At 36.9% G+C, this 67,414-nt stretch overlaps 1 protein-coding gene across 3 annotated transcripts; it reads right to left on the reverse strand.

Annotated features, from left to right (window-relative positions):
- Positions 1–14,094: 14,094 nt before the first annotated feature.
- YTHDF3 (YTH N(6)-methyladenosine RNA binding protein 3) lies at positions 14,095–44,364 on the reverse strand. 3 transcript variants are annotated; one of them, XM_004679842.2, is made up of 6 exons: positions 44,012–44,364; positions 43,499–43,523; positions 40,172–40,317; positions 38,031–38,116; positions 30,198–31,796; positions 14,097–17,168 (listed from the first exon to the last, which is right to left on the reverse strand). In XM_004679842.2, exons 3-6 carry the CDS (start codon positions 40,227–40,229, stop codon positions 17,145–17,147), a joined length of 1,767 nt encoding a protein of 588 aa, XP_004679899.1. In that variant the 5' UTR covers positions 40,230–40,317; positions 43,499–43,523; positions 44,012–44,364; the 3' UTR covers positions 14,097–17,144. The 3 variants fall into 3 exon arrangements, with proteins under 3 accessions (XP_004679900.1, XP_004679899.1, XP_004679901.1); XM_004679843.1 differs by lacking the exon at positions 40,172–40,317 and having other exon boundaries at positions 14,095–17,168; XM_004679844.2 differs by lacking the exon at positions 40,172–40,317 and having other exon boundaries at positions 44,105–44,320.
- Positions 44,365–67,414: the final 23,050 nt, after the last annotated feature.

The following is a 67,414-nucleotide window of genomic DNA, read 5'->3' on the forward strand; positions in this document are numbered from 1 at the left end:
CACTCGGGCCTTTCCTAGTTGAGCAACTGGTTGGAGCACAGCACTATGAAGCTAACTGCAGCTGCTTCAATGTGAATTCTATCTCCAGCCAAGGAGGTGACCCATATGGCACAGCAGACCTCTACTGTCTCACCGGCTGCTCTCCTCAATAGGTAGGGTACTTTGTCCATCTGCCTGTTTTGCTCTCTGTTCTGTCTCTGAGGAATCCTCTCACCACCCTTGCACCTCTGGCCTATACCCCAGTTCTGAATACATAAATAAATAAATCTTTTAAAAAAAGACTTTAAGAACTCATAAGTCATTCTCTGGGTATAGGATTGTCTTTAGAGTTGCCGCTTTGTGCATTGAACGACAAATCTGGAGAAATTCAAGTTCTTATGTTTGAGTAACTTATTCCATAATATTTCCTGGGATTTTACCAATCTTGAGGAGTCTCCATGAGTTAGCCATGATGTAGTCATTGAAACAGAAATCTGATCCTTCCTATGAAACATGATTGTGTCTCAACTGAATAGTTTGCTTAATGGGTTTGAGGTCACATGTGAGACAGGCTGAGTTGCTTCCATTCACCCTCCAACAGCACATTTCCCAACTTCTTGTCAGACAGACACACCTACTGAAAGTTAAGGGCTCTCTGATGGGAAATGTTTCTTTTAGGTTCTGCTCAAAAGTCAATAGTTTCTTCTTCAGTTCACTTCTCTCTATTGATATTTTTTCAAATGTAGCCAAAAGAAAGCCATTGGCATTTTTTTTTTTCGTCCGCCTGACAATACCCCTAGCCAAATCATGTTAAATATATGCCTCTCCCACTGGCCAGTTCTGTTATTCTGGGAAATAACAGATATTTAGCCTGTAGTCTGCTTTCCTCACATTGGGTTTAGGAATATTGACCTTTCTTGCATGGTTATTGACAGGGCTATAACAAAGCACTCGAACCACCAGTTCATGAGATATATTTTCTATTTTCTGTGCTATTAAATTTCTGCCAAGCTTTTGGTCTTGGGTAATACGGAACACTTTTTCTCCAACCTCCAGTCACAATGAGCTCTCTGCAGTTCCAGGCCTCATTTACAATCTCCTGAAGATCTTAGATTCCACCTATCCCAAAAGCCAAGCCCACATTTGAAAAGTTTTTGTGACAGGTTTCAAGAGACTATAAGCAAGAGGCGGGGTGCAACTCAAATCATCTGGCGAATACCTTTGTACTCTGAAATGGATCAAGATTCTCTGCAGGTAATATCCTACAGTATACCCTAGAAGATATGCAGATTATTTATATATGGGCAGTTGCAGCTCCCAGAACAGTAAAACCAGAATTTCCCAATCTTCCTAAAGTTTACACCCTTAAGTAAATGTCTTTTCCCCTGTCTTCTATTGGTTAAGCTGTCCTGAGTTAGGTCAGATTCTAGAAAAAGATAAACTCTACTTCCCAATTAGGGGTATGACAAAGGAATTGGGAGCATTTTTTTTTTTTCATTCCAAATAGACTTATTGGAAATGTACTGTAGGGAGTACTCATCCCAGATGTATGACTTGACATGTTGATTTGATTGGCAAATGCTTTGGACACAGTGACCTGGAAGAATCACCTGAACTCACCTCAAAGCTCTTGCTAGAAGAATCACTTCACTAAGAACATATCTGCTATTTTATGCAGACACATTTTCACTGACTCATTTCCCAGGGAAACAATCATAGCTATGAAAAAAGTAGGTTTATTTTGTTCTTGGGAAAGGAATGTAGGAAGGTAATTTTTTTTTAATTTTTTTATTAAGATTTATTTATTTATTCATACAGAACTGGGTTATAGGCCAGAGGTAAGAGGGTGAGAGGCTCCAACAGAGGCAGAGTGGGGAGCAGAACAGGCAGATCGATGAAGTACACTGCTGAGGGGAGCAGCGGGCGGGTCAGGAGAGCCACGCCATGTGGATCTCCTCCGGGGCAGGCGGGGATCGAACCCATGTGGAAGTGGCTTAAGCTTCTTAGTGCTGTGCTTTAACCCGCTGCGCCACCAGGGAGGGCCCTGAAGGTAAATTTTAATAAGGGGGGGGGAAGGGGAGATAAAACAACACATCTCTTCTTGCTGATAAAAAGCAAAGTGTCAAAAGAAACAGAAGGCTAAAACCAAACGCACCTCCTGCTTGTTGCTGAAGGGAATGAAAGGAAACTGGCAGCACTGAATTTTTATACAACCTATTTCTGACATATATTTTACTCACCTGTATGCATCACATTATCACTTGATGTGGCACCAGTTTTCAGAAGCATCTTTTAAACAGTGAACCCTCCCAGTAGTGTTTACAACTTTTTGGAATAATCAAGTTATCAGTGGCTCTTGCCATCTAAATTCATCTCAAGAAGCAAAAGAAAATGCTTGATTATATCTCTTTAAACAAAAATCAGACTTCGGCAAAAATCGTGAGTTCATTCTTTCATTCAAAAATTTGTGTCACAAGACAGCTACAAGCAAATGTTATTACAGTTTCAAAATAGGACATTATGAAAGGCATGGGAGAAGTACCCTTAAAAAGAAGCATTCATAAGAGGGGTGACACTCTGAAATTACAAGACCACCCCCCTCTTTCTAATGGGGTCTGTCTCAGGAACAGCACCGATTGAACTGCTCGCCTCTGCTCCATGCTGTACAGATAAAATTCTAACCATGGGGAGAAGAAACTATCTATGTAGTTGATTTGATACAGTCAAATCTTCATTCTGAAATTTCTATGATGATGCTCTTTCCAATATGGCACCTGGATGTCACCTTACACTCACCTCGAAGGGAAGTGAACAGAGAGCTTCTGGGAACATGTCAGCAGGTTTATATTAAGCCACAATCAAGATTATTCATCCAAGTAGCAAGAGTGCAGCTTGAAGTAAATGAGACATAGTACTAGTATAATTTGATAAGAAGTTCAGAAAATGATGTCAAGTCACAGAAGAAAAAAGGAGTATAAAAAGCATTCCTTACCACATTTATTCATCAGTATGTTAAAAATATAAAAGTGAAAATAATCTCAATCTTCCCCCAAATATCTGTTATTTCTGATTGAGTACTTACATCTGTCATATTAAAACCCTTTGCGTAAATTCTATCTACCCTCAAAGCCATGTAAGAACAGTATCAACAATCTCACTCTTATAGTTAAAAAAAAAAAAAAAAACTCAGGCCAATGGTGGTTAAATATCTTGCCCAATAGCACATGGTAGGTAAAGGCTGGGCTGTGATTTTACCTTCTCATGCTTGATATCTAAGCCCTCACTGGTTCTACTATATTCAACTGCTTGAAATTGAAAAGAGGATTATAACTCAGTGACTACAAAAGAATACCATCTAAATGAGACCAAAGGAGCATAAAGGTTTTAGAAGACACTAATACTCAAATTCAGTCATGAAAAAGCAGATTTATTTAAATTTAGTTTGTTAATTATATGCCAAACCCTTGGTAGACAATTCAAACCAAAGGTATGACACCGAAGTAAAATATCACATCATTCCTTCAAACCTAGCAAGTGTAGCACCATTCTTCAGAAGTAGCCACTATTAAGTCTTCTATATATTTCCAGAAACGTCATCTATAAAAGCCTTTATACATTTGCTTTAAATTTAAATTATATATTAAAATCCTATATAAATCTTCTACTTCAAGTATATGTCAAATTTTACAACTCATGGCACAGAACATTCAGATTCCATGCCATGACTTTTAAAATAAATACATAAATAAAAATAAATATGTAACATTTATTTTATAAATATTTGTGCATGTATGTGTGCGTGTGTGTGTGTGTGTAGCATCTTACAGCCTCAGTATTAATGGTGATATAGTATTTTATTGTGTGGAACTTACTTTTTAGATAAACAAAATCATTTCCATTTTTTATTTGCCATAATTCATAATGCAGTGAGTATCCCCAATATCTCCATACACCCTGTGTACTTAGGCATAAAAGGCAAAGATTCCTTGAAGAGGAAGGAAGTGTTGAAAAACAAAGACTATGACTGAAGTGTGAAATATGAACTGGGGGTGGACAGGTCCTCCAGGCCTAAGGACCCATTTAGGAAGCAAAGGGCCAACAGGCAGGTTAGGAAGAAACAGCCACATACACACCGAGTATACTCCTTATATACTTCTTTTTCCACCTAATGAATGTTCTCCGTAAAAAGCTATGAATTTTGGGCCCTCCCTGGTGGCACAGTGGGTTAAGGCACAGCACTAAGAAGCTAAAACCACTTCAGCATGAGTTCAATCCCTGCCCTGGAGATGACCCACATGACTGGGCAGACCTCTCCTGACCCGCCCACTGCTCCCCACAGCAGTGTACTTCATCAGTCGGCCTGTTCTGCTCCCCACTCTGTCTCTGGTAATTCCCCTTCACCTCTGGTCTGTACCCCAGTTCTGTATGCATAAAAAAAAATAAATCTTTTTTTAAAATGTTGTGAATTTTAACCTTTCAGTTTTCATGTTCTACCACATATCACTGAGCAGGGCAGTGTGGCAGCCATCACATTCAATCCCTGTAAAACTTCCGAAGCCCAACCCAAGCCCAACCCAGCTCTTCAGAAAGCTGGACAACAATACAATTTGGGGGCCTTCCAGGTGGCACAGGGGTTAAAGTCTCAGTGCTATGAAGTTATCCCAAGCCACTGAAGCATGAGTTTGATCCCCAGCCAGGGAGCTGACCCACAGGGCACCACAGACCTCTCCTGTCTTGCCTGCTGCTTCCCTCAGCAGTGTATTTCAATAGATCTGCCTCTTCTGCTCCCCACTCTGTCTCTACTGAACTCTCTCCCCCTCCCCCCACACCCTACCTCTGGCCTACACCAGGTTCTTGTCTGCATAACTAAATAAAAAATAATCTTTTTAAAAATCACAATACAATTTGTGATGATAGGTTGAAACAGTAAGCCCCGATGACCCAGATTGGCAATAATAGAATAGATTCACTTCTAAAATTATAACAGTGAAGTGATCAAACTCTTCTTTTATCAACTACCTGCATTTAAGTTTTGGGAACGATAAAAAAAAATGATAAATAGGCATCCACACCCATCTCCAAACATACCATTCAATATGACGTTTTTAATATTAATAGTTTAAAAAGAAGGTCTAAGTCAAGATCCAGCTCAAAGGAAAAAAAAACAAACTCAGTAACCTGGGCAATGAAAAAAAAAAAATTAATCAAATCTCAATAGCGCCCTCTGCTGTCATTTTGTGTAATTAAAATTTTTTTCTTTAATTTTATTTTGTAATTCTTCAGTTAGGAATCACATTAAGCTGAGAAATATAAAAGTCAATTAATAAAAATACTTACCACTTTATAATTTCAAGCATCACTCCTGTATGTATATATCTGTATAACTTTAATAAGTGATTTATTTCTGAAGTGAATGTGAAGTTACAATAACAAGAAAACATCAATCTAAAAATTAGACTAATCCTTAAAAATAAAAATTTTAAAGTACCAGTTATCTAAACCATTTTAGCCATGTGAGAGTTTCAGTGGTTTTGAGGAAACTTTAGAGGACCTACAAGTAATGCAGAGAGAGAGAGAAAAAAAAAAAAAACACTAGTCAAACTAGAGAAAGAACAAATTATTCTTCTCCATTAGGATAACAAGAACTACTAGGGAGAGTAGTAGGCGAAATATTTGATCACTGAAGGTTACAAGAACCAATATATTATATTCACATTTAATTTTAAAAAATCTAAGTGAGGCTAATTTTTTACTTTACTATAACACATTTGAGTAGTAGGCTTAGAAAATAGTTTGGTTTTGAAGTGCAACCAGAAAAACTAGGCTTAAAGTCACTTTTTGAGGTCTTGGGAAAGGATAGCAACCTAAACTGTTTCTTCATCAGTAAAGTGGATGATGAGATTAAATGACATCCAAGGGGTTCCTTCCAGCATACAAAATGATCTCAGGGGAAACCTCTGTATTCTGCCACAATAAGTAACCCAGAGAATATCCACTTTCCATGAGAATCCTCTAGCTGCCCTTTTGAGACCTGCTGCGTGTGCACCTAATCTGGCAGGTCTTCCTGAGACCCCCTGGAGGGCCGATCTAGTGCCAATGAGGCCCCTTTCTGCTCCAGCAAGAGGAAAGAAACTATCAAGAACCAGGAGAATCTCGCCAAACTATAGGCACAAGTGCTCATTGGTGGGAAAGTTGCTGCTAAAGAAAGATCATAGAACAGTTACAGGAAATAATTTTTAAGAAGTTAGGGGTAGGGCCCTCCCTGGTGGCGCAACGGGTTAGGGCACAGCACTGCAAGATGGCCACAGCCGCTTTAGTGCGAATTAGATCCCGGTCCCAGAGGTGATCCACATGGCCTGGCAGACCTCTCCTGATCCGCTCACTGCTCCCCTCAGCAGTGTACTTAGTAGATCTGCCTGTTCTGCTCCCCACTCTGTCTCTGGTGAATCTTACCACCCCCTGCACCTCTGGCCTGTACCCCAATTCTTTATGAATAAATAAATCTTTTAACAATCTCTCTGGTATTGAAGAGGTGAATATGTTCACGAATCAAGGGAAAGTGAGCCATCTTAACACCGGAATGTCTGACAGCACTTTCCACATCACAGGGCATGCTGAAAGAGAAGTGCTACCTGGCATTTTAAACCAGCTTGATGCAGATGTTCTGATGTTTAAGAATGGCTGACGATCTGCCTAAACCATCTATGGACAGAAAAGCACCACTTGTTATTAGAGAGAATGATGATAAAGAAGTTCCAGACCTTGTAGAAAATTTGGATGGGGCTTCCAAGAATAAAGCAAACTACATTGAGTCAACTTCTGAAGTTACTGGGTTCTGCTATCCTATATTATGGCTACTTTTTAAAATTTTGTTCATGGATCCAATCAAATCTAAATCTCTGGTATTTTTAAGTTTGATCCCCTATGACACACAGCATGTTTCAGTTTTTGCTTATACACAATTCACTCTCTGCTGCTAATTAAGCTGAAGAAGTCTGTGGAAAATGTTAAAAGCAGGTTAATAAAATTCTTTGCCTAGTAAAAATATATAATGAGAATTGAAGGTAAATGGGAGTGATAAAGCAATACTTTTTAAAAAGCAGCCAAATGGAATACCAAAGGTATAATGGGAATATTATCAGGCAGTCTACTTGCACTTTGGTAAAGAAAGTAAGTCACATCCCTTTCTGTTGAGCAATAATTAGCAATACCTATTATTCTATGCATCGCTAGTTCATAGACCAACTTCAGGTTCCCAAGTAATGAAGGCCGCTAGAGCATCAAGTAATGAAGGCCATTAAAGCAGCAAGAGTAATGAATTCATTCATCAACGCCTAAGAAGGGGCTTGGTGGAGTCAATGACTCATTCAGCTAGTAGATAGGAGCACTTTACAGGCTGAGAGCTCTTTAAAACATAAAGGAAATGAAGTTTCTTCCCCTGTCATTCTCAGTTACAATTTTAAATTTCAATATGATAAGTTAAAAAAAATATCAAGGTCGGCTCTCCCTGGTGGCGCAGCGGGTTAAAGCACAGCACTGAGAATCTAAAGCCGCTTCCTCATGAGTTCAATTCCCGCCTGCCCCAGAGGTGACCACATGGCGTGGCAGACCTCTCCTGACCCGCCCACTGCTCCCCTCAGCAGTGTACTTCGTCAATCTGCCTGTTCTGTTCCCCACTCTGTCTCTGGTGAAGCCTCTCACCGCCCCTGAGCCTCTGGCCTGCACCCCAGTTCTGTATGCACAAATAAATAAATCTTAAAAAAAAAAATATATCAAGGTCATACACAATTCAAATAAGTTTGTAAAGAGACTATAAATTAGAAAAACAACATGGCTAATTATTTCAGATAGTGATCAGAAACACACTAGGAAACTTCTTGAGTGCAACCCTGTAGGACAGAATAGGTATCTAATGCAGAGAGGAGAGGAAAATGCTGAGGTGGGAATAAAGTGAAGTTGGTGGGAAGCCCAGAAAGCCAGTGTGGCTGGAGAAAAGCCACAAGGCAGGTGTGTGAGGGGAGACCGGAGAGGGAAGGCAGATTGCTTTTAGCAGTGGGAATGAAAAGTGCTGTTCGGACAGTAAAAAGAAAACCTAGGAAAGAGGGGTCACTGCCCAGTTGGCAATTTCCTCCTGCTTTTGTTACCACTACCTTTGCTTCCAGTAGTACTGAAAGAAGAGAAAATAGGAAGTGTGACTACTGCTTAGGGATAAAAGCACACACTTCTCAATTCCTTTAAAGAGAAATCAAAACATGTTTCGTGACAAGCTATTTGTGTTATAGATTATTTATGAAAAAAACTGGAGTCTTAGGCCAGAGGTGTGGGTGAGGCTATGAGAGGATTCACCACAGACAGAGTGGGGAGAAAAGGCACATCCACTGAAATACACTGCTAAGGGGAGCAGTGAGCAAGACAGGGCTTGGATCCCTGGCCAAGGATCAAACCCAGGTGCCCTCAGTAGTGGCTGGAGATAGCTCGATGGCCCTGCCTGAGACTTAATCCCTGCACCACCAGGGAAGCCCAACACAAGTTATTTAAATATTAAATTGCTTATCCTTTACAGGCAATAAAGCACCAGTGAGTAAATGATATGAGACTAACTAAAAGTTAGGGCCAAATAGGTCCCCTTGTAATGAGTATGTTGAGATGTATTAACTGTTTTACTAGATGAAGGAGAACGATTATTGAGCATCCACAGGTGACAGCACGTGGGTTTACAATCTGCCAAGCAGAGCTGCTGGAGTGATTCAAGAGATCCTAAAGATGTCCACTTATACTGACGTATAGCAACATCTAAACTGTCCACTAACAATTTGCACCACAGAGGAATGGTTTCTTTCCAGAGGGAGTGTGCAATGCCATTATTTATGTTCCTAATCATACTAACACTTTTCCAAATTACATGATATTCCAACACAGGGAAAGATGAAAATCTCCACTACTAATACATGCTTTAAAACTTACCTATTTTTTATGGAGCCCTCCCTGGTGGCGCAGCGGGTTAAAGCACAGCACTGAGAATCTAAAGCCGCTTCCGCATGAGTTCGATTCCCGCCTGCCCTGGAGGTGACCACATGGCGTGGCAGACCTCTCCTGACCCGCCCACTGCTCCCCTCAGCAGTGTACTTCATCGATCTGCCTGTTCTGCTCCCCACTCTGTCTCTGGTGAAGCCTCTCGCCGCCCCTGAGCCTCTGGCCTGTACCCTAGTTCTGTATGCACAAATAAATAAATCTTTAAAAAAAAAAAAAAAAAAACTTACCTATTTTTAAGTTTCAATGTGGTAAATAACATTAGCTAGAAAATACATCAAAAGCTCTTCGGGTTCCTCAGATTAAGTTTAAGAACTGCAGCCAACCCTACTAAAACTTCCGAGATTATTTATTATTGTACAACTATTACAAACAGGGTATCTGTTGATCATTAATAAATTAGCTCAAGTATCAAAACCACTCAAGAATCATACTACGGCAGTAGATATTAGGCTTGCGCAATACTCGAGTGCTTTAAATATATACTATATAATAATGAAAACTACAAGGCTTCCATTGAAAAGTGTTCCAGTAAGAGTGGAAGTTTATCAAACTACAAACATGAACTAAAGGGGAAAAAGAGACTGCATATATGTAAGCAAAACTTGGTATTGCCTTTTAAAAATTTGTCAGAACTGTCCAGCATGCCTGCTTGTGAAAATATTGGTGCAAGTACTTTATTTCTACATATGTTACTGTTAAGCATTCCATTGTTTTGTTTTGTTTTTTTAATGTGCAACCTTTCAATGTCTGGAAAACAACAGGAATTTTAAAAAGAAAAAACAGAAACAAGAAACCCCAGGTAGGTAAATTAGTGGCTAACTTCCTCTTCCGAAAACCAGTTTATATAAGCTCTGCGAAATGAGATATGACTTTTCAAAAAAGGAATGATTTACTCAAGGTGTTCCTGATGCCTCACCTGGCTTCAGTGGTTTTACATGTTTGATACCAGGAACTGTTGCTGGACACATTTCTTCTCTCCAACATTTCATACAGAAAATATTTCTTACAGTTTAGAGATTTGAAATAAATATGTGAAGGCTTGCACATTATACTTTTCTAAGGGGTATGAGTGATTTTCTTTATTACAATTCACAAAAATATCGCAACAGCTTTTTACACATGTACACATACAGTCACATGCAGATGTTTAACCTGTTTGATGCAGAAGAAAAAAATGTCTCTGGACTGTAAACATAATTAAAATTCTTAAAATGAGATATTTAACAATGAGACATTACTTAAGGAATATATTCATAAAAAGTGATGCATACCTTCAACATTTTAATTAAAAGTGGGTATGTAACTTCATCCATCAATTATTTGCTATAGGTCCCAGACTTCAAGAATCTGTTGATTCCGGTCCTTCCTGGTTGTCTTCTTGCTAACCACATTTCACCTTGACTACATCATCATCAAAGATTTTTGAGAAAACTCAAATTATGTACAAATTCTGTACATTTTTATGACTTTCCTGCCAAGTTTTGTGATTTGTACCTAATTAAACAACTCACCTTTATCAGGTATTCCCAAAGCAGTTATTTCATTTTCAAACAAACAATACTTTAAGCCACATTTTATGTTTACACATTTAAGTCTCATACTAAAATACAACTGGAATAAACAAGCTTATGGAAGCATAAGTGACTTTTAGTAAGCATACAAACATGGGTGAACTAGAACACAGCAAGATTCAAGCCCTAATGGTGCTCTCAAAACTAGGTGCTTTACAGAAGAAACCAAATTATTACAAGCCAAGCAGAAATAAGCTAAATATATTTCTTGGAGATAATCACTGTAACATTAGCATGCAATATTATGTTGAAGATATATTTGTAAACTTTATACCTCAAGATATAATCTTCCTTTTGAATATATACTATCTTAAGTCAATTACCTATACCCTAGAGAATTGCACTGATAAATATGAAGGTAACATACACATTAATTTTTCCACTTTGGTTACTAAATGTTCATAATGAAAGTCCTTACAATTCATTTACAGACTTATATGGCATTAATATCAAAGGGCATTTATAAGAAACAAACCACAAAAAAAAAAAAAGATCCGGTTCTAATTTTTGTCTTTGGTTTTCTATTTTTTAATGGATTATTCTTCTATATTTGCTTTCCATTTAGTCTAATTTGCCTTTGGTTGGTTCTGCCATCTGCTCTGCTCTTCTCTAGCAGATAAACTATGTTGTCATGGAAATCAAAAGTTGCAAAAACAAAGGGAAATGATCATTTTACTAAGGCTTTATTCAGGCATATTGTTGTTCTCAGGATCTTGATGATCTGACAGTAAGAACAAAAAGTAACCAAGCAAGTAACCAACCTTCTATCTGTAAATTACATCTAAGCAGTAAGGGTTACCCTAAAAAAATCTCCGATGGCAATTAATGACTTGTAAATTTTCCATAAGAAAAAGTTTTCACAAACCCAGGGATTGTCCTATAGACTTCATAATTGCTTCTTTCAATCCTTCTGAAATATAGGATCCATTGTCATTCTTCTACTTTTATTCTTTTAATCAATAAGGAAATCTAGGCTTGGAATAGTTTAATGGGTCCAGGATTCCAGAACAGGTCTGTTAGCTTCCAAAACTCTTCCTAGAATATTATGCAGCAGTTTCAGAAATGTTTCAAAAGAATTCCATCAAAAAAAGTGGTCAAGTTATTTAAATCACCTGCTCATTTTTAAAGGACAAACCATTCAAACCATAAAATACCATTTAACTCCTATGTCAGGTTTTACAAGCCAGCCAAACTTGAGTAACTATCCATTCTTGCCTGTATACATTAGATCAAAAATGCCCAAAATTGCCTTCAGTCTCTACTGAAGTCATAGGTTCACTGCATGTTCAATTGGAATTCAAGGACTAAGTATAAGTCTCCAATATACAAACTGTTCTATTAAAAAATGAGGACAAGAGGGGGAAGTCTAATTACAAAATGTTAAAAGGAAACTATTGATAAAACTAGGCCGTTGGGTTTAGGTCCAGGATTATTGAAACAGATCTCTGTATTTTTTAAAACCGCGAGAGTAGGGCCCTCGGTGGAACAGCAGGTTAAAGCACAGCACTAAGAAGCTAAAGCCACTTCAGTGTAAGCTCAATCCCCACTCCAGAGGTGACCCACATGATGCGGCCGACCTCTCCTAACCCACCTGCTGCTCCCCTCAAGAGTGTACTTTGTCAGTCGGCCTGTTCTGCTTCCCACTCTCTCCCTCTCACTACACCTGCACCTCTGGCCTGTACTCCAGTTCTGTGTGCATAAATAAATCTTAAAAAAAAAAAAAAAAGAAAGAAAAAACTGCAAGAGTAAGGGGGCAACGTAATAGTCCACCAAAGCTTGGCTGCAACTTCCTTCCAAAAAGTATAGTATGGGAAAAGAAAAAGTTACAATAGTAAACCTTAACACTCTCAGTCAAGCAATCAAGATATGTATCCTTGATATGTAATGGAAATGCACTTTACCCCTTGGTCTTACTCCCCCAAATCTCATGATCCCCATGTAATCATAGTGAAAACACTAAATTGAAAAGCAGCAGCAGTACTCTTAAAACTGTCAAAGTCATCAAAAACAAGTCAGAGAAGCCATCATAGCCAAGAGGAAGCTAAGAAAACAACTAAAATAATGTGGTATCCCTATGGCATTCTGGATCAAAAAAAAAAGCACTAGGCCAAAGCTAGTAATACCTGAAAGTATAATTAGTAATATACTAATCTTGGTTCATTAATTGTAATAAATGTACCATACTAAATTCTAGTAATAAGGAAGCAGGGTGCAAGGTGTTTAGGAACTGTACTCTGCAATTTTTCTGTAACACTGCTCCTATAATAAAATACATTTTAAATAAAAATGCAAGAATCACATAAAAGGACCCAGTGACAAAAATTACTTTGGATTTCTTGGGATACATTCTCTCTTTTTTTTTTTAATGAACACTGGACAAGATAGGGACTATGGTATACCATTTGAGTTCAAAATTTGCTCGAGAAGTAGTTATGTTAGATTCAATGAATGAGTTCTTCATTATGTATACTCTAACAAGAACAAAGAATGGCTACTTAAAAACGTTATTAGTGGGCATTCCCGGTGGTGCAGGGGTTAAAAACACTATTAAGCTATTGTTAGCCACTGCAATGTGAGTTCAATTCCTGGCCAAGGAACTGACCCACCATGGCACAGCAGACCTCTCCTGCCTTGCTGCCCACTGCTCCCCTCAGAGGTGTATTTCAATAGATCTGTCTGTTCTGTCCCCACTGTGTCTCTGGTGAATTCTCTCATCCCCCGCACCTCTGGCCTACACTCCAGCGCTTGTATATGTAAGTCTTCAAAATATATATATGGGTTTCACAACTTATTTTCCAAAGAACATTCATTGTCAGAATAACTCAAAACCTACAAAGCTATTAAATCTTAATATTTTTGAACTTAAAAAGCATCTCTGACACAGTGTAGAACTGATTTTATTAAAATTTGTACTACCAAGGGAAATCACTTGTTCAATGTAAATAAATCTTCAATTATAAAATAACTGGAAATCTGTTCTTTCAATTCCCAATGCTAAGATCATCTCCTATACATTAATTTTCTTCTGGTTATGTAGGAAAAATGTGTAGAAAAAATCCTGTAATAAAGTGATACGTAATACCTAAGTCTCTGTATTCTATGTAGGAGGGGTAAAGAGTGGCAATAAAGGGTATAGGACCAGTAAGTGTTATGACCTCTGCATTTTCCCTGGACATTATGTTTTATAAAGACAATTAATTTACATTTTGTATGGACAAAATTATGGATTTAGTGCACTATTTCTAAATATTGTACTTAAACTGCCACTACATGAGTGATACCTGCTTTTCACTATTCCACCAAGAGAAACGAGTAAAAAACACACATCAAGATAATTCAATGGCAAGTTTTGTGTTCTGAAAGAAAACCTTGTCTGGCCAATGAAAACACATAAAACAATATATTCGTACTTAAAAAATGTCAACCGAGAAATCCAGAATACAGTAGACAAAATTTGTATTTGCTAACAGGCAATACTATTTATAAAGATAAAATGGAAAGAACACAAAAATATGAGTGAACAATTTTTATTGAAACCCTCAAAGATTAAAGAGGACCAAATGGTGAGTTTGGGTACCATAAACAGAAAATCTCACCTAACTGTACCATCATTCACAGGAATGAACAAACCCAAACACGACAAAATTCAAAATTCAAATGCTCATGTAATTGCTACAGTGAATGTAAATGAACTAATCATTTTCATAACCTTCCTTTAATCATATGAAAAAGAAGGGAATTCACATGGCATAACAAAAGATATGCAAAACTTAATGAAAACACAATTCTCTTAAATTTTTCAAACTTATTTTTATAGGATGCAGAATGCACTTGAAATGATTAAATGATTTAAGCTGATTCTTTTTTATTGCAAACTGTTTTAATATCAGCTTAACCCCCATGCATGGTATTCAAAAAGAACACAGCTTCTGAATTAAAAAGATCATTTAAGTTAAAATGAGGAATTAATTAAGAATTAAAATTAGGAAAACTGGGGTTTCTTTTAAAAGCAATCTTCAAGTACCAATATGAATAGAGAAAGAATACTAATTTTGGTTACATTTCCCCCTTTACTGTTAAATATACAAACTCTAATACCTTTCAAAATAAAATATCCACATAACTTTAAAAGAAACATTCAAACCAGATCTTGGATAAACATTAAGCAAGAGATTTGCTGGACCAATAATGTCTTAATTAGCAATTATTCAAATATCTGAAGAAGGATCTCCTGCTGTAGAGCCCAAGTTCTCTCCCTTTTGGTCCCTACAGTTAAGAAACATTCAGTTAGTTGTGCTATTGAGACAACCTGTGATAATTTCACTTAGGAAAAATATTTTGCAATACACTGACAGACCAAGGAGGAAGAGAAGGTAGGTGCTCTGAAGAAAATGTAAATGTGAAAACAAAATTAATTGAAAAAGAAAAACTTTTTCTTTTCCAAAGGAATGCTGCACCCATTTCACTTATTAGAAATCCAGGATAAAGGCACTGGGATGCACACCTCACCACAAATAGGCTACTCAATTACCTTTGACATTTCTGCTATTGCAATCAGTCTGCTTGCTGAATATTTCTGTGATACTTCTTATATAGAAACCTAATGTAAATTAAATATTAAGTTTGAATCAGTTTTTAATGTAACTAGTTTTATAAAAATATTCAGAGTTGCTAATAAAGCACCAAGAAAAAGAACCTCAGAGAAGAGGACTCAAATCCTTTCTACAAGGTCACCCCTTTACAGTTTTCTCTAATACGCTCATGTCATCTCTGACACGTCCTACCTATATAATCATAAAGATGCAGAACATTGCTGTGGTGACTATATCCAAATGCCAATTTTCATTATAAATAGTAAGAGACATTGTACAACATTTCATGGCTTACTCTGGAAAAGATAAAATAGGTGCAATTTTCCTTTAAGAAAGTCTTTATTTTGTAATATACCATTATATTTTGATGTTCCCTTCAGTAAACACTGATAAAACTACACTGGGACTACCAAAGAACTGTGAAGTAGCTACGATTATTTACAAATACTGTATTTTTTCACTTGAATACAGTATTTGTACATTTTAAGAAAACATAGTATAAAAAAAAATCATATAAATGAAAATCTCAATGAAATACCTGTCACTAACTTTTTGAACTGAAGTGACCAAAGACCATAGGAAATGAAACATTTCTAAACATGATGTAAACATAAATGGAGTAATGCAAAAACATCAAGGTATTCAAATCTACTATATTGCTATTTTCACCCTTAACATACCTTTCTACATAGTTTTCTCCTTTTGGAACAGTAATATAAGGGGCAGTACATTATCTTCATAACCTTATGCCATCAAATCAATTAATACAGATGCTTGACACACTTATACAAAATCAATTTGAAGATACAAAATTAATGTTGATATGTAGTTAATTAATGAAAAAAAATAAGATGTTAAAAAGATAACTATAAGAATATCCAGATATATGCTGTATTCCCATTTATATAGATCTGATCAATAAAACATCAACACATTCACTTAGATACTGATTTAATCCATGGATCAAGGCCATATTTCAAAGTATTTTAAGGATGCCAGGACACTGCAAAAGCTGGAGAAAAGAGTGAGGAACAGTATATGCTTGCTAAACAAGAACTATGTTTATTTAGCTAGTGAATACCTAGAGTAATAAATTTTTACTTCATGATAGCAATCAGGCTCGCAAACACCCAGAAATAGGAATTAAGGGTTTTAAATGTAGTTATAAAGGTCATAAAAAGTCTGATTAGACTGAGGTACATTTACTCAAAATTTTGAGATTCATTAAGTGGTAGCAAACAAAATAATTCCTCAGACAAATGCACATTTTTCAGTATACATATTATTGGGGGAAGGAGGAAAGAATGTGCATTAACTGGTGAAATTCACCAAGCTGCATATCAATATTCTGTTACACCAAACAGTTTGAAGACAAGGGAAATGTTCTAATATAATTTCAGATTATGTTTCATTTGGCTAAAATAGAGCTTAAGGTTGCTTTGCCATATTAAAAGTTTACTACAAGAATTTTTCACATAAACATTTAGACTTCAACTCCAGGACTAAATATGGCATGATTATTTTGCTTTTAATCTGTCAAGTAGCTAAAAATTGACAATTTAAAAACTACAACAAAGAAAAAGTTGAAGCAGTGTGACTCTTACATCATTGAACCACTTCTAATGGTTAACTGTTAGTATTTAACAAATTCAAAGAGTTAATGAATCCTTGCATTCATTCAGTCTTCTGTGCCTTAGCTAGGATGCATAATTACAAAAGACAGCAGATACTGGTAAAAGCTTCAGGACAGAAAGTGCTTGACGAAGTTACAGTTCTCAAGTGTGTTTGGTGAGAATATAAGGGCAGATGCGCTGATGAAAACCATTACAAGAGTCAATTCTGTGTTAGACAGTTCAAAGATGTCACCTTAAGCAGAAAAAAAGCTTTAATAACGTCTTCTTTGACTTATTAGGCATTTCCAGAGTCTACATCATTAGTGTTGTAATTCTAACAGGACATCTTCATATGGTTATTGTTTGTTCCTATTTCTCTCCTGAAAGACAAAGAAGTTGAACAAAACATCATCATTAAAGTTTTAAACTATATGCAAAAACATAAACTATTCTCCATAAAAAGTTCTTCAAATATTAATTCAAGTAATTAGCTTACAGCATTTTATTATTACCTATCTGTTCTACCCATAGTGGGATAATTACCACAGAATACTTTAAAGAACTCCAAAAACGAAGACATGTTTCAGGAGAGTAGAAGCCCTCTCCACAGATCTGTTGTCCCATATGATTCTGCCTAACGTCAGTATATTAAAATACTGCCTTGCAAAAAAAAAACAAAAAACAAAAAACAACTGCCTTGCAAGCTGTTTCAATGAATTTTTGATGGTAAGCTATTAAATAAACTACAAAGCTTCTGTAACTGCAAACAGGCTGAGGTAGCGTCAGGAGAAAAAGAATGCATTATATTAAAATTCCAGTGTTAGAAATATATTAAGCCAAATTACCCCAGAATCATGCTTAAATGATCTGTTAACTTTCACAAGAAACATTAAGATTTACTAATTCCTACTAAGAAAACTCATTGAAGATAAAGGGTGGCCAACACTGTACCTGCCTATCAAGTAAATTCATCATGTAGTTTGTACCATCTTGTTCTAATGGGTAATTCAATAGTTCCTCAAACTTGAGCAAGCTTTAGCATCATCAGGATGGCTATGGAAATAGAGACATGGCCTCAAATGACTGCAGAACCTATGAGTCTGCATTTCTAGCAAGTTCACAGGTGATCCTGTTACTGTCAGGTCCAGCAACAACACTTAGAAAAGCATTTGGTGTATAACACATTATAAAGCCCCAACTTTTTTAACTACTCCTATCTAATTTCTCCACATCCAACAATAAATATGAATATACTTTTCCATCTTCTGTGACAGCATCAGAAAATTTTATTTAAAATTCCAAACAGAATTTGCTGGAATTGGAAGCAAGCTAAGTACCCACTACTTAAGGACAGGAAAAAGATGATATGGTGGTATACACGCACAATGGAGTGCAATTCAGCAATAATGAGATGAAAGTTACCATTTATAACAAATGGGAAAAGCTCCAGGGGATTATAAGCAGCAAAATAAGTCAGAAAGATAAGACAAACTAAGGACATTTTCACAAGTGTGGAACAAAATAAAGAATCAAGCAAATGACTGATACAGCAAAATAATTACAGCTGGACACAACAAGCAAATCATGTTTCAAAAGGATTAAATAACAAAACCCAGCCACATTAAGCAAACAAAAACCCAAAAAAAATCATCCACTCCATGAAAAGCCCTAGAAACTATAGGAAAAACACCAACTCTACTTAAAGGTAAGTGAAACAAGTATAACTCAAGAAAAATTATCTATAAGATAAACTCTACAGAATGGGGGTGGGATGGGTGTGAGAGGGTGATGAGAAAAACTTGAAATATCAAGATTAATAAAATACTATCATATTTACATAATTTATACATGTATCATTGATATGTAGGTTCATGAAAAATCACATTCAAGACTGTTTTTATTCAAAAAAGCTCAGAAGACTGCATACTAGACAAATGCGCTCTTTCAGATACAAATATGCAAACTGACTCTGAGAACATGAGCATTACTTTTAATAACTGACATTCAAAAATTTGCAGGGCCCTCCCTGGTGGCACAACAGGTTAAAGCACAGCATTAAGAAAGCAGATAGCCTCAGCCACTGCAGCACGAGTTTGATCCCCAGCCAGGAAGCTGGCACACATGGCACAACAGACCTCTCCTGTCTTACCCACTGCTCCCTTCAGTAGTGTACTTTGCTGATCTGCCTGTTCTGCTCCCCACTCTGTCATTGGTGAATCATCTCACTGCCCCTGCACCTTTGGCCTGTACCCCAGTTCTATGTGCATAAATAAATCTTTAAAAAAAATTATTTACAAAGGGAGCTATCCTCCCCTTTCCATTAGTAGATCTAGGCTTCAAACAGGCTGACCTAACAGTTGAGGGCTTTTGAAAAGTTTGGTAAAGGGTTTCTTCTCCACCCTGGTTTAGCAAACGTAATGGGACATTATGATCATAAAGGCCCAGAATTTGGTCTGTAGAGAAAGAACTCCAAGAGGACCATTACAGACAAGTCTCCTGTCATTTTCATGGGGCTTAAAAGATGAACTAAGAAATCCCTAACCACTTTTGGGTAGCAAAAACAGAAAACAAAATATTCTTCAGTCTTCTCAGAAGGGCCAACAGCTTGCCTAAACATTACAAGTAAATGACTTAATATCTTTTTATCATACATACTTATCCTAAGTCATATTTCAGTAACCAGACTTTAGCCCAAATGAGTCACAAGGAAGTAACTTTATCTAAGAAGTTATATCATCCAGGAAGAAAACTAAGGATAAACACTCTGGAAACACAAGAACATGAAAACTGCGGGAAATGGTGAACACATGAATAGAGATAGGGAAGAAGAAAGGGAAAAGCTAGCAAGCAGACACGTAGGAACAAATGCCAGAAAAGACAAAAACTTTTTCTAACTTAGAAATCTGATTTTCAAATTGAGTATTTCAAAAATGAACTAACGGGGGACTATTTGGGGAGTAAATTAGGGAGTAGAATATTAAGTTCAAGAAATATCTCAAATTACAGAGTAGGACAAAGGAGATGTAAATCATACACAAAAAAATTTTAGTGGGCCCCTCCCTGGTGGCACAGTGGGTTAAAGCACAGCACTAAGAAACTAAAGCCACTTCAGCATGAGTTCGATCCCCGCCTGCCCCAGTGGTGATCCACATGGCGTGGCAGACCTCTCCTGACCGGCCCGCTGTTCCCCCATCAGTGTATTTCATCTATCTGCCTGTTCTGCTCCCCACTCTGTCTCTGGTGAATCCTCTCACTGCCCCTCTGGCCTGTACCCCAGTTCTGTATGCATAAATATTTTCAAAAAAAAAAAAAATTTAGTGAACTGATGGATCCGAGACAAAGTGACTGCTGGAAATGTGAGAAAGAACAAATGGAAGAGTGTAAACTAGATATTAAATTCTTAAAATCTTTGATAGCCCTCCCTGCAGAGAAAAGGTTTGCTTTTCCTTAAGAGTTAGCTGGACATGACTTGCTCCTTAGTGCAGGAAAAGTAGGGGGGAAAAGTTACATTGAAGAAATCAAAATGATACAATTTTAACTAATAATCAGTATTACCATATTATGCATTATGATGAGATCAGAAGGATACATCAATCTACGTGTAGTCTTCTCCAAAACCTGTTTACACCTCATTCTAACCACAAGTAAGCAGTGGCAAACAAAAATTGAGGAACCTTTTGAAACACCTAACCAGTACTCTTCAAAAATGTTAAAACAATGAGAGACATAAGGGGTATAAGGAGACATGACAAACTGAGAGAATCTAGAAGTCTGTAGTTCAGTATAGTGCCAATGTCACTATCTTTGTGACAAAGAGTATAAGGAGACATGACAAACTGAGGAAATCTAGAAGTCTATAGTTCAAGTATATAGTGCCAATGTCACTATCTTTAGGACTCCACATTCCACATGTGATATGTCTAAATGAGTTCATGTTGTCAAAAAGGGCAGAATTTCTTTTTTTCTACGAATTGTATTCCAATATCTATATGTAAGACATTTTCCTTATTCATTCATATCAAAGGACACTTAAGTTGTTTTCAAGTCTTGGTACTGTAAACAGTAATAAAATGAAAACAGGGTCCATTAATGTTTCTTTATTTCTTTGGATAAGTGTACTATGATTACATAACATAAATATTGGGGGAAACTAAATAAAGGAAATACATAAACATCGTGCATTACCTCTGCGACATTTCTGTAGTTCTAAAATTATCTCAACATAATGTTTTTAAAAACTCATATTAAAAGTTAGAAAAATACAAGTCCCAAATATTATATTGCTGCAGAAATACAAAGTTAGTTTTACATAGTATTGTTATTTTAATGGCTGTCCTGCTTCTCCTTTTGCTTGTACAGATAAAATTATTACATTCTGCCCCAAAAATCAAGACCAGTGAAATAGCAGATTGTAATTTAAAAAAAGGGGGAGTGAGGGTGAGCAGATGCACAATAAATGAAAGTGAAATGTATATTTAGATTCAATTCTTTAGGAAAATTAGTGATTTACCAGGAGTAAGATCTGCTGAGGCTGACCAATGAAACTGGAAAAATTCATTGCTATAGAGCTGAACAAGGATAGCAACAGATGGATAAAACCCCCAGCTGTTTAAAAGCCTGTGCATTTGTTCAGAACCATTAAAGTGTTACATTACTGAGAAAAGCTTCTGACATACTCTGTTCCAACAACATGATGGATCCTTCTGCATTAAGAAAGTGAATGACAAAGAATTTCAAAAAATAGACCAATTCTGAACTATAAAAAAAATTAAAACCAAAAATTCACCAAGGGATAGCCAAGATGTATACTAGCAAAACTCTCAGAAAAAAAAAAAAACTGACTTATCTGGTACTTGATACAAAAGCATTTAAAGTCATTCAAAGGAATCACACATAGACAACTCTATTTTGTAATCAGATCTTGTAATCTTTACAATAAAATGAAAATAATGAATTTATTTTCCAGACTACCATTCACACGTGGAATTATCCAATAATAGTATTTTACATCCAAGTTTTTAAAATTACGTATCATATAGTCGTTTTCCATTTCCTTATGTCATTTCAAATGCAAAAGAAAACATGTTAATACTTAATATCAAGTGTATAAGGCAAGAGTGAAAACCTTTCCATACTGAATTTTCTGCCAAGAGACAGTAAAAACAATTTTACTCACAAGTTAGAATGGAAAGTCAGTAAACTTCCAAATTAAGAAATACATGTCAAAATTTTTAAATAAATTATTAACAGGAAAGATAATTCAAGTTACTTCAATATTTTGTTTTCACTTAAACATGTATTTTAAGTAATCTAGCATTTGCTTTAGAAAAATAAATTCAATGATAACTATTCATATTACAAAGCGTATTAAAGACAGTATGTGTAAAAGATCTATATAACCAACTCAATTAAAATTCATAAAATTTTTTTATCAAGATTGTAACATAAGTCACTTTTCTGTTATGGAACCACACAATTAATCTGAATGGAAAAATGACCAAATCAGTATTAAACAAAGCAATCTCTGACTTATAAAGACTATACTCGTCAGAAAGAGTCTGCAATAAAAACTAAGTATCATTCAACATTTTATTAGAGAGTTACTTACAAAATTGGTTACTTTGATAATGACAAAAGAAACAATGCTATTTAAATTATATCTTTTAAAAGTGTCAGGAAATTTACTCTTTGAAAATACTCAATGCTGAACAGCATACATGATTACAATATATGACTAAGAGCTACAGAAGATTCTAAAATTAAAACTACGTAACAGGGATTTTATTGCCCTACATAACAGGGATTTTACTGTCGTTAGGTCTTGCTTACTTCTGTGTGAGCTGTAGAGATTTCATCTCTTCTGAGGGAAGTGGTTAAAAGCCATTATTTTGGAAACTGAACTAAAAGTTCAACTTTGAACAATTTCAAAGCAGCTGAAAAATACTCCTACATTGGAATTAAGAGCTACTCAACTAGAAACCTCACCTCAGATTTTTCCATGACCAGTAAGAATGAAATAATATGAATGAAATAATACAGACAAGAGACTCAAAGGTACATTAAACATAGGTAAAATCTTAATGAAAGGATCTTCTAGTCAAAAGTGGATTCCACTACTTGAATTTATCCTAGACAAATATACTCACGAGTTTGTTTTATTTTCTAATTACCTTTATCAGTACAATAGATATAAATGGTTAAGTTAAAAAATAAAAAGTAAAGCTCATTTGTTCTATAAATCCTTTCTACTTTGAATCCAATAAGCTGCCATTGAAACTTCAAGTAGCATACTAACACATAAATTTCCAATTCCTATTGTGTGTTGATGACCAATTTGTAACAGTGAATATTATATTCCACCTTTCTTCCCCTTGTCCTTCTTTAGTTCTAGTGACTGTCCCCATGACTTGAAATAAGATACATACAGCATAACTGCCTGATCATCTGCATTCTAAAAAACTATTTATTTATTTATTCATGCATACAGAAGTGGAGAACAGGCCAGAGGTGCAGGGGTAGTGAGGGGATACACCAGAGACAGAGTGGGGAGCAGAACTGGCCGACTGAGAAGTACACTGTTGAGGGGAGCAGCTGGTGAGACAGGAGAGGTCTGCAAAGCCATGTGGTCACCTCCCTGGGTGGGGAACTCATGCTGAAGCAGCTGTGTCTAGCTTCATAGTGCTGCACTTTAACCCACTGTGCTACCAGCGAGGACTGCCTGATCATCTTTAGACAATTACTTGCTGTCTTCAAAGATGAGAAAATTAATTTACCTTCCTCAAGTCTTTCCCGTCTCACTCCATCTCAAAACATTTTCTTCTAACTATAATTAAGTCTTTTATATCTTATTGCTCATCTCTACAAATGGGTAGGTAGTTCTTATTAAATACAATGGGGGGAAAATATTGGGGGGGAAAAAAAGCAGTGATTAATCCAATAAAGAAAAGCCTGATGCTAAAATTTTCCGATGGGAATTTTTTCACAGTATTCATGTAACAAATGTTTACTAAAATCCTAGTGAGAGGTATTCAGTCGTAATTAAAGCAAGTCCTACTCTCATACAGCATATGTTCCAGTAAGAAGACACTGTTATGTTTTCCCTTTTAGCTTATTTACCAAGGTCAGTGTTCCCAACTGAGGGCTCATTTCACTTGTGGACAGAGTTAAAATACTGGTAAACACTATGAACTAAGACTGATTCAAAATGAGTAAGGTCCTTAGTCCATTTATTCTAGTATAAGCAGTTACCGCTGGGTCATTATCTTTCTTGAACTCCATTTTCTGTTGAAATAGCTCTTTAAGAAACTTCATGAAAAAATGTGGCTAAGCACTGGTACATCTAGCTACCTTACTTGCAACTACCCTCTGAATGATAATATAATTTGACACTGATCTGTAAGACTCTATGCCTCATGCCCCTCCATGTCAAAATAAGGTTTACATGTGCATATTCAGGACTTCGATGAGACTTACCATAATCTGATTTTCTTTCCTTTGAATGTAATTTTGTCTTTTACACTTAAGTTTTGTTGTTGTTTAGATTTTTTTTAAATAATATGATAGTTTATTTTTACATCATTTTGTACTTTTTTTTTTTTCATCTCAATTGTAATCCTCATGGGCTTCCCATCATCAAGTCAACACAGTCCTGTGCATTCCACCCCCACCCCACCTCCCCTTTTTTGATCCCATTCCCCACTCCACCCCCACAAAATGTGTCTCTGGTATACAGCTGTTCATTATTCTTATTATTTTTTTGCCTAGTCCATTATATTCCTGCTATGAGCGAAATCATCTGGTATTTTTCTTTCTCTTTCTGGCTTATCTCACTAAGCATGATCTTTTCCAGCTCCATCCAAGTTGCTGCAAAAGACATGTTTCTTTCTTTTTTTTTTTTTTGGTTGCTGAGTAATATTCCATTGTGTAAATGTACATCTTTTTAATCCAGTCATCTACTTTTGGGCATTTGAGCTGCTTCCATGTTTTTCCAATTGTAAATAAAGCAGCAATAAACATGGGGGTGCAGGTATCATTTTGAATCAGTGTTTTTGTTACATGGAAGTTTTTAAGATTTTCTTTTTATCTTCTTTCTTTATAATTTTAAATAATTCTGCTGGTCACCCAGTGAACCCATTTCCTTCTGAACAACTTCTACTTTTTGGCTCAGAAATTTCTCTTATCACTCTTCCCTGTGGGTATGTGCTGAACTCTCTGAACTTTTTAGAGACTGGACCTCCTCATTTTCCACCTGTTCTTTCATTCATTATATTTTTCATCTTGTTTGGAGATTTCTTTCGACTTGAAATTCCAGATCAACTGGATCTAAAACATTTTATTAATCTGCTTGTTCACTTTTTTTTTTTAAGGATTTATTTACTTGTGCATACAGAACTGGGTGTACACAGACCAGAGGTACAGGGGCAGTGAAAGGATTCACCAGAGACAGAACAGAGAGCAGAACAGGCAGATCAACAAAGCACACTGCTGAGGGGAGCAGCAGGCGAGACAGGAGAGGTCTGCTAAAGCCATGTGCATCACCTCCGGGGCTGGGGATAAAACTTGCAATGAAGTAGCTGTGGCAAGTTGCAGTATTGCATTTTAACTCATTGTACCACCAGGGAGGGCTCTCTCTCTCTCAATACATACATACATATATATATATATATATATATATATATATATATAGGTTTTATATAATGACGGGATGTGTTGGGTTGGCTTCTCCACAGGGTGCTTTCCTGGCTATTTAAGTTAGGTATCCATTCCCAAAAATGACCAGAATTAAAAAAAAAAAAAAAAAAAAAGCTAATGATAAAGAACTACCAAGAAAAAGATGGATATGGCTTTTTAAAGTTTGTGTCTGCTGTCAAGTTCATGAATTTAAATAAGAACATAAATACAGTGAAAAGAGAAATGAAAGAATGCTACCATAATCACAGACCTATGGATCAGTCATATAAAACTATGAAAAAAACAAGAAAAAAATTCTTCTAAAACCTGATACAGGTAAAGATTTGAAGGTTAGTTAGAGCCCTCTAAAACTGTTCATATTATTCAAAAACTGGTTTATTCTGTTCTAGGTCGTTTATGCATTTTCGCCTGGAACTTAAGAGAAAAACACTCAAAAGCCACCGTGGCTCATCCTTATTCTTAGGAAAAAATACTTCCAGTGTTCTGGGGCAAAAGAACCATGATTATGTGAAACATACTCTCATATTTAAAAAAAGAAGAAAAAAGCCAAGAGGGAAAAATATTACTAACAGGTGAATCTCAACAAAAGGCTTAAGTACTATTCATCTTCTTCCAATTATTATTTTCAAGTAAAAAGGAAAAAAGATTCACTCATAGTGTTACATGTTGTTATGATCCAATCATTTCACTGTTATCACTACAGCATCTATATATTTGGTTATATTACTGCTTATGAACATTTGAATAGTTCCCAGTTTTTTGCTATTATCAGGTGTGGATAATCTTGTGCCTATTTTCTGAATTATTTGTGAATATTCTCTTCAGTAATGGTTGTCTAGAAGGTACACAAAATAACCAATTTTCTAAGAAATGGCAAACTATGTCCTCAGATGATTGTATCAAGTTAATTGTACAAAAGATTTTGATGATCTAACTTTTCCCCAATGCTTAACATCAAACTTAATTTTGCCAAATGGAAGAAAATATTTTGTCTTTATTTGCTTTTCCCTTATTAATTAAAAAGCCTAAATATCCTTTTAGATATATATATTAAATAAGCCAAATTTGTTTCCTTTCTCATGAGATGCCTATACATAGTTTCACCACATTTTTTCTACAGAGCAATCAATTCATTTTTCCTTAAGTAAATTTAAGTAGTTTTAAAAAATATATTCTTGATATTAATCCTTGGTCATTTATGTTGACATTTCTCCAAGCCATGTTCTTTCACTTTCTTTTAAACACTAATGAACAAAATTTAATCTAGTCAAATTTTACCAATATTTCCTTTTCTAGTTAGTAGTGCTTTGTGTCTTGATTAAGAAGTAATACTCTAACCAAGGCCTGAAACTACACATCTGAGAAAATATGACCTCTAGATACCAGAAGCTTTGATGTAGAATCATCAAAACGGACAAATTAGTACCCTAAATAATAGTTAAAAAGCAGAAAAACTCCTTGATATGACAGCTGGAAAAATCAAATTTCACTACTGACATAATACATTTTACCAGCTTTCTCACTCTTCCAAGGTTGTGAAATCACTTGACAAGTCAAGTCGATTTACATCATGACTCTCCTATCTCCACAAGTGCAATGGGAAGAGAACATGCAACTAATCTCAACTAACATCACTTCCTGGCTTAAAGATGACAGAGGAAAAACAAGTCAAAATAAATCTTAAAATGTTTTTTCCCCAAAAAAGTTACTAACAAAACTTAAGTGTGAGTCCAGATTGTGGCTGCCAATGGTCAGACAAGGGGGAAGGATTTAAACACAAAAGAATAGTACAAGATAGTTTTGAAAGTAAGGTTGAGGTATTCTGTATCGTGACTGTGGTAGTAGCTACACAAACCCACAAAAATGTTAAAATTCACAGGACGATACACCCCAAGTGAATTTTACAAGATTTTTTAAAGGAAATATACATGGATAGTTATAGAAGCTTTATTTACATTCCCCCAAAACTGAACACATCCAAATGTCCTTCAAAGAATGGATAAACAAATTGTGTAAATTCATACAATAGAATACTATCTAGTAATTAAAAGAAACAAAGAATTAATAGCATAACATAGGTGAACTGCAAAGAATTATGCTGAGTGAAACAAATCAGTTTTAAATATTAGTGTGCAGTTCCATTTATATATCATGGTAAATGTTACAGAATAGATCAGTGGCAGGAATCTGGAGAGGAAGAGTAAAGAAAACTTCAAAGATAAAGAAGTAACTAAAAGGAATATACAACTTTACTGCACACAAATTTTAAAAATAAGTTAAAAGGAGATGGAAGAGGAGATAGAAATAAGCTTGAAATAGCCATCTCTCTGCACAATAAAGTCAAGATGGACTCTGGATTAAGGGATGTAAAAGGAAACTAGATATATAAGCAAACTAATACTATTAATGAAGAATTTAAAACCTCACAAACCACACAATGAACACAAAAACAAATCATCAATATAGAAAAGTTGAACAGTGAAAAACTCTCCAAAATGGAGAAAAATGATAAAGGTAAGAATCAATGAATGAATGACACTAAAAGACAAACACTGAACACAGTTTAACATTAAAAAAAAATAAGTTAAAAATTAAAAGAGTAAGGTAAACATCAGAAACCCATGTTGAGCACATTCCATATATTAGTAGTACATGTTTATAATGAAAGTATGTATGCTTATACACTGTTCGACAGTAACCACCATTTACAAAGAAAGACTATTTAGGGTGACCTCAGACTAACAAAATTAAAAATAATACAAAACCATAAAACTAAAAAGCAAAGGCTAAATGAACAGACTCAAGTTTTATATCTAAATAAACGGTGGTTCACATAGCATAGTCAAAGACATATTTTTGATCCAAAAGTACTTAGTAAGTATAACATACACGAAATAACTTGTTCTAAAAAAATAACAAAAAAGTTAGATCTAAGATTCAAAATAAGCATGCACATATAATATGACTACCAGTAAACTATTAACAACTTAAATGTAAAATTAAGAGTCTAAAAATCTATGAAACTTAAATAACTTGTATAGATGAGTACAGAATAGTATGTAACTGTCATAAACAATTCCTCACCTATAGAATATTCAAAATAAACACTACAACTGTATTTTCAGGTTGGGTAAGGAAGAAATGTGGAAAGAAACACAAAGGGTTACCTGACTTTTTATTAGTGATATGAGAGAAGTTTATAAAATATTTTTTTTTTGCCATCCATCTTTTTCTTCCTGTAATTTCATCCCATTTTCAGTGGAATCAACTGTCAGAACAAAAGTTCCCAAATCCACATTCCTCCAACTGACTGCTCAATCACATAATAATCAACACAGAAGTTCAGCTAAAACTAGCACACCCTAAAAAAGAAAATCTTCACTTGCCCCCACTTTCATAGCTCGTCATTTCTCAAAGTCTACTACAACAGCAGTTACAAGAATTCAAATGCTGAACTCCAAAATCCAGATGCTGCTTTTGATTCCCTCCTTTTTAGAAGGTTGAGCAGGTCCTTAAATAATCATTTGTATTATTCCAAGGCAAAGTTTCTAATAATTCAGTGCTATCAAAATCAAATGAGGCACTTATTTTAAAAAGGTTCATACTACCAGATGCCTTATCAAATATCAGATTTTCTTGGGGAAGCGGGGGTCCTCAAGAATCTGCATTTTTAAGAAGCACCCCAAATGGTATTTACATACCCTAAGGTTTGGAAATTACTGCTTTAACATTATTCACCACTGAAGAATGTTGATTTAAAGAGTTCACTCTTGTATACAAAAACCAGAAGCCACAAGTGCACAGACAGAAATGAATCATTGATATGCTATATCCAAATACAGTTAGGATACTGCCTTATCTTAATTTCTACAGAGAGCTTTCCATAGTTAACGAACATAACTTATTGGAAATGCTTCTAACTTTATCCTTAGCTTCATCTGAAGAAACATGTAAAGAAAATCTGCTAGTTGCCCACTCTTCCTCCCCAAAATAGGATACCAATTTTCTTTTGTAGTTTGGAACATAAAGTATTTTTTAGTCCTTTTATTCTGTTGTATGCTCTGTGGTCAAATCCCAGCCAGTATGATGGAATCATAAAATGTATAAATTCAGAGATGAAGTCTCCCACAAAGCCCCACAGAGAATAAACAAAACCAGAAATCAAATTCTAGTTCAATCTTAAAGCCCTTTTCTTCCCAATTCAAAGCTACCTTACTAAAAGTAAAATTTTCACCATATTTTGTAATGGTGCTTTAAGTGTACACATTAAAAAAGGGCTCCAAGAATTTTAGAGAAAAAGAGATATTTTGTTTCTCATGAATACAACAAACTTTCAAAAAACTGATAGTTTCAAACTCTAAACATTTCCCTGAAAAATTAAGATTAGTCCTTAAGAGTGCTTCACTAACATATAAATCTGCCTATTGATAAATGCAGAACTCACTGAGCTTTGATGAACAAAACTCAATGGGCTTTTTGCCCTCAAAAGGGTAAAGAGTAGGCAAAAGTAACTCAGAAGAAGGGCTACACTAGGAAAGAAAAGAGAAAATGAGTCAAATATGGCATCGTAAAGGAATTTATGGAGTTTTAAGCTTGGTTCCTTCCCAGCACAGTTCTTAAACACAGAAAAAAGTATTAATAGACACTGAAGCATACCCATCCATGCCCACCATTCCCAATAAAAAGACCCTTACACACAAAAACTACTAGACTCTTACCCTACGCATGGCTTCCTCCTCTTCTTGACGCTTTTCATAATGTGCAAAGTCATCAAAGATTGAGGTGGTATGCTTGAAAGTAGCAATTATTTTAAGCACTTGCTTAGCTTTCTCTAGGGGTACTTCTTGAGTGTCCCTTGAATTGGTAACTGGTTTGTTGTCATTATTTTCTAAGCGAATATGCCGTAATTGATTATTGGGAACATCTTTGACAAAGATCCATTTAACTTCAAATTTGCCCTTCCACTTATCCTGAGACCAGACACCAGCATATGCATTATAGTCCACAACAGACTTCATTTCAGCCACTCCACAAAAATGTCCACTACCATTCACGCTGAAGAGTAAATAGAGTGGACCTTTCCCATTCAAAGAACGGTACGCTGCATCCAAACGCTTATTACCATGCTCAGTACTACACCAGATAGAGTACTTAATGGAACGATGTATGTCATCCTCAGAATAGCTTTTAATTATAAACACACGTCCATTCTTCAGGTTCCAATCAAAGTCTTTGGGATTATAGTTGTTTATGGCCTTTAGCTTTTCCAGCACTGGATGCACTTCTACACTGGAGGGTGAAGCGCTGACAGGTACAACACCTAAACCAAAGTTTTCACCGCCCGCGCCATTGTTCTGGTTGAAGCCAGCTCCCCTGTTCCGAGGAGCTACCCAGCGATTCTGCAACTGTTGCTGTTGTGGCTGCACTTGGTGAGGCTGGGCCTGTGGCTGAGGTCCTTGTTGCTGCTGTGGTTGTGGTGGCTGAGGCTGCTGTTGAGGCAGTTGGCTTTGCACCAATGGTGGTGGTTGAATTAATGGCTGAGGCTGCTGGATTATAGTTTGAGGAGGCAAAACTGGTTGGGTTGGTGGAGCCTTTACCACTGATCCCTTTTCATCCCAAGTTCCAATATTCATGTTGTGTTTTATAGGAGGGGGTGGCACAGCAGAACCCCCAATTCCCACATTGCCCTTGGGTTTCAGTTTCGGTTGAGGTTTGGCAGGCTTTCTGGCAATAGCAGCCCAGGAGGTTGGTTTAGGTGCTGCACTGCTAACTGGGGGCACACTATTAGTTGCCATGCTAGTCATACCACCGCTGCTCAAGGCTGTACCTACAGTTTTTGTCACTGCTGCTGTCAGGTCACCACCAATTTTCAGTCCAGTCATGCCTTGCTCAATACTGCTAATACCAGGCACCTTACTCAAAGTATCACTGCCAAATCCAGCCTGTCCATCAGTAATAGCTCTCCCAAGAGAACTAGGTGGATAGCCATAACTGCTACTATAAGCAGAACTTTGTGTTGATTGTCCCTGAGATCCACTTGTCCCCCATGTAGAGAAATCAGCATTACCAGGAAAAAAGTTAAATCCATGTTGACCAAGAAATGGAGGGGTATTTCCTAATGCCCCAGGTTGACTAAACACACCATCTGGTATATAGTGATGTTCTCCATTACTCATTTGTCCATAAGTTGTCAGATATGGCATAGGTTGGTCGCCAGCTGTGGACCATGCCGCTTCCCCAAGAGAATATGGAAATCCAATAGATGGAGCATAGTAACTAGGCATGTATGGATCTGACATTGGTGGATAGCTGTTACTCTGGAAAACAAAAAGCTACAATCAGGATCAAATGTCCCAGATAATTTAAATTAAAACTTCAAACCCAATGTTATAAACAATAAAATTTGCTGATGAATAATTTTATTTGAAAATATTTGTTGTAACACTTTATATTGGAGGAATGAAGTGGGAAATAGGGATTTTTTTTTTTAAGCCAGATCCTCTGGTATTATTTAAAACTGTTGTTAATTTCTACCAAAAAATTCTGCTTTATAATTTTACAGGCACTAACTGAGCATATACAGTAACGAATGTATCCAAACTTTATGTGCAAGGATTAAATAAATGTGTACACTGACAAACTGTAGTCACTGTTATCTATGATGGAAATCAGTTCTGAAGTTAAAATTTGTATTTTCACAAAGAAAATATCAAATGGAAAAATGCTCACACTAAGAAAAATTAGGCTTAAAATTATATTTACAAATCCAAACTTGCATATTGTTATGTTTTGCCTTGTTCACTTTGGGGAAAAAAAAAAAGACAAAACCTAAAATCTTTACTATGGTTTCTTAATGGTGGGATTAACAAGGGCCTCTTGCTTTGTTTTTTTTTAGCTTTTTCCCATAGCTTCCAAATCTTAAACACAATAAATTTTATCACTTTCCCCAGAATTACAATTAAATTAAATTTTATTTTAAATATTAATCATTTAATATTTTCTAAAAATAAAGGGACCATATTTTATTAAAGGAGGAAAATGCTCAAATTTGCTTAGTAAGTGTAAAAATTAAACATTTAATATGTATTATATGTATTTGTAAAATTGATGATATACTGTAGACCAATGCTTATAAACAAATTCATTCTGATGATCATAATTAAAACATTGTAATGTAAACCTAATATTGTATTGAATTGCATAATTTGTTCCAAAACAGTATTATATGAAATTTTTGGCATATTATGTCCAGAACAACAAAAATACTGAAAGAATTTCACTTTACTGACATTAAAAATGAGAAAGTAACACTACAAAATGTTTCAAATCACTTGCTAATAGAGTGGGTAGGAAAAAAACAAATTCTCAAACTCATGTACAAACTTCCTGCACGGTTATCATGCTTTGTCACAATTTCTTTCAACAGAACTGTCATCCCCTTTTTAAAACACTTTTTAGGACTCAAGGTTACAATTAGCACATTAACTTTATGCAACTGAACAAACACTTGTGTTAAGATAATATGGGGAAAAAATACCTTCACTTAAAAAAAAATCCCTTTGGCAAAAGATCATGAAAAGGTATATAGATAACAAAGTTAAGTCCTAAGAGTTCTTATCACATAGAACATTTTTTCCATTTTCTTTTCATTATTTTCTTTTGGTTATATTGAGGAATAAATGTTAGCTGACATTATCGTGCTACCACATCACTATATATGTAAATTGAACATCACACTGGATGCTCTACACTTTTACAGTAATGAATGTCAATTACTTCTCAATAAAACCCGAGGGAAAAAAGAATGATTATGCAGAGGGAAACCTTAGTTGTGTATAAAAATGGAGTAACTATGCTCTTCAAATTAATTTTAAGGATTTGTCTTGAAAATGGGTTTCTTATGCTAAAAACATGTCTGATAATACTTTCACTCTTTGATTTTGGTGTGACTTTGAAAACCTTAGTCAAAGACTCAGAATTTGTAAAATTAAGCAAATCAAAAAAAACCTAAGTTAATATCAAGCCAGGATAGAGTACTGCCCTTGCAAGAATCCATACTATTTATTCAATTTATACAGACTAATTCTGTTAAGTTCCCTGGAACAAATTCTTTAACCCATTTTTGTTTTTAGTTATGGGGCTATTCTGGCAATGCTTTCCCACTCAAGAAAGTGTTTCAATATGCATATGTTCTAGGAGACTCCAAGGTGGCCTAAGGATTAAGTCTCAGAGTTATCACCTTTAGGGTCTGAGTTTGATTGGCCTGAATTTGAGCCCCAGCCAGGGAACTAAGCCCCATAGGGTGCAGCAGACCCCTCCTGTCATCCCCATTGCTCCTCTCCACAGTATATTTCAGTAAATCTGCCTGTTCTGCTCCCCATTCTGTCCCTGGTAAATTCTCTCATTACCCCACACCCCCAACCTCTGTTCTTTACACCAGTTCTTCTAAGCAGAAACATAAAAAAAGTAACAATAACATAGTTAACAAGATTTCATAGATACTATCTACTTGTGACAAACTTCACAATTGCTACAAGTATCTTTGAAAAACCATTGTTTTCAATTTCTACCAGCAAACTGATGTATCAAAACGCTAGTATTTTATCTTTTTTTTTTGAAGATTTATTTATTTTATGCATACAAGAGCTGGAGTATAGGCCAGAGGTTCAGGGCACGAGAAGATTCACCAGAGACAGAGTGGGGGGCAGAGGGCAGGATAGGAGAGGTCTACCATGCCATGTGGGTCACCTCACTGATTTGAACTCGTGCTGCAATTGCTGCAACTAGCTTGACAGTGCTGTACTTTAAATTGAAATATATTTTACCTTTTAAAAATTATTTTCATTTAGTTATGACTGGAATCTAGCTAAAATAACTTGGGAGAATCAAGTAGACACCATGAAAATTATGATATAAATTATTTCCAGTAAAACTTATATTTAATAACAAAAACAACTGTCATTAAATTATCTGATAAAAAGCATACTGCTTCGTAATGCCAAGGAACTCACTGTGATATAAAATTCTATAAAGTTTAGTAAAAAGTACAGTCATTTACACAAACATAATTAGATATTTAAATTTATCTTTTCTAACTTTAATGCTACTAAACATATACTTTTATTTTTCTTATTTTAACCTAACACTATCTAATATTACATTATGAAAAAAAGAGATATACTCATTCCAAAAGAAAACTTATGAGTTACAAAAATATATACCACAGGGAAGTAAATAAATTCTGCATCACAAAGTAGGAGAGCTGGATCAAATAAGGAGGAAACTAGTATCAAAGCTTTTAAGAATGTTGTCCCTGAAATTTTATTAAGTTCTTACGTGGATAAAGGAGTAGAAAGCAGCCAGTTAAAAAGTTTTTAAGTTCATTCATAAAGTGTTTGCAAATTTATAATTATGATGAATATTGCCTCACTACCATAAATGCTGATTTTGTGCAAGAGTTATATATCAAGTTTCTAATTTGTCTATACCATGTGTGACTTGGGTTAGCAAGTTAACTATGTTTCACAGTTCAGATACAGTCTGTCACATAATGGCCCATATCATAAGGGTAGAACTAACAACTACTAGTAATGATTTTAACATAGCTAAATACAAAGCCAAAAATTTCTCTGGGTTTGATCTATCTTAAATAAATGAAGCAATTTAAACCACCATACCAAAATATTAAACACCTTTCCAGGGAAAATTTCACTCTTATTTAAAATGTGAAAAGCAAATAAAAGGATTTAATTTTAAAAACACATCATGTATTTAGTTGGAAAATTTTTAAAATTCTTCAGCTATAAATATGCAAATTACTTGAGATCATTTTGCCAATAAATCAAATTTACTTATCTGCATTAAAAGGGCAAGCTTTGAAAATATTTCTAATTTAGTTAATTAGGAGAAACTTAAGTTTCTGTACAACTGACCTCTAAGTTTTCACTTAAGTTTCATTTTTCTCACCAATAAGTCCAGTTTTCAATGTAACATTGTGAAAGCTTTACAATGTTAGTACTCTTCAAAAGTTATAGTAATTACTTTTAGTATTTTATAAAGTTAGCTGCTGAACCTTATTCAGTGGTATTGGCAAGGAGAACAAGAGAAAATAAAGCCTTACTGTCATCAAACCTTAAAATTCTTTAAGTAGCACAAGAATGTATTGACTTAAATATCATGAATTAAAAATAATAATATAGAGAAAAAGATATTTCCATTCAGGTATCACATTAAAATAAATATTTTAAATCTTTAAAACAAAGCTTTCATCCTATATAAAAATTGTAGGATAAAAATTTAAAATTGGGTCCACAAAGGCAAATGCTTTTATGTCCTTAAAAAATAAGTTTCCAACAACTGTAAAGTTTTTTTCCTACAAATGAAATGGCTTGCAGGATTTCAATATAACTAACAGATAAAATACAGAACAGGGGCTCTCCCTGGTGGCGCAACAGGTTAAAGCACCATATTAGAAGCTCTCCGAAGCCACTGCAGCAGGAGTTCAATTCCCAGTCAGGGAGCTGCTCCCCCATGGCATGGCAGACCTCTCCTGACCCACCAGCTGCTCTCCTCAAAAGTGTATTTCAGTATATCTGCCTGTTCTGCTCCCTACTCTGTCTCTGGTGAATCCTCTCACCCACCACACCTCTAGCCTGTACCCTAATTCTCTAAGCATAAATAAATATTTTAAATAATAATAATAATACAGAACAGGCTCTGGCTGCCACATGGGTAGGATCCAGGGTGCTCTACCTGGTCTCCACTAGGTAGATCCTGTAAGATGCCACAAATCACTCTTCTAAGCCTTTGTGACAAATGATTTGTAAATTTGTTAACATATAACACAAGAGATTCTTATAGGTAGTAATTCTCATGCATTTACATGCCACTAGAATTCATTAAAGCCACAGGTTGCAGAAGTCAAGAGAATTTTCATACTGTATCCACATCTTAGTAATCTACTTTACATAAAACACAAAGTATGAAATTATGTAAAAAACCAACTGAGTAGGCCACATGAATTTTCCAAATTTATTTGATCATGGAGTCTGTATGATCATGGATTGTTTGGGAGATCTGCTATGGCTCAAATTAAAAACAAACACACCTCTCCCTCAGAATTCCTCAAAAAATTTAGGAAACACTACCATAAGAGATTTTATCTGAGATTACTATATAGGCTAAATATAATGTATGTTTTTTTTTTCTTTCTTTTGGTTTAAATTTTATTTCTTTCAAAACCTATAGTACAATTCACAACAAATGATCTTCCTTTACTACTTTCCAGTGATACCTTTCACAGCCTTATAAGTGGAAAATAAATTTGTTACTGAGATAATAGATTATATATGTGAAATAAATTTTTTCAATCTTTTAGGTGAGCCAAATTTTCAGATTTTTATTGCCAATTTTTGTTCTCATGTATGCATTCCCACTCATTTATGTACGCTAGGAATGTACAGTAACAGAAGTGAGTGGTAAAGAGAAATGACCAAGAGGTAGATACAGTTGAATACAATTTGGCTCTCCACAATCCTAAAACTAGTGCTATTTTCCACTAATTTGCAATTACTTTTTGTTAAAATTTCCTCTACAACTGTAAAGTTCACTAATAACATGATTCATTTGTTTTCTTAAAAAAATTAGAAGATTTCCAATAATTTTTCATCTTTTTTTTTTGAAGATTTATTTATGTATATAAAAATTGAGGTACAGAACACAAATGCAAGGGGAGTGGGAGGATTCACCAGACAGAGTGTGGAGCAGAACAGGCAGACTGACTAAAATATACTACTGAGGGGAGAGGTGGACGGGACAGGAGTAGTCTGTTGTGCTCTATGGGTCACGCCTGGAGAAGGGGATCTAATTCCCTTCCTTAGCTTTATGGTGCTGTGTTTTAACCCGCTGTGCAACCAGGGAGGGCCATCATCTCACTTTTAAAGCAAAATGACAGCACCATGACACAAATATCAAACACTACTATTTATTTCTATTTCCTGTTAGAATTCACAACACTATCTGTAAATATCTGAATACAAGTCACCAGTTATTTGAGTTGATGAAATTATCCATGCTTACCATATAAAAGTATGTTTGTCTCTTTTTCTATCCCCTACATTACCAAATTATATTAAAACTTTAATTAGCAATGAAACTCAAATTGGAATGTCAAATTGGAATGTTTTAGTAGGAAAAAAATTACATTAACTAAGAAATGCAGGCACAAATTAGTCCTCTTGTAAATTTCTTATCAAATCTTGCAATATGCTTTGACTATGACATTGCAGTGACAACGATTAAAACCTTTCAACATTCAAAAAAATCATAACCACAGTATATGTGTTGATCTTCAAATTAGTTTCAGTCTCACCTATAATTTAAGAACTCTCTTATGCCATAAGTCTGCAACTACTTACATGCAAACACACTAGATTAATTCATGTTGTTTGTCTCAATTAATATATCTGTTTGAAAAAAAAATTAGCTAATGCTATTAAAATTAAAAAATTAAAAGTCTAATTTCCCAAATATGGGACTGTCAGAATACTTACCTGATTTGTCTGGCTACTTAAGTATGGCTCAAAATCATCATCATTTACAGCATCTTTTTGATGAATCGAACCGTTTTGTACTGAAACTAAAAAATATGTTTGTATTAGATGTTTTATAATTATCTTTATGAAACTCATAGAAGTTAATGTTCTCAGCATTTTTAAAATTAACTCAAAATGTATCCCTAAGTTTATTTTTTTTTCATTAAAAACCTTGTTAAGGATTAACTTAATTTTTAATACAAATATTTACATGCCATCAAATCTTTTTGTGATATAAGTCCAACATTAAATAAACACAAACTCTATATTTTCCTATTATCAAAAACATAATGCAAATATCCCAATTTCAACACATATAAATTAAAATGTTAGAAGGCGTAGCTAACCTATACTTAAACCTACTTCAAAGAACATAGACAACAAAGAGATTTCTAAATCTTCTCTACCTTTATTTAAATCTCTATATGATGTCCAATAAAAGATAAGGAACTCAAGTTACAGCAAATATCTAAAATGTCTTCAGTTAAAGCAGTAAAATTCACTTCGAGCAATATCAACATGAATACAATCATGAAAACTCTAAATCAAAAAGCCTTAGTAAGAAACCAAATATTGTGCTTATTTTCAAATTAAAGTACAAATAAAATTAAGACACAAACAATAGCCATGGTTACTCTTACAATCCACTGAGAAAATCAGCCAGAAAGTAATTTATAAAGCCACATTTGTTCAGAGATCATTTCCATAATGACCTACCTCGGAGCAGACTTAGGGCTTTTGAGCAGATCAGAGGTCCTGATTGGAACCCCAAGTCCCACTCTAAAAAGCTAGTTAGTAACTTGGGCTCTTTAACTTGACTGCTTGTCTGTTCAAGGTTATTAATAGAACCTATCTCATGTCCTCTGAGTATTCAATGTCAAATATCAATAATCTTGATTATTATTATTACACAGATTTTAAGCTATAAATAGCAGTAAGAATTACTGTTAAGTCCAAGTAAATGCAAGTTTTACAAGGTAAAAATCTGTGTGGCTATACTTTCTAAACACAAGGTGAAAACAATGAAAGGTTCTGATGGATGTTAACTAATCCCTTCAAGACTTATTGCTTAAAAATACAGTACTACAAAATCTTACAAATTAAGATTGGGGGCAATGGATTTAAGATGTGTTTCTAACATTCCTATTTTTGCAAATTTAGATCACCTAAAATGTAGTGAGTCAATAATGGCATGGAAGCCAACATAGGTGAAATCATTGATTTTTGCCACTCACCAAGTAGTAATTATCACTTAAAAATGATGCAACTCTATGAAGCCTCCCAAGCAGTCCTCTTAATGATACTACATTGCCCCTCAAAGACTACAAAAGCAACCGTAGGGTTAATTTGACCCTGACTACACTGTAGTTTAACTATTTAATAAGGGCTGCATCAGAACTAGGGTTGAAGTAAATGTGTTCCCCATAAATTAAAATTTAAATGTGACACTAGAAGTAAAAATAAGAGGGTAACTTGTTTCTATGGTTAATAATTTCTACCTGAGATTCTGACATACCTATTTTCCTTTGCCACTGGCTATTACACTGATACTTACTAGTATCTGAAATAGTCACCTATTTCAAAATCAAACCTACCTATTTCTTCTATTCATTAGCATCTGAGAAATCCAGTTCAAATTGCTAATAGTTTAAAATTTACCTAAATACTAATTATATTGCTAGCCTTACTCATTTCCTCTGTTCTTTTCCTAATTCTAAACTCAGACTAAGAACAAAATATTCTGATATACTACGTAAATACATTCTAGTCATTTGTAAATGATGTATAAATGTCTTTAAAAAAAATTCCTGAGATATTATTCAAGGAGTATGTCAATCTAAGAAAAAAAATGTTTAATTAAAAGTATTTCACGAATACTGACAACCAATTTGCATTAAATTAGAATCTGAATAAGCTAGCCCTTGAGTTTCATAAGCGTATCTTTAAGAAATTTAACTGTCTTAAAGACTCTAGTTTTTGAACATTACTTAGTGACAACCTAATGTCTTGGAGACTGAAAGTCATTAAATAGTAATGAAATCCAAGCCAGTTCCATAGTCTGTACAAGTTCTTCAGGGAAAAAAGAACAGATGACTTACATGATTCTTCGCCTGTTTCCTCTGCTCTATGAAGCAGAGTCAAATCAAGATAGAACATGGGCCTTAGGAGCCAGGTGATTCTTTGCTCTGGTCCTGACTACATCAAGTTAGGAAAGTCAACACATCTGTGCATCATGTTTTCCCACCTACAAAAACAGCGACAATACCATATACCCACTATCTCCTTATAAGAATGTTTTGAGGATTAATAAAATGAAGTCTAAAATGACAATTAAGTGCTTTGCAATCAATTTTTGAAGGGGGTGGGGAAAGGATACAAAAGAATATTGCCAAAATGCAAGGCATTTCCCATATTTTCAAAACATTAGAAGATAGCTAAATTCAATCTAACTCTTTGAAGCTGCACTTGTAAATACAAAAAAGAAAAAAGAAAGAAAAACGTTCCACTTTTCCCTCCATTCAGAGGGGGAGGAAAAGGGAAATCCCTTTCCATAAATTTGCCTAGTTATAAACTTAAGACAAGAGGAAGGAGGCAGCAAGACTTGCGACTACAGGCAATAAAAAACCTGACATGTTCATCTCTGTTAACAAGGAAGACAACAGCACTCTCCCTCCAGCAAACAAAAATTTTACTTGTTAATAAATAGTATGTAATAAGGTCAGCTTTAAATTATGGTTCAACAGATAGAATAAATAGCCTTTAATATCCTCAGTACTACCATAACCAAAGATAATAGATATTCTGATATTTAACATAGGGACATCCATTAACAAAAACAATAAAGACTCATAAGCTAGTATTATTTATACTACACCCAAAGTCTTTTTAGCATTACAAAGAGATCAAAAAGCATTGGTTTTATAACTTAGTCCCTTTAGTGACTTTATGTCATTAAGGATATACAGAAACACTTTAGCAGAAAATCAGACACTAAAGTCAGGTGCAGGCTGTCAACCAAAGATAATTCAGAAAAGAAATAAAGCATCTGAAATTATATTAAATCAACTGAAAATGATTATGCTTCCAAAACTTCTTAAAACCAACTCAAGGATATGAATGTTTCTTAAGTTTGAGAATGCTGAATTCTGAGGCTGTGGTTCAATAATTTGAGGCTTTTCGCTTCATAAAAATAAACAATTATAAAGTAACTTTAGTAGCGTGAAAACTAAGCCAGGTAAGACAGAATAGTTTTTCTCAGAGTAGTTTTCTCAAACACAGCTATTTGCATCAATTCACTAGGGGTCCTGCCTTCTTGTAATTCTCCCTGCATAGGCATAAAAATATAAGCTTTGTGTCTGTGTGTGTGTGTAACTGGGCCCTTGTAGTATCTACCACTTTAGAATGCATCTTAAATGATTATCAAAACTTTTTTACACAAGTAGTTTTCCCTCCTACACCTTAAAATAGATGAGGTAAGGAAGGTGAAAAGAAATTCAGCAATATAATGTCTGGGGGGGTGGGGGGGCAACTGTAATTACAAGAATCTTCATAACATACAATAGGTTTTATGGCTAAAACAATTATTTTATAAGTAGAGGGAAAAGTCTCACCAAAAACGTAATGTTTTCAAGCTCACTTGGCAAGCAATAGCTTACAGGCAGGATTAAAACACAGGTCTCCTAGGAATCCCAGGCCATCTTTCTATCCAAGAGTGAAATTATAAACTGAACAAGTAAGGAGGAAAGAAAATTTCTTGGAATGAAGAGCTTATCCAAATAAATATTCTGTGTGACTACATCTAACCGGTGATACTGATAAATTTAAATTTTTAAACTAAAAACAATTATCTATAATCAATATAAAATAGTTTATAGATAACTTACATCTACATTATTAAAGATATACCTAAGTGAAGTAAGTATGCCATACATCAAGCAGTAATATAGCACTAGCAATGAAACAAAATTCTAAATGCTCTATTTTGCTTTGTCAAACAAATACTTCATAGAACTTGCACTTACCTTAAAGCAGGTGACACAAAACACTTAGCATTTCAAATAGCCTTGCAAAGTGCCACCTCCCCACAGATCTAGGATAAAATAATTTATGCTAGGCAATAATGACCACAGACTTCACAACTCCAAGTCTATAAACTTCCTAATGGGCAGACTAGCAAAAAAGAAATTAATGGTTGTTTTTAAATTTACGAATAAACTGTAAAAAAAATTAAAATAAATCAACAATACCAAATTCTAAGGTTTATGTATACAGTAAAGAAAAAATCTATATTAAACTCTAAAATTTCTAAAAATATGCACTGCAAGAAAATAATTTTTACACAAAATAAAGCAATAAATTTGCTAATACAGTACCCATGTTATGTAGAAATTCGCAAACTGAACTCAAAGAAAATTAAACTGAATTTAGAACCTATTCCTTTCAAATTTGCAATACCGAATAAAAACTCTAAAAAGACTATAAAAACACCCAAGAAAGGCATTAAACTTAAATCTAAAAGGCTAATACAATTCTTATTTTCTAGGTAACACTTTGCTACTGCAATAAAAAACAGGAAGTATGATTCTATTTAGTCTAATTTCAAACCCTATTACAAAATGTTATAAATATATAATTCCCTGTAATGTTATTTAATTGGCACTGTCCCAAGAAAGCAGTTATTGTTCTATAGTTATTAATGTCATGTGACTAATGTCATATCTCAAGAACTAACTGCATTGTTCTATATAAATACAAAACACTTATTTTAAAAATTGCTTTACTTACAATGGTACTTTCTCAACTAAAGAGCTCACTGTATAACCCTGGCAGAAACCTCACAAATTATCTCCTTTCCAGTTCTTTCTAAAATACCAGATTGAGTCACACCATGCAATCAGGACTACATAACAAAATACCTGCCTATTCAGTTTCATTTCCCATGTGTTATTCCTTCACTGCAACTGGCTTTATTAAATCTGTGATTAACAGTACAGTTTTCATTAAAATGACAAGTATGTGGGTTGCATGCAGACATGTCAAGCAAATATCCACTGCATATGTGGATATATGTAGAATTTCTACATATGTAGAAATTTTTGAGGTATAAGATACATAATTCTGATAAACTACAAATTAACACCAACTTAACCGTAAGAAAACTGTTTTTTTTTTTGTGTGTGCCACTCTGATTTCTATAAAAGTGAATTAAAGGCAAGAAACTACCTAAGTTTGGGGTAGCACCTGGCTGTCTTGGTCGTACGTTTCTCAAATCCTTCATTTAAAAAACAAACAACAACAAAAAAAAAAACAGGGAGCCTTCCTCCCCCCACCCCTCCCAAAAAAAACAAAAAACGAAAAACCTGCACACAGCTTAAAAGTACCGTCAAACCAGCACTGGGATATAAGAAAAAAATATCCAGACTCACCTTTATTTCCTTGCCCTTTAGGTCTCTGAGGCAAGACGAAAAGGTGTGGTAAGGAAAGAAAAAAAAAAAAGGAGAGAGGGAAAGTGTGTTAATTAAAGACGTTATCAAAGACAAGTTATTTTAAACAATCCGCGTAGGAGTAAAACCCACCACATCCTCCATAGCCACCAATTTCCCAACCACCCCCAGTCTTTAAGCCTCCTACCCGCCACCCGGAATCCGTCTCTCGGAGCTCGCCCGGGCACAGCCCCGCGTCAGCCGCCCCAGGAGGCGTCCGAAGGCCCCGAGGAGCAGTCCTCCCCCCACCCACCGCGGCACCGCGTCTGCCCGCCACGGCCGCAGGCTCCGGGGCCAGGGTGCAACCCCGGCCAGGGCGGCAGGACTGCAGCAACTTGCGCCGCGGGCACCGTTATGGGGCCGGCAGCGGCGGCGACGGGGAGGAGCCGAAGCCCCACGCGAGGGTGGAGCTCCGGGGCTCGGGCCTTCGCCGAGCCTGGGCCTCTGCTCCCTCACCTGATCCACGCTAGTGGCTGACATTCTTCACCGCAACCCGAGAGCTGCCGCCGCCGCTGCCGCCGCCGCCTGGGCCTCTCCCCGTGCACTCACAGCAGTTGGCTGCCGCCCTCGGCCGATTGACTGTTCCAGCCGCCGCCGCTGCCACCGCTCGTTGAGAAACCAAAAAGAGGCCCTTGCGCTCGGGAGTCGGTGGAAGGGGCCCGTCTTTTCCGCTTGCAAGCTCCTCTTCCTTCTCGCTCTCCGCTTCTTGGGTCCACAATGGCGGACAGGCTCCCTAGTCTCACTTCCGCTCCGAGCCTGCCTGACCTTCCGCTCTCCACTCTGACGTCCGCGCTCACCTCGCTCTTCCTCCCCCCCACCCTCCCGCCACAGGCCTTGGCTCCGCCTTCGCAACGCCACGTCACTGGAGCCTGGGCCCGCCGAGAGACCCCTAGGCGCATGCGCGGAGAAGTGCGCCTGCTCGGCGGCATTTGCACCCTTTCTGGGTCTAGGGTGACTTCCCCCTGTCCTAGTCGCAGGCCGCTAGGCGTACGTCGGGCGGCGGCTGTAGGAAGCCGCTCTAGAGACACATTCCGTTGCACTGTGGCCAGGAACTGGGAATGAACGGGAGGCGGGGGCTTCCAGTATTTGTAGAGCCTGGCCAAAGGTGCGAGTGTGGAGGCGCCTGCCCGGAAGCTCAGTGGAGGATGGCGGGTTGGCAGCTCTGCCTTCCCGGGTGTGCGAGCAACGGTGGCTGGGCCTCCGCGGGAGCCTCCCGAGGCCATCCTTGGCTACGTGGGCGGCAGCGTGAGTCACTCGCCCTCGGGACAGAGTTCCTGGACCGTCAGCAAGAGCCATCACGTGCAGCGAAAGTGACTTGAGTGAGAGCTTGGCCGCTAACCTTCAGCAGGTGTGCAGACAAGACGTTACTGTCTCCAGACCCCAGGAACATAGTAGCACAATTTACCCTTAAGCAGTGGAGTCGAACTTTACCAGCTCAAGTCTTGAATTGTGCCCCCTCCTCCTAACTTTAAATTATTTTGAAGACTAAAGCCACCTTGGGAAAGAGCATAGTTGTGTAACAGGGTCGTCCCTAGGAAAAACCCGTTACAGTTGCAGGACGTTTAGTTTCAGTAGGCGTTGAATAGTTCCTACAGTTCAGTAGGAACAGTACTTTGCACATTGGCAAGATCAAAGGAGTCGATTTGCGACTTTTTGATTTTTTTTTTTTGGTTGAAATAGCATTTTTGCACTAAAGGCAGATTCCTTGTATAACAGCTCTACATAGAAAAATAACAATTTCAGTGACTAAGTCCTTTCTTTAGAACTATGAAATACTAGTGATCATTTACAAAGTATAAAATTGCAGGATTTTTGTGTTTTACAATGCAGTGATGTTTTAGAAGCTCAGAAGAGGACGAGAACTTTTGAGAGTTCACTGATCACTAGGTCTGATCAGCTTCTGTACTCTGAATGTGCCACAGATGCTAGAGGCTCAATGTGAGCATTCTTCCCTTTTCACAAGTTGCTCCCATCCATCCAGTTACTACTCTGTTTTTCCAGTCTATTCATTCACTCCATACTAAACTTACAGCTTCAGAGAGATCACTAAAACAAATTTCTGAGTGGGGAAATTTAATATACAGAGGGAAGCATGTGAAATCTTTCATCCTTAGTTATCTTTGTTAAAATACGTGGCTCTGGTATCCTACCAATCTGAATTTGAACTTTAAGCTAGAATTTATTAATTAACCTTGTAAATGTCTCTGAACCTTTCTAAGCTTCATGAGTGAAATAAGGTCAGATATTCATGGCACCGAGTAAGCTTTCAGCAAGCTAGGCTGGCTATTCACTGCTAGTTTTATAATCTAAATAACTCCCAGAATAATAAGTAATAACTAACACTCATTGAGTATCTGTTACACACCAAGCATTGTAATGATCATTTAAATCCTCACAGCTTCCCTATATGTTAGTGCTTCAGAAAAGCTGACACACTGAGGTTAAGAAATACGCCCACAATATAATGATTGCTAGTCACTGTGTGAGCCAGGATTTGTACACAGGCAGTTTGGTTTCAGCTAGTACTCATTTCCTCCTTAGCATTGAGTTCTGAACTTGTAGAAAGGGGTGACAGTAACTTTGACATAAACCCATTTAATTTAATAAACCCAATTAATTTGATATGAAATTCTTTTGTGAAGTACATCAGGGGCCCATGGAAAATCACCTCCAATGCTACCAGAAATACACAGATGGTATTCTGGAAAATGCTACTCTAGAGTCAAATTGTAGACAAAATTCTTACACTGAGTCCTGAGTATAACAACCTTCTGGTAACAAAGCATTGTTCAAAACTTGGAAAAGAGGAGGCCCTGAATTATAGCCCCTATTTACCCTTCAGTCTTTTTGGTGTCTTTATTCAGTGAACTTTCATTCTGCAAAATTAGTTAAGCAATGGCCCTGTACTTCTACATGACTCCTTATGTCAATCAAATAAGATTTAGCTGCAGGTGACATCAAGCCCAAAATAACAAGAAATTAAGCTAGTGGTCTTTTTTTTCTCTCATACAGAAGTCTGGAGGTCATCAGTTTAGGACTGGAGCTGCTGTGAATGTTGGGTATCTGGATTTCTTCCAGCCACTTGCTCCTCCATCCTTAGGATAACACTTCCACTATGGTTCCAAGATGGCTGCTTAACTTCCAGCCACCATAATCACACTCCAACAGCCATGCAAGGTGTAGAAAGACATGTGTCTTCCCTTAAGGACATTTTGTAGAAATTGCATTTCCCTTGTCTGCCTGCCTCTTACTCATAGAACTCTGTTTTCTAAAAATACCTTGTTGAAAGAAGTTTATTTAGGGTAACCATGTATGTGCTCAGCAAAAACCCAAAAAGTTTACTACTAAAAAGGAGACAACAGATAGTGAAAGATAATTAACGAGTAATGACCTGTGTGTACATAATTACTTAGATTCACTTCCTTACCTAGCACTGTAGTATTGCTTTTGGGATTACAAATAAATGTTGCTGAGTATGCCTTTGCAAATACAAAATCCAGGAATAATAAAGATCCACTGTATTTAAGGTGACAAGCACAGTGATATAACACAAAGTGACAGATAATTGTTCCTTTCTTTCCTAGGTACAAATGCTAATGTTGAATTATTAAATAAGACCTTTTTATGAGCATTGTTTCTCTGTAATGAGTTAAAAATATCAGAAAGCAGTTTCCTTGCCCTTCCCTGGCTTGGTCTGAGAACTTGGGAGTTCCACTTTGTTTCTATTCCTTCTTTCCTTAATAAACTATTCCTTGTATCTATTTCTCTAAAAAAAAAAAATAATAGAAACAATGTGTAAATTAAACAAAAGTCCATTTGTGGTTGATTGAAAGGGGTAGCCAGATCATAGAAAGCCAGACATAACCTAGCTTATTTGAAAATAAGATTTTAGTTTAAATGTTTTAAAACTGCAACATTTTTGTCGAAACTATCTACCATAATTTCAAATACAGAATGTATATTAAAGAAGATCTGTGCTACCCTGAATTTCACATATGCATCAAATAAAATGTTAAAAGGAAAACTATTCATTTTAATATATAAATGTTGAAAAATTCCAGTTTTATGTTGCTTTTCAAAAGTGACTTGAAATTAGAAACTGTATAAAAGATATTGATACCACTAAGTTAACAATGAAGTAGATGGATTGTAAGAATATTTAAAGAGTTTGTAAATGTCATTCAAAAAATTAGAAAAACCACTGGATTTTTAAAATATAAGATTTATTAAATCTTTATTTAATAAACTTGAATAAAAAACTTCTACAGCTGACCAAAAGACCTTTTTAGAGTAAAAAATAATGTTTTTTATTAATAAGTAATGCCTTCTGTGACTGTAGCACATTTAAAGAGTTTGTCTAATTATAAAGAGAAAAATACACATATTAATATCTCAGGTAATGATTTGTTTCATCTCACTCTTTGAAGCAAGACACGTAGGATATAATTCACTTGCAAAAGAAAATGAGGATAAAAAAGTGATCAGGTGACTGAACTGAAAATTAATATAGATTTTCACATGCGTTATTCCTGTTTCTTGAGTAGGGCTCACCGATTTTTTTGGAAAGGCCTCTGCTTTTTCCCCCAAATAATAACATTCATGTGCTCAGTGCTATTGGAGTTTCATGAGATCAATACAGGCTAGCAAGTGGGCCTTGAGGAGTGGATATTGTATGGGTAATGAAGCGGAAAAACCTAGAGAGTGGGAACATAGTGAGGAGGAGAATGGCAGCAGAAACACAGCAGTGCTAAATAAGATGGGCTAGGGGGGAGCAGGGAGCAAGAATCCTAGAATCGCTGACTTGCAAAGAAGGGCTGATTCTCTCCAAATCACCTTTGTAACCCTTACTCTAACTGTTCTCTCTTTCAGTAGCACAATGGAACTTAACAAGTAAGTTCTCTGCCAGAGTCATAGAAGCATAGCCAATGAGGGTGAGTCACCACCAACTTAGACCCAGTAGGGAGAGTGTGGAAATAAAGTCAACTGTCCTTCACCAATTCGAACCAAAAACTTCTCCCTTATGAATATGGTGCTCCACTGGTCTTGAGCTTTCCTTAGAGAGAAAAAAGGATCAGATACTGCAGGCTTAAGATTCAGAGGGTCAGGGGCCAGTGGAGTAACTGCAGCTATTTTCACTACTGCGGAAGTGAAAAAGTAAAGTAATAATGAGTAACTGGCAGTGGTCCACACCTGGAAATTAACAATCACAGGATGTTGATGGATGCAGAATGAAGGGTTTTAAACTATTCAACAATACTGATAGAATAACAAATTTGGGGGTCACAGTTACAATAATTTTGTATGAAAGTGCTCGATATCATGATCCTTATTGTTCTTCCAGGTAGTTAGCTTTTGGAATCATCTTTTTACTTATACAGATTTCTCTGCCTATAATGTCTTGTCTTAGTAACTTCAAGCTGTTACAACAGAATACCACAGACTGAGTAGCCTATTAACATCAGAAGTTTAGTCCTTACAGTTCTGGCATGGCAGACCTCTCCTGACATGCCCACTACTCCCTTCAGCAGTGCACTTGGTTGATCTACCTGTTCTGCTCTGTCTCTGCTAAGTCCTCTCACTGCACCTGCACTTCTGGCCTGTACCACAGTTCTGTATGCATCAATAAGTAAATCTTTTTAAAAAAAGAAAAAAAGATGGATTTAAGTCCTAAGCCCCAGTACTGTAGTACATGACAAGTTAAAGCAGGCCATTCTATGGGATCAAAAAAGGGATGGGAAGAGAAGTGCACTGGACTATGGTGATGGCACAAGAATGATTTGGTGATGGGAAGCCCATGGAGATTACAATTGAGATGGAAAAAGGCACAAAATGGTGTAAAAATAAACTACAATATTATTTTAAAAAAAAAAGCCATTCTAGATGTAGTTGGTTAGGATGAAGTGGTAGGTTCATCCACTTTAACTGTTGTGCTTAGAAGAGAAGACAGAAAAACACAAAGGAAGGAACACAGAATGGCCAGAGGCAGATGGAGGTGGAGGTGCTGCAGCTACAAGTCAGCAGAAGCTAGGAAGAGGCAAAGGGGGGTTCTCTATGAGCTGAAAGGAAGCATCACCCCACTAATACATTGGATTTGGGGCTTCTAATCTCCAAAACTGTTGTTGTTATGGGTCAAGGTTGACAGGAGATTTGAGAGTTCCAGTTGAGGCCCATAGGAGAGACTAGAGAAAAGCACTGTCTCCAGGGTGCAGCCTCTTCCCAGGTGGATATAAGAGGTCCCAGCATCCAGGATCTTTATTGGGGCTAACTCCAGGGAGGCTCCTGGAGCAGTACCAAGGTGACAAAATTTGTACCACAGACCCAAGGAGGAATACAAAACACAAAACAATTATAAACTAGGGACAGAAAAAAAAAAAAAAAGCCTCCAGAGAAACCTGCTTGAACTAATCCAAAATGACCAGAATGGGGAATTGAAATTCCAACTGCGGGGTCATTAGGATAAATGAGCTTCATTGCATATCTTGGCTTTATGGGAAGCAGAGAAAAAGGGGAAGATATGAAATTTATCACGGAAAAAAATTGTTGGCCTGGTAAAATGATGCCTTGAATAGAAATTAAGTTTAGCCATAGATAATAAGTTCTGTTTCTTACACATGAGTTTGTAGATGGAGTTTCTGACCTAATATTCCTGATTTACAGGGTTTTGTCTATAAAATTCAATTTCATTGAGTTAATATTTATTGAGCACCCCTCATGTGTCATGCAGTGTTCTCACTAACATGATACTGACAATCCAATGCAGAAGTGGGTGTTGAAAATAATTCTGGGTAAAATAAATGTTACCAAAAAGGATGGTGGAATAAAGGTATTTAAACTATAAAATGGTAGAATAAATGGTTCCTTGAGGGAATTGTGTTTAAACTGAAACAAGAAAAATAAGGAATATACCTAAGGGGAAATATAAGAGGAAGAAGGGTGGTAGAGAAGAAAAAAGAGGGAAGAACACATGAAAGAGTGAAATCCAGAATGACTAGAGCATTGAGAACCAGAGTATTAGCACCTATGGATTGAAAACGATTTTAGGTTTGTATTATATTATTTCTTTGTTAGGTAAGTTTGCTGGAAAACATGGTAAAGTAACATATATAGGTCTATAGCCGGGGGAAAGTTGACCCATTATTTAGTATACCATTTTGACACAATGTCCCAAATTTACCTTTCAATGACTGATAGTTTGAGAGTAAAAATATTTTCATCCTACCCCCTTCTGTCTAGAATGTCTCTGTAGTTCTCTGTAAGCTTTAGAGATTATGATTTTGGAATTAAATTACTATCTTTCACATATTTTATAGTGTTTATTAGTATAAATGAATTGAGAACTTTAGATCACTTCCTGTGAAACTGATTACATTTTTAAAATGTCTTTTAATCAGGATATGAGAATTTTTTTTAAAGATTGATTTATTTATGCACACAAGAGCTGGGCTACATGCCAGAGGTGCTGCAGGTGAGAGGATTCACCAGAGACAGAGTGGGGAGCAGAACAGGCGGATTGACTGAAACAGCTAAGGGGAGCAGTAAGGGAGACAGGAGAGGTCTGCTGCGCCATGTGGGTCACCTCCCTGGCAGGGGGTCGAACTCAGGTTGTCGAGGTGATAGTTCTGAGTCTTAACCCGTAGGCCATCAGGGATGCCCCGATAATTTGTTTTAAGTTCTAGGTTGACAGTCTCCAACAACACATTTATTGGGTTATATCTGTGGAGGCTTGAAATTTAGAATTTAAATGTACTATTGCATTAAGCTCATACTTAAACAGTTGCTTGTGCATGGATATATATCCTGTAATATTGCCAAATTAATTTATTCTGCATCTGATTTTTTACTTGACCCACTTATTACTTCAGGAGACACACAACCTTTTAATTTTGTTTCTTTTATTTCTATTCTTATTTACTCTGCATTGCACAAAGTGTCAAGCCCTGTCTATTTTACTTTCTAAATGTCCCTTTCTCAACACTCCTGTCGCTGCTTCTGAGGTCAGACTCTCCATTTCTCATTTTGACTGATGACTTTGATATGCTGTCTCTCATCAACCATCCACCATTCTACTAAAGTATCATTGTACCAGTTGTTTCTGCCTGGAGATCTTTTTATATGCCCATCCCCCTTAACCCTTTCTTTGACTAACTCATTCTTATCCTTTGGGCCTTATTTACACTACTATCTTCAAGGATACCTTCCTTGATCCTCTCAGACAAAGCTAGATACCATTCTCTGTGTTCCCATAGCAACGTGGTCATCCTTTATGTTGCCTGTGACCCTTGCTAGTCTTTTAAGCTCATTAAAGATAAGGATCAGGGATTTCTCTTTATGTCATTATTGTTCAGCATAGTATTTAGCACACAGTGTAACATTATCATTCAGCTGAAAATAATTTGGCCAGAGCTAGTTCCTTGAAAAGCAAGCTGAACTACATTCCATTTTGGTCATGGAGATTGGTTTTTAATGTTTTATGTATGTTTAAAAATTGTTGTCCATTTTGCTGTCCTCCTATCTGTAAAAGGGATTATATTTTTATACTATCAATAGTTTATTTTCACCTGATTTAGTAGCTCCATACCATTCATCATTTAAAAAATTTGGTATAAACTAGATACCCAGTAATTGATAAATTGCAAAAAGAATATGCATAATATTAGATTGTAGAACATTGACACATATTTTATATAAACTAATATTGGCAGGTATAATATAAAGTATTACTAGACATTTTATTTCAGAAACTGTATTTGTACTATTAAATACTTACTGTTCATTACAGAAAATCAAAACCAGAAACAAGAAAGTAACTACAAATCAATTTTTTAGAGCTTCCTGAATTTATCTTATTGCAGTAACTTAGTTTACAACATTATATGTGACTCAGAGGCATAAGATCATAACTCTTCAGATGCATGTCTTATCACCACACCAAGGCACCTACAATATTCTGCCACAGTCCATCATATCCCCTCCCCACGATGCTTTCCTTCCTTCCACTCTGATAACCTTTATTCCACAGTCAGTTCCTAGGGTTTGGTTGTTTCTCTATATTCCACATATAAATGAACCCATTTTTTTTCCTTTTGAGTTACTTAGCATTATCCCTTCCAGTTCCATCCATCTTTTGGCAAAGGGCAGAACATCATTTTTTTTGATTAGCCAAGTAATATTTCCCTTCATAGATATATATGCCAGCTGTTTTCTTTTTTTTTTTTAAAGATTACTTTTACTTATTTATGCACTCTAGAGTTGGGGTATAAGACAGAGATGTGGGGGGTGAGAGGCTTCACCAGAAAGAGTAGGGAGCAGAACAGATGCACATACTGACATACATTGCTGAGGGGAGCAGTGGGAGAGGAAGGAGAGGTCTGCTGTGCCCTGTGGGTCAGCTCCCTGGCTGAGGAAAAAACTCATGTTGCAGTGGCTGCTGATAGCTTCATACTGATGAGATTTAACTCCTTGCATCACCAGACAGACCCCCTACTGCATATTTTCTGATCCACATCTCTGTCTTTGTGATGTAAACCTTTTGTAAGTCCCTTAGAATATAGGCAAAGGTGTCCAAAGTAGAAGTCCAAACACTTGGCCTAGGAGTGGCATATTCCATATACCTGCATTTGCTTTGGAATATTTGCTTCCTGTATACTTCATGCTTTAGAACTTTCTTAATGGTACCACCAGAAAATCCTCCCTGGCAATGAAATTCTTCCATGCCAGTATTTCAGGTAATTTTGTTCCTTATGTCCTTTATGGACAGGAAAAGCCCAACATAAAATAATGGTCAACACTCTCATTCTACTGGCCACATTAGACCACAAGCCAAATAACAGAAATTGTATTTTTAATGTGAGGAGTTTGTAGAAAATCACCATTAGATCCAGAATTGTTTGATTTATTCAAAAAAATTTATTTTCATAAATGCGTATTCATTCATGCATATATATATATATATATATATATATATATATATATTTACTTTGCTTCTGTAGAGACCATTATTTCAATTTAGTACCCATTTGTTGTAGTATTGTGCCATATAGTCTATTTGCTCCTGAGGATAGTTGAAGAAATTGCAGCCTTATCTGTGGAACTTAGATAGACCTAATATTGCCCAGAAACTCAGAATTGGAGAATAGAGAGTTGAAATTCACTGAAGTGTAGGATCATAGACACAGTGTACAACAGTCGTCCATAGTGAAGCAACATTGCCTCAAATTAAGATAATCAAGGAAAGCATCATAATAAGCAAATTTCATGAGAATTTTGAAGGATAAGCAGAGGCTCCACAGGCCAATGTTGGGGTGAAGACATTTCAGGTACAGCAGTCTATGCAACGTATAGTGGCATAGAGTTGGTAGTTTTGGAGTTCTGCAGTAAGTAATATGTAAATGCCTTAGGGGGTGTACAGATAATCAGTTGAAGTCCCAGATAATATATCAGAGCTCCTACAGAAGGAGAAATATGAATGTAAGCTATACTGAAATGCCATTTCTCTGTCAGGTTAACAAAGTTCCAGAAAGTCTGAACACTCTTTGGATGGGTGTATAAGGAAATAGGTATGCTTTCCACTGCTGGAAGGGAGGTAAATTGTATAGCCCCTCAGGTAAGCAATTTTGAAATAGCTACTAAAATTATAAACACTGATGACTTTTGACCTAGTAATGCCCCTTCTGATAATATACTACATATTATATATTTACTAATTGTACTATATATAGAAATTTTATACTTACATATTTTATTATTTGTACACTTGAAATGACATATATATTGCAGGTTAATCATTGTAGCATCACTTATAATACCTTGTGATTCATCCATGTTAATGCATGTATTAGCTGTTCATTCCTTTTTATTGATGAGTAGCATTCCATTATATACGTGTGTCCCGATCCATTCATTAATTGAAGGAAATTTAGTTTTTCCCAATTTTTGTCTATTTTATATAAACATTCATTCAGATCTTTGTGGTGTTTCTTTTCTCTTGAATATGTTGGAATGGGATAGAATAGTTAAGTATAGCTTACTTTTATAATAAACTACTAAGCTGTTTTTCTGAAAAGGCAGTAACATTTCACATTCCACCAGCAGTTTATGAGAGTTCCATTTGCTTTATAGCTTTGCCAGCACTTTTTATTATGAGCCCATTAAATTTTAGACAAGCCAGTAGCTGTGCAAAAGAAACTCATTGTGGCTTCAATTTGCTTTCCCCGGTAATTAATGATGTTAAGCACCTTCTCATATACTTATTTACCATCTGCATTTCTTCCCTGGTGACATGTCTAAATCTTTTGCCCCTTTTTATTAGGTTGTTTTTCTCATCATTATCGACTTGTAAAGTTTCTTGCTTTTTTTTTTATCTTTTCATTAGATCGGTGCATTGGAATCATTTTCCCGCAATCTCTGACTTTTCATATACATCCATTGTACTGTCTGAAACCAGAAGTTTTAAATTTGTATTAAGTCAAATTTAATTTTGTCTTTTATGATTCATGCTTGTGTCCTACCTAAGACTTTTTATCTAACCAAAGTCACAAAAATTTCCTTTCATTATAAAAGTTTTACAGTTTTAGCTCTAATATTTAGGTTTATTATCCTTTTAGAGTTCACTGTTTATACATATATAGTATACACTCATGTTTTTAAAAGTTCCAGCTATGTTGATTTTATTTTGATGAGACTCTCAAGTATTACTCCACCTAGTGGATAATTAAAGTTGTCAGTTCAAAGAATGACATTGGCAACAAGTAAAAAAGTTAAATGCTTTTCAAAAGCGAAAACTAGTTTGCAAACAATTATTTAATTTTATTTTTGAAATACATGTAAATAGGCCCTCCCTGGTGGTGCAGCAGGTTAAAGCATAGCACTGAGAAGCTTAAGTCACTTCAGCATGAGTTCAATCCCACCTGCCCTGGAGGAGATCCACATGGTGCGGCAGACCTCTCCTTACCTGCCCGCTGCTCCCCTCAGCAGTGTACTTTGTTGATCTGCCTGTTCTGCACCCCACTCTGTCTCTGGTGAATCCTCTCACCCTGCACATCTCTGGCCCTTACCCCAATTCTGTACGAATAAATAAATCTTAAAAAAAAAATGTAAATACACCATTTATAAAAACTCTATCTCCCCATTAGAAAAATTGAGAAAATGTTTTTTCTAACTTAAAGTATTCCACTGTAAAATAAAGAACCTCAGTGGTATTCAAACACTTTTTTAAAATACAGAAGCTTCTAGAACAGTTAATTGATTTTAGGAAAAGTAAAAACTTATTAATTGGGGACCTTCCCTGGTGGCGCAGCGGGTTAAAGCACAGCACTAAGAAGCTAAAGCACTTCAGCATGAGTTCAATCCCCGCCCTTGTGGTGACCCACATGGTGCGGCAGACCTCTCCTGAACCACCCGCTGCTCCCCTCAGCAGTGTACTTGTCAGTCGGCCTGTTCTGCTCCCCACTCTGTCTCTGGTGAATCCTCTCACTGTCCCTGCACCTCTGGCCTGTACCTCAGTTTTGTATGCATAAATAAATAAATCTTTAAAAAATATATTAATTGGTTTTCAATAAGAAATGTCTCAGTAGTTGGATGTAGTTGGAAAAATTACTAGATCTACATATCTTCGTGTGGTATCTTTTTTGTTCTCTTAACCAAGTATCAGAATAAGCTGAACTTACAACTCAGCTTTTGGATTGCTGCATCAAAAAGTGGCAACCCAAGATTTAAAACATGATTATGCCTATTTATTTAGGACTAACCAAAAATATTGTTAATAGCAAGAAAAAGGGCCCACCCTAGTGGTGCAAAAGCACAGCACTGTGAAGCTAGCCATAGCAGCTTCAGCAGGAGTTCGATCTTTGCCTGGGAGGTGACCCACATGGCACAGCAGACCTCTCCTGTCTCGCCTGCTGCTCCCCTCAGCAGTGTACTTCATCAATCTGCCTGTTCTGCTCCCCACTCTGTGTCTGGTGAATCCTCTCACCCCCTGCACCTCTGGCCTGTACTCCACTTCTGTGTGCATAAATAAATAAGTCTTTTTTAAAAAATAGCAAGAAAAAACTGGGGTTTTGTAACTTGGAGCATTAGCATTTGCCTGTAATTCTAGCTACTGGGGAGTCTATGCTATGGTGTGCTATGCTAATTATATGTCTGCGGTAAATTGGGTTAATATAGTGACCTCCCAAGAATGCGGTCCATCAGGCTGCCTAAAACGGGATGAACCAACCCAAAACAGAAATGGAAGAGTTCAAAAAGATTTTTTTATCACAAATAAAATAATTATTAAATGATGTGCTCCTTTATATCACACTATGATATATATGTCTGCATTTTATAATGTATCACGAAAGATATACAGGAGTTGTATATCCAGAAGGAGATTAGAAAATTAAATGCACTACTGTAAGGAAGATTAAGAATTGTTATAAAATGTCAGAGTCATAAAGCTGGAGAAATGAACTAATTGAATAAACCTTAGAATTTGAAAATGAGAGGAGTGCCCTCTCATTTTCAGGATGAAATTTTAGAAGTCATGTTACTTGCTGTATAGTGGAATTTCAGAGATCTCGTTAATATATCCTTCGGATTTTTAAAGATCTCGTTAATATATCCTTCGGAAGGAAATTGTTTGAAAATTCTAAGGAGAATCAGAATCTGAACTTCAATATACTTTCTTGGGTCAACTAGCCTATCTCCTTGGAGAGATGGTGGCCATCATTCAGAAAAAAAATTTTATTAGTCGTCTCAGTTCTCACAAAGAACAGACTTTTTTGTATTATCTCATAACACATTGTGTCTATGTTGAAGTGATAAACTAATAAATTATCAATTCAGGAAATTGTTAAACATAAAACATAACTTCATTGCTTGCTGAGCTGTTATCAATGTCTTAGCTGAGTGAAGTAATGTTTTGGGGAGACCAGAGAATTTTAGCCATGTAGTGGAAGCTGTGGTGTGCCGCTTTAGACAGCCCCCAACCCATCCCACAGAGACTGGGGTACCAGGGTGGTGGTGAGAGGATTCACCAGAGGCAGAGTTGTGAGTAGAACAGATGGATCTAAGGAAATATACTGGTGATGGTGTTACAGGACAATCCAGTGTGGACTGGGTTGCCTGAATGTGTCCTCACCCATGACATAAAGGGACTTACAATAAGATTCAACTACAGGACACACAAAAAGGTTAATAGCGAGTTTATTTACAAGAGAAAGGGAAACTAATAACTTAGGGAAAAGAGATAAGTTGGTTAATGCATCCTACCAGTTCTGCTGACCTGGAAACCCAATAGCATGCTGAATGCCAGAGAAAAGCCAAGACACAAGCCACAAGCCAAGAAGCCAAGAGACCTTCCCACCAAAGCCCGTGTCTGGTTATATGTACAAACATGGCTGATTAACCCTCAGGTTCTAGCAGTCCTCCCTTTGGTAATGCTTGGATTTGTAATTCCCATGTCTGGGGTGGGGGTGGTGTCCACAAAACCTGTATCTGTAGAGTTTGTACAGGAAATCCTTTCCCTTTAACAACCAGAGCAGAGGGCAAAGCAGAAGTCTGCTGTGCCATGTGGGTTAGCTCCCTAGCTGGGGATTAAACTCAGGCCGTGCTGTTTTTGTGAGGATAGCACTGAGATTTAATCCTTAAGTCACAAGGGAGGCCCTGAGCTTACTTTAAAAAGAACTCTGGTTTGCTTTACATTTATCTATGTGTCCAAGACAAATAAATAATGCACCAGTGGATTACTTCTAAAGTTCCACTAGGTGGTGCTATAGAGGAAGGAATTAATTGCTTTTTAAAAAATCATCTAGTTCTCAAACTTTTGGATCCCATTTTGGAGTCGAAGTTGTCCACTTCCCCCCCAATCAAATTTTTCATCTTGCCTTCACCAATTAACAAAACCAAATTACCTCAATGCACCTCAAGTGCTGACTTAATACAATATTCCAGTAACGACTTCTATTACATATTGACAATCCTTGATTTATGTTGGATGGCAATATATTTCTGGCCCAGATGTTCTATGCTCAGGAAATGTCTCCCTTTCTGGATCACCCCCAGTGATCTGTCTGGTTCAAGGCTTCAGATATCATAAAATTATCTCATTTAGTATGTGAACTTTAGCTTTTCACCTATAATACGGTCAATAATTGCAAGTGATCTTTAACACTATTCATAGAGGAGAAGAATAAAAAAGTTGAAAAGGCGGCATCACAAAGTAAGAAGTGAGAGATGGGGTAAAGTAACTACCACATTCATTAAAGCAGCTAAATAGAGAAGTCAAGCATCCAGAGGGGCAGACTGGAGGTGGGGATATGGAGATTGAGGGCCATGTAAAAATGTCACGGCCCTTCCCAAATGACCTAGTCAAAGCAAATAGAGAAAGGAACTCCTAGGTGCCAACCCTAGAAATAATTAATTTAACAGCAGTTAATAATCCCGCAAAGGAATGACCTCTTCCAATGAAAAGAAGACTGTATCAGTGTAACCTCTGCTCTGGCAGGGGATAACAGTCCTACTGCCCACCTGTGACTATGCAGGTGCTTCGTAGCACCTACCTTTTCTGTTTGCCTTCCATGACCTGTGACCCTGAAAGTGCTTCTCTGCACAGACCACCCTCAGAGAAGCAGCTCTCCTTCTATGGCTGCTCACAGGGACCAGGCCGGCCTCTCAGCAAACTTGTCCCTTTCAGGGGCAGCTGTTCTGCCCTCTCGTGTCTCTTCAAGCGTCCTTTGACCTTCTCTTGTTTTATTAACAAACCTGCCCTTTTGGATAACTTACATCATGGTGTCATGGAGAAACTCACCTGGGAAACTTGCTGGTGCTTCTCAAAGAGGAGCTCTGGTGAAACCTTTCCCAGTGGGAACACCAGGACCCCACTCTCTGAACCCAAAGATCCAAAACATGAATTCACTATTAGTTGCAATATTGTGCCACAGGGTAGACTTCAAAAAAGTCAGTTTATTACTTGGGGAAAATGTATGCAGTATCTATAAAAGACTGCAAAATGATCTTAAAACAACCATGTTCCAATCCCGGGAACCTGTGAATGGTGTCATATATGACAAAAGAGACCTACTGATATGATTATGTTACAGGACAGGGAGTGGGGGGCACCACTGAAGCCCCAAACCTGCCTGCTCTAAGTGGGTTCTGCCATCCGCCGCATCAAGAAAAAACATAAAACTTTAATGAAAAGGGACTTTAAGACAGTGAGGAGTGAAGACAAAGAATATAATTTCCAAATCAAATACCTGAAGTTACCCATCCCCTTGTGGGCAAAAGTCAGCCTAAAAGGGATTGGCCCAAAGCAAGGCCTGAAAAGCCAGACAGTAGACTAAAGCACCTTCTGGCCGGGACCCAGAAAAAGGGTCGAAAAGGGTCAGAAATGGCCAGACAAATCTGGGAGGAAAAGAGCAAAATCAAAATTAATATAAACACTGCCATAGTCACCTCCCTACAGGTATCTCACCCACATCTGCCTTAACCAGTCCAGGGCCAGGAAACAACCACAGTTTCTTCATCACATGCTTGCTGCTCCATGTGGCTTCCTCAGGTCTCCTCTGGTTCTCCATCCTGCTGCCTTCTTTTTCCTCTCATCAGCCCCACCCTATTTCAGGGTGGGGCAGGGAACCTGGAACTTCCCTTTTCCTAGGGACCACCCAGTTACAATTACATTGAGGATCTTTCCATAGGAGTCCTGGGTAGTTAGAGGGGAAGCCTTGTGATGAAGGAAGCAGATTGGAATGACATGCTTTGAAGTTAAAGGGGCCACTCGTTACAGAATACAAGTTGGAAGCTGAAAACTGCCAGGAAGTGGATTGTTTTTTGAATTTCCAGAGGATAAAGTTGTCCGGCAAACACTTCAATGTTAATTATTCCAGTAAAACTGATTTTCAGCTTTTGGCCTCCAGAACTGTAAGCAAGCAAACTATAATAGAGATTGTTTTAAGTCTCTATGTAGCACTTCATTACCATAGCAATAAGAAATGATACACTTAGTTGTGTGTCTGATTCTTGCTCAGTTACCTATGCTTCTTAATATAACATTACTGATGAGAACGCTAACCTGCTTATTTTACGGTGATATAAAAGTTGTAATGTGTTGGGGAAAATGTGTTACTTCTGGTGTATTTACTAACTAATACAATTTTTCTGGAAGGAAGTTTAGCAAAATATATCAAGATATTTTAGGGGACAAGCAATCTGGTTAGAAGAGATACCTTGCTTGCCTCTTCCACATACTTACAACTGAATTAAATGTAAATGAAGACCATTGTATGCATAAAGAGGGCAGACACATACAGAGAGTGGGTGGGTAAAAACAAATTGAAATGTGTTTGGAGCATGACCCAACCCAGGCAACACAAGAGAGGGAGAGACATCCGCTGTATGGATCCCCTAAGTTACTGAAGGACTTATGCCCATACTGAAGATTTTTGAAGTCGGAAACTATGTGTTGTGCACAAAGTTAGTGCACAAGATGGAGTATCCTACCTCCTGAGAACTATAGGAGCAGGGAGCAGAGAGCCACACCAGAATGTAAGCGTGTAACCCAGTGTCTGCAAAGGCAGACCATCTGATAGCAAGGAGGCACCCAGAATCGGAGGGTGAAACATCCTACTTTTTAAAACAGGGAAGCAGAGAGTTTTAGCAACTGCCAAGTAGGGTGTAATGTGATTGTCAGCTTAAACTTCTGGCTCAAAAATGTGCTTGGCCAGCCTGTGCCTCCATACAGAAAAGTTTCATCTCTATAGCTGGTAATGGTGGTGGTGTAAGAACACCTGCTTCACCCAGACCCAGGGCCAAAACTACAAATCCAAATGTATACAGTGCATACTGCCAGGACTAGAGCCCAGAGCACCTTGCTCTACAAAGGAGCAAGTCCTCCGGCAAGGCTTTGCTCTTAAAGCAGGAACAAGTCCCAGCCCAGATTTTATCTTAATCTTAGTCCCCTCCTCGTGCAACAACTGGTTGAGAGAGGATTGAGAGGTCCCCAGGGGAGGCAGGCTTGAAGACACATGCAAACCTTGAGAAATCACACACTTTATTCACCTGTAATCAGGATTGGGACAGTAACCTGTCAGCAGTGCCAAAAAGTATTTTCAGATGATTCTGTTCCTGCCTTCATGCCTAGAAAGCAGAATTACTGGTTACAGAATTTGCATGTCAAAGTTGGATCATAGTGAAGTTAATAGACCAAGATTATTCAGGAAGCTTTAATGGAGGGATTGGGCTAGGAGAGGGGGTCACTACAGATCCCCTAATGACCACCTCGGGCAACTGCAGAACCCTAGGAAGAGCAAACTCTTGATAATCTTTGGAAGCAACTCTGGTACCCTGCTCTGGCTCCCCTCTCCCTCCCTTCCCCAGAGCCAGAGTGCTGGTCATCCTAGAAGAGGCAAAAGCATTGGTCTGGTCTGTGTATTGCATGGTGGTGGTGTTTTCTTGCCTTGTGACATGAAAATTGAGGACATGGACCCCACAAAGAGTGAGTTTGGGAGAGTTTACTTAGCAATAGGGAAGCAGAGAGCTCTCAGTACAGGCAGGGAGGGGCCCCAGAGTGAAACACTCACTCTGGGGTCTTCTGTACTAAATATAGCTGGCTGAGGGGCCTTGATCTGCTGGATGCCTGTGTGGGAGGTAACTTGCTAAAGATAACACACTGGTAGCTAGAAGAGTGGGAAGCTTGCTGGACATTAATACTCCCAGCCGGAGAAGCCGGGTTATCACGTCCTCTCCTGTAACAAGCTGGGCCCCCTGAGAAGGGGAGGTTCTGCCCCACCCAAGGAGGGTGGAGCTGAGCAGGGAGAAGAGGATCAGAGACAAGACAAGGAAGGATGCAAAATGGAAATTCAGAAAGAGACCTGGAGGAGGCACATGGAGCAGAGACATGTAAAAACACTGTGTTTGGTTTTTGGTCCTGGACTGGTTGAAACAGATGTGGGTGAGAGGCCCATGGGGAGGTTATTGATGGAAACTTATATTTGATTTTGATTTTGCTCTTTTCCTCCCAGACTTACCTGGCTGTTTCTGACCCTTTTCAATGGGTCCCCATCAGGAGGTACCTTAGGCTGTGGCGGGCAATCAAGCCTCAGAGGCCCTGCTTTGGGTCACCCCTGTTTCGTTGGGCAGTTACCCATGAGGAAACTCTATTATTTCCCATTTTTCTCTTTACTGTATTGCTCACTAACTGTATTAAAGTTCTTTTTCATTGAAGGACTTCTGCAGTTGAGTATGTTTTGTCTTGATGCAGTGGAGAGCAGAGCCTGTTTAGAATGGGCAGGTTTGGAGGCTTTGGGGTGCCCTTCTTCCTGTCTTGTGACATTCCCTCCTATTCCTCTTCTTATGAAACACTTTCTAGTGGTCTCTTGCTCACAGACACAGGGATTATAAATTTATATTCTTCTGTAACTTCTGTCACTTCATTCTCCACAGGTCCCCATCCTGCCTAGCTAGCCAGACTTTATCTCAAATGGAGCAGAAGACACTAAGGATGTAGGTTAAAAAAACCTAAGAATAGATCCTGCAACCTGTAAATGTAATGAAAAGCCAACTCATCAAGGCAAGAAAAGAAATCTCTTTGTCTCACTTCATATGAGCTAAAAATGAGACCAGAAGAATATGTCGCAAACAATATTACAAAATATCTTGAGAGAAGACTGAATCCACAGAACTGCATCAGTTGCCCACTAAGGAATTTCAAAGTAGCAATGATAACTATGTTTGTCAAAATAGGAAAAACAATGGATGAACAAAAACAGTACTAAACCAGAATAAAGAAAACATGAGAATGCTTGAAATAGAATTAGTGGTTCTCCCTGGTAGGGGAAGGGGTTGTCTCAGCACTATGAAGCAATCTGCAGCTGCTGAAGCACAAGCAAGGGAGCTTGCCTACATGGCACAGCAGACATCTCCTGGCTCACCTGCTGACCCCTTCAGCAGTGGATTTCAGTAGACCCACCTGTTCTGCTCCCTAATCTGTCTCTAGTGGATCCTCTCTCTGTCTCTCACACACACACACATACCCTCTGGCCTACACCCTAGCTCTTGAATGAATAAATAAATAAATCATAAAAAAAAATAAAAGGAAATTAGGGCCCTCCCTGGTGGCGCAAAGGGTTAGAATGCAGCACTGCTTGCTAGCCACAGCTGCAAGCCCCGAAGTGATACACATGGCAGGGCAGACTTCTCCTATCTCACACGCTGCTCCCCTCAACGGAGTACTTTGTTGATCTGACTATTCTGTTCCCCACTCTGTCTCTGGTGAAGCCTCTTACCACCCCTGCCCATCTGGCCTGTACCCCCATTCTATATGCATAAATAAACAAGCAAATAAGTAAATAAATAAATCTTTATTAAAAAAAGGAATTAATGGGCTTAAAAGTACTATAACTGAACTGAAAAATGAGAGAGAAGGTCTCCATAATAGATAAACACAAGGATGTGATAGAATTAATGAGCTTGAATGCACAGTCATTAAAAAAAAAAAATAGACCAGCTTAGAGAAAAATGAACAAGAGTGAAAATGCATGTACTTTCTGGGATAATTTTAAGAGAAACAATATCCAATTTATGGGAGAGGGGGCTAGAAGGAGATGAAAGAGCAAAAGGTAAAGAAAATTTATTTAAAGAAACAACTAACATGATCCTCTTACTTTGAGAAAACTATCCTGTTTTAAAATCTCAAAGAGCCCTAAACAAAATAAATCTAAACAGATCTACCTCAAAACAATAATAATCAAAATGCTAAACCCAAGTAAAGAATACCAAGGAAAGAATACTAAGAGCATTCAGGGAAATAACAGTGACGTACAAGGAAATCCTGCTAGATTATGAGCAGGATTCTCTGTAGAAACTATGAGGGAGGGGGTGGGGAAGGGCTGGTTATTCTTTTCTTTTATATTCTTTAAGTTTATATTTTAGAACAGTAAATGATCTCCTGTTCTTATAATAGAGTACCCCATTTTTTAATATATTTTTAATCAAAGTGACCAGTAAGATATACAAACAACTTTAAATCTGCTCTAATTTAATGAGGAACATTTTAACTTATATCAAATACATGAAATGTTGGCACAAAGTTGAAGTTGCTGTGGAAAGATGTCCTGTCAGTTATTAAAACTTGTGTATTTTTCTAAAAGTATATCTTACATAAAGGCTCTCCCTGGTGGTACAACAGGTTAAAGCACTGCATTATGAAGCTCTCCGAAGCCACAGCACATGAGTTCCATCCCAGCCCCAGAGGTGACCCACATGGCATGGCAGACCTCTCCTAACCCACCTGCTGCTCCCCTCAGCAATGTACTTTGTCGAGCTGCCTGTTCTGCTCCCCACTGTGTCTCTGGTGAATATTCTCACCCACCACACCTCTGGCCTGTACCCCAATTCTGTAAGCATAAATAAATCTTTTTTTTAAAGTATTTCCTACATATTCTTAAATTTACAAATTTAAGTGTTGATAAAATGTCTCAATAATAAGTAAAACTCCAAAAAAAATGTTTACTTACAAATTATGTACAGGGTACATTTTTCCTTTTTAATTTTTTTTTAAAGATTTACTTATTTATGAATACAGAACTGGGGTACAGGCCAGGGGTGAAGGGGCGGTGTAAGAATTCACCCGAGACAGAGTGGGGAGCAGAACAGGCTGACTGACGAAGTACACTGCTGAGGGGAGCAGCGGGCGGGTCGGGTGAGGTCTGCTGCGCCATGTGGGTCACCTCCCTGGACAGGCAGGGATCGAACTTATACTGAAGTGGCTTTTGCTTCTTAGTGCTTTGCTTTAACCTGCTGTGCCACCAGGAAAGGCCCATCATTTTCACTTTCTAATGAGAAAATAGGGAATCAGTGCTGTCCACTTTCTCTGTTGGAAATGTCCATCTTTTCCTGTATTAGGTACACAAATTAATTTGAAATTCCTAAATTGGAAAGGAAGAATTTGTAGCTGAAAACAAAGTGTGTTCTGCATTATTTCTAGTTGGCTTATTTCCACAAAATGCTTTTAAATCCTGCTCACTCAGATCTTACAAATTTCCTTGTGTAAAGTCATAATTAACAAGTTTAACAATGAGCTTTTAAAGCATTTAATAAAGAAATTAAAATGGCTACATAACTATGCATTATCTGAAAAGTTGTTTCTTTTATAACCCTTTCATATATTTTGATAACTTTAACAATAAAAAGCCATACAACTCTCAAAAAATGTCACTTATCTAAATATCATTGTGGAAAGTGTATCTTTGATAGCTAACAAAATGAATGAGACCTACTTACTGTAATATCAAATGGATAAAACTATAAAAAAATTATGTAACAATAATTGTAGCCTATAAAATGAAGTATTAAATATAACTTTTAGGATACTGACTCCATCTCAGTACATGGACTTCAAGGATGCTTCAAATGTCATGTGTGATTAAGCAGAAAAGCCAACACAAAAAATCCAACTCTTGTGTTCAGTTAGCCCCACAATTAGTCAAATTATGATTTTTTTCAAGTGAAACTTTCGTTGTTCTGATTCAATCAAATGCAGCGAGATTTGCATTTGATGCAAATGAAGCAGAGAGATGTGATGTGGTCTCTTAGATAAGCATTAACTAATTTTAGTCTTCCCCTCATCTCCGCTCCCTCCTCCCCATCTTGTTTGAAGAGTTTGTCTTTTTCATGACTGTTCTCTCAGATGAGTAATAACAAGTTTGTCTTCCTCACATCTTGCAATTTTCCCCCTTGTTTGGCAGGTCTGTCTTCTTGCATTCCAAGGGCTTCTGCTGCTTTTCAGTTTCAGATTCCTCTTTTCTTTGAGGCAGCTTTTGGTGCCTTCTGTGTGTGTACAGCAGTCTAGAAGAGCCAGTGAAGCCCAGATCAACAGTCACATTGGGCAAGAACCAAAGTGGTATCTTCTTCTTCCAGTTAGGAGCTGAATGATGAGGAACGATGCAATGCACAACAGCCAGGAGAAAAGCTACACAAAATAACCTACACTCACCTCCACCGGCTCTCCTCTCTGCAGGCCCAGTAGGGAAGAAGGTGTCTGCTTTTACTGTAATTGCAATAATTAATCCCATGACAAATGTTTTAACGTGAACTGGATAATAGGTCAATACAAGTATCTCAGCCAGAAAAACCAGCCAGAAAAATTTAATTATTGTGTAACTCAAGCTTGAATTATTTCTTAGTTCCTTTCTTTTGGGGACTTCCTAGAGTTTAGTGATTCTTTTCATAATCTTTTTCTTTTCTTTTTTTCATACTTGTTTCTTTCTTGTTCTTTATATCTTCTTCTTTTCCAATAAGAGAATTTACCAAAGACAGAGTGGGGAGCAGAACAGGCAGATCGTTGAAGTATATTGCTGAGGGGAGCAGCAGGTGAGACAGCATAGGTCTGCCTGGCCATGTGGATCACCTCAGGGGCTGGGGATTGAATTCACACTGAAGTGGCTGTGGCTCGCTTGTAGTGCTGTGTCCTACCCCCTTGCGCCACCAGCGAGGGTCCTTCATTTTCTTTTTTAATGTCTTCATCATTCTTCATTTTTATTACTTTTAGTTTCTGGTAATGAGTTCTGGCATGTTCAGGGTGAAATGAAGATAAACTTTAGTGCCTGGTGAAAAAGTGACTTCTTTAAAAGACTGTTGCAATAATCAACCAGTGCCCTTATTGTAAATAAATCTTCCTCTTCTTTCTCGACCTTTGCCCACTTGGAATCCAAAAAGCAATTCATTGCTTTGTAGCAGTAAGATAATCGACCCATCAGAATAGTGAACTTTGTTGATTATTGAAGAGTGTCTTTCAACTGTACCATCACCCACTGGGAACAGTCTCTTCTGTTGTTGAGCAATGTCAGCATCTGTCTTCACACACCAGTTCCTGGCTCTAACACCTGC

The sequence above is a fragment of the Condylura cristata genome, unplaced genomic scaffold (assembly GCF_000260355.1).
Source record: "Condylura cristata isolate star-nosed mole 26May11 unplaced genomic scaffold, ConCri1.0 scaffold00009, whole genome shotgun sequence".
Classification (NCBI taxonomy): domain Eukaryota; kingdom Metazoa; phylum Chordata; class Mammalia; order Eulipotyphla; family Talpidae; genus Condylura; species Condylura cristata.

Excerpts from the sequence above, each read along its gene's own strand:
- YTHDF3 (XM_004679842.2), bottom strand. The coding sequence starts at position 40,229 with ATGTTCTATCTTGATTTGACTCTGCTTCATAGAGCAGAGGAAACAGGC. Across the intron at positions 38,117-40,171 it reads GGAAACAGGCGAAGAATCAT|TTTCAGTACAAAACGGTTCG; the intron begins GTAAGTCATCTG and ends CATATTTTTTAG. Across the intron at positions 31,797-38,030 it reads TAAGTAGCCAGACAAATCAG|AGTAACAGCTATCCACCAAT; the intron begins GTAAGTATTCTG and ends TTTGTTTTCCAG.